Source organism: Phoenix dactylifera, unplaced genomic scaffold (genome assembly GCF_009389715.1).
Source record: "Phoenix dactylifera cultivar Barhee BC4 unplaced genomic scaffold, palm_55x_up_171113_PBpolish2nd_filt_p 000884F, whole genome shotgun sequence".
NCBI classification, from domain to species: Eukaryota; Viridiplantae; Streptophyta; class Magnoliopsida; order Arecales; family Arecaceae; genus Phoenix; species Phoenix dactylifera.
Window position 1 is genome coordinate 1 of NW_024068247.1, and position 53,316 is coordinate 53,316.

The 53,316-nt window shown below is 36.8% G+C and overlaps 3 protein-coding genes across 3 annotated transcripts; all 3 read right to left on the reverse strand.

Moving 5' to 3' along the window:
* Positions 1 to 3,772: 3,772 nt before the first annotated feature.
* Positions 3,773 to 6,616, reverse strand: LOC103704371 (ethylene-responsive transcription factor ERF110-like). The gene is made up of 2 exons (XM_008787627.4): positions 6,110 to 6,616; positions 3,773 to 4,757 (listed from the first exon to the last, which is right to left on the reverse strand). The coding sequence occupies exons 1-2, from the start codon at positions 6,474 to 6,476 to the stop codon at positions 4,042 to 4,044; spliced, it is 1,083 nt and encodes a 360-aa protein (XP_008785849.1). The 5' UTR covers positions 6,477 to 6,616; the 3' UTR covers positions 3,773 to 4,041.
* A 17,886-nt stretch (positions 6,617 to 24,502) lies between these two features.
* LOC120107510 (ribonucleoside-diphosphate reductase large subunit-like) lies at positions 24,503 to 31,777 on the reverse strand. The gene is made up of 17 exons (XM_039120802.1): positions 31,241 to 31,777; positions 31,075 to 31,136; positions 30,889 to 30,976; positions 29,768 to 30,031; positions 29,445 to 29,685; positions 29,281 to 29,357; positions 27,404 to 27,574; positions 27,228 to 27,320; positions 26,995 to 27,144; positions 26,805 to 26,891; positions 26,545 to 26,709; positions 26,337 to 26,456; positions 25,773 to 25,975; positions 25,533 to 25,682; positions 25,305 to 25,452; positions 25,081 to 25,164; positions 24,503 to 24,972 (listed from the first exon to the last, which is right to left on the reverse strand). Exons 1-17 carry the CDS (start codon positions 31,466 to 31,468, stop codon positions 24,877 to 24,879), a joined length of 2,427 nt encoding a protein of 808 aa, XP_038976730.1. The 5' UTR covers positions 31,469 to 31,777; the 3' UTR covers positions 24,503 to 24,876.
* Positions 31,778 to 33,397: 1,620 nt separating this feature from the next.
* Positions 33,398 to 50,093, reverse strand: LOC120107513 (protein S-acyltransferase 8-like). The gene is made up of 5 exons (XM_039120806.1): positions 49,686 to 50,093; positions 39,442 to 39,627; positions 37,725 to 38,021; positions 34,785 to 35,018; positions 33,398 to 34,293 (listed from the first exon to the last, which is right to left on the reverse strand). The coding sequence occupies exons 1-5, from the start codon at positions 49,722 to 49,724 to the stop codon at positions 33,790 to 33,792; spliced, it is 1,260 nt and encodes a 419-aa protein (XP_038976734.1). The 5' UTR covers positions 49,725 to 50,093; the 3' UTR covers positions 33,398 to 33,789.
* Positions 50,094 to 53,316: the final 3,223 nt, after the last annotated feature.

Here is a 53,316-nt window from a genome sequence, read left to right on the forward strand (position 1 = left end):
TTAATTTGTTCCGGTATCAAAATCTTTATCGATACAACAAAATAACATTTGATAATTTCAAGTTATTGATTTTTTTCATTTTACTTTTAAAACTTATTTAAAGTAGTCAGCTAAAGATTAAAAAAAAATCCTAATCGTGATATTGTATTGGTATATTTTGGAACGTGCTAGTTTATATAAACTAAGGTAATATGGAAAATATATTACATTAGTAGGTGCAAGATATTGATATAATTTGATATTTTGATCAAGATGGAAGCCTTGTCTGGTATTAACTTAACATACCGCTGCATAATGTAACCTTAGACACTTTGTTAGTTGATTAGTGGGGGAGTAAGTAGTGTAAATATTATTACTGTTTATAAAAACATACTAATCTTCCAAACATTCATCTTGTAGGTAAATGGGTATAGATAACACATGTAAGCATTAAAAGCTAATAATAATAAAATATTTTTCAAAGTTTTGATTAACTATTTTTACTACGATATATGTAATACAACTTTCATTTAATTAACCACTTGCTAGGAAATTGAAGAGCATCTTCCAAATGTCAATTTTATTGTATAATTGGATTGTTGGAGCAGCTTCCTCAATCCATGGCCATTTAACATATACATATATGCACACAAAATAGGTGGATATGGCTAAAATACACAATGGGTGTAAACGAAAAACTTTACACCCATCATCAAATTCAGTTTAGTGATATAAAAATGGAATAGAATCTAGGGTCTTAGAAGACCTAAATATTATATACAATATATATATATATAATATATATTATTGAAGATTTCTAGCTTATGCACCGAATTTTTTAAAATACATGGTTATATGGGATGATACAGTGTTTTGATTAGGGGTGACTTGATGCAAAGCTTTGATTTTGAACAATACTTCCTGTCAAACCTTAATTTTCAAATGGGAGACTAAAATGGATAATGAGGATGCCAGGGGTTTGTTGTAAGCAAATCAAATCCTTGTCTTATTTCTTTCTTTCATTATTAATTCCTTATCTTATTTCTTCCTTCTTCCTTCTTCCTTCTTCCTTCATTATTTATTCCTTGCCTTATTTCTTCGTTCTTCTTCCTTTTTATTTAATTTTCTATCCAAGTCTTACGGTCATTGCTTCCCATGCTGCGTCGGGCCCACTTCAGGAACAATGCGTCGTGGCGAGGCGGGCAAAGGGCTTTGAGAAGACCCCCATAGTCCTCCCTATTTTCTATTGATATGAGTGAGATAACAAGCGTGCGGCTGATTTGGATAATTGCACAAGCATCGACAGGTGTCAAAGATAAGGGCAAGAACTATTAATGTAGGCACTGGTGCAGGACTTTCGCTACTATAATACTATTTATCTGGAAAAGAAGAAGATAGAGTATAGCTAGAGCTACGAGTCTATACTACTGCTAAGGATAATCTAGAGCTACACTAGGTAACTAAGAGCAAAAAATTTAAAGGGATAAAAGGAATGATAAATTAAGGATAGAGATAAAGATAACAATCTGGTTGTTCGATTAGCAGAAGTATCCTTTTTCGGTATTGCAATTTGATATTTATAAGTAGATCACTACCTAACTTTTGATACTTATCTTTATTGGTTCGTGCCCACATGGTCCACTATTATCATACATGGTTGGATTCTTCTCTCTGCTACCGTTATATTCTGAGTATGATTTTCTTGATCTAAATCGAGCAGGAGGATGGATAAGGGGAGAAGATGGATAGGTCTTCCATCCATCCTCTTATTTGTTTTGGTTGAAACATGGAGGGATGGATTGGAATAATTTTCCTCTTATGTTTGATATAGGAGAAATGAAAGAGAGGATAGATAATATTTGTATGATATCTTTACTAAACTATCCTTTTCATAAAAAAAGAGTCCAGAAGTATTTGGATTTTATCAAAAAAATTAATAAAATAATTTTATCAATGTAGAAACTCACCCATCACATTAGGGTTAAAATCAGATCGGATACGGATCAGATACTAGTATATTCTAATCTATAATTATTTTGTTTGACAATTACAGATAAAGATAGGGATGACGCAAAAATTTATATTTATATTTATTTTAAATGGATACGAATACAAATTGGATGCTAAAGTGGTGAATATAAATACAAATAAAAATTGCATAATTAAACTTTATGACCATAGAATCAAAGATATTCCTAAGTGGATGATAAATCAAATTAATAGCATCTCAATATAGTCATTTATTTTTCTTAAAAGTTCATAAGTGATATATAAAATTAAATAAAGTTATAAATGGAATCAGATATTCAGATACAGATTGGATAATTGTCTATCCATATCCATATCTATTTTTTTTTACGGATATGCATACAAATACAAACTATTGGTCGGATGTTCAAAATTTCATCCATATCTGGATAGATTCAGATACAAAAACAAATCCAGACGGACACTTTCACCCCTACCTTCACATGCCTCCATCCATCCATCCTTGCATATTCTTAATTTGGAAAGACACAAATTGGGTAGGCTAGTGGATGGACAATTTTTCATTTTCATCTATCCTGTTATAAATCTTTTTGAACCAAATGGTGGATAGCGGCCATCCATCCTTCCAACCCTATCCATCCTCCCTCTCATGACCCCAACCAAACACAAGGTCTCTATTTTGAATGGTTGTAAGATAGGTATGGACCACTTATGCATGGCAATTATCTCCTTCGACTACCTTCACATTCTAGATAGCACTACCACTTATGCATGTACTGAGTAGTGATAATTGCTGGTTAACTGCTTCTTAGCTTTTTGCTCTATCAAAAGATTTGTCCTAGATCGATGACTCTCATCTTTTTCGGTTTACATCACAATCACTTAGCTTATATCTTTGTTGCATCGGTTTGCACCTTTGTATACCGACGTTTGAATTACTGTCGTCGGTTAGATGTTGCGTAAACACCTACCCTTCTTGTCACTGACGAAGACAAGGTCTAGGCTAACCATGATGTGATGCAGCTCCATGGCCCATCCTTTTCACGAGGGGCTGCATGTGGGCGGTGAGAACATTAAAGATCGCCCCTTTGCCATGATAGCAGTGTCGAAAGAGACTTCACCTCCTTGCGCAAAGAGAGTGAGATCTTTGGGGAGAAGGGTGCCGCTGCCTGCTTGTTTCTTGCCACCACCTTCTAGAGCTCCTTAAATCAACACCCATGATCAATACCAACTTTGATTCGGGGAATCACATAACAACCTGCATGGGTCTTCAACAACGAACGAGGTCGTAAAAGAGAAAAAAATTAAAAAAAGACTGCAATAGAAGATGAACAGTGCTACTGATTAGATTGCCTTCTATACTGCACACTATTTAGAAGAATTCTTCTAGAAGAGTGTCAAGTCCGTTCTTTCTCTTCTCTGTCAACTTCTTCTGATCTTTCTGGATGCACTTGTGCATGTTTGGTATGAGTCGCTGTTGTATTAAAAAAAAAAATTGCAACCAGTTACCTATTAAATTCCTAAAATTGCTACTACCAAGCTCCGATCTAAATTTATTCTCTCATCTCCTAAAATATTAATATATATGCACCGGAGGAGAAAGATTGTAATGAGAATATAGAGTTTTGGTGAACAAGCATTTCAGATATATTTGGTAGCATGTCGTGGGGCATTGTAAAGTAATATCATGTTTGGCTAATCTACTTATTATAACTTGCTAAGTAAGATTGGATATTAAAGCATCTATGTATCATTTACTATTTTAATTTTAATTCATAGAGTAACAAAAAATGACAAAATGCAATAAAACAAACAATGCTTTCTCCAAAAGCGATCTCTAATAGAATTATTCTCATAGGAGCCATCATACAAGCTATAGAACAGAGGATCCTGGTTCCCTAAATTTTGTCCTTTGCTGAAAAGAATATAACTTGAAAGCGGAAACACAACTTTTTTTTTTAAAAAAAAAGGAAAAGAAAAGGAAAGAAAGAAAAGGTACAACAGGGAGCCCCTTCAGCCTGTGAGATAGAACAGAGTGAACAGAGGAAGAGGATAAATGCCCCAGTTTCAACTCTACCCAGAAGAAGGTGGCGGAAACTGGTTGGAATCAGTCCAATACGGCCTCTGAAACACTGACCCATCTTCCCTAACCCAAGTCTCTGATGCTGTCTCCTCCAAAGGATAGGACAGAGGATAAGAAGGAGAAGAAATAGAAGAGGAAGAAGAAGAAGAAGCAAAAACAGAGGAAGAAGAAGCAGAGGAGGTTGGAAAGGAATGAGTAGCTAAAGAACCATCAGCCAGCGTCGAATCCATTGCCGAAGAATAATTGGAGTACATAAACTGATCCAAAAGGCTCGTCGGTGGAAGCCTTTGGTAGTCTCCAACCCCCTGTAACAGCCTTGAGTACTCTAAGTAGTCCCTGGATGCATCAGAGCTTAGAGTTGCTGGAGAATTCGAGATTGGTAGAGGAGCAGGGGGAGGTGTCGAGTAGAGGCGGACATCCTCAGGGAAGTTGAGCTTGGCTCGGCTGCCCCGGAAGCGGAGGGCGGCCTCGTCGTAGGCCCGGGCAGCGGCCTCGGCTGTGTCGAAGGTGCCGAGCCACACACGAGCTGCCTTGTGGGGGTCGCGGATCTCCGCAGCCCACTTGCCCCATGGGCGCTGCCGGACTCCCCTGTATCGCCTCCTCGGTGCAGCTTCCCTCTCTGCTTCTCGGTAGCCGGAAGGGGAGGACTCTTCCATGGCTGGGGCTTGGATAGTGGTTAGGAGGCTCTGTGGGCTATGTTCTGTGGCTGTAGAGTTGCAAACGATAGAAAAGAACAGAAGTCAGAATTATCTGGTTGATGAGAGAGAGAGAGAGAGAGAGAATACTAGAAGGTGGTGGATACATGCAAGTGGTGAGTTCAGGTAAAATTATAAATAACACTTTGCTGGCTCAGAAGATAAGGATGTTGCGAGAGAGAGAGAGAGAGATATGAGATTGGTTGGCGCAGGGGATGGTGTTGTATAGGATGGAGGTCAGATATAGGGGTTTCCAAGTTGCATAAAATGAAAACAGTGGAGCAAAACATGGGGACCAAATGTTTCAAGATATGTATGACTTCAGTTTTATACCCGTGTGAAGACAAAGTTATAGAAGATAGCTCCTACGAAAAGCAAATAGGGATAAGTGGGTGGAGTTTGATCCTATCCTATCATCTCTTTGGTTTTGTTGGGAGGGGAAGCAGTTTTATCTCCTGCCATCACCATGCAATAGTAACAATGTTGCCATGAAACTTGATGAAACATAAAGAAACAGAAGAAAATCTGGGAACTAACTTGTTGCTGTATGTTAATGATGCACAGAAAGACAGAAAAAGGGAGACCATCCCATGATTATTTATATGGCACCTTGTTAGACATGCAATGGATAATGACAGTAGGCTCATGCAAGACAGAAGAGCTGAAAAAGAAAATGTTAGGAGGTTATGTTTTGTTAAATCCGGGAGACATAAAGAAGAGGGACAGTGAGTATGTGTATTTCTTAGCTGTTTGTCATCTTGTTAACATGCAATGAACTAATAATGCATGGATCAAACTCAAGCAAGACAGAGGGTGGAGAAAAGAGCATTATATCCACTCTCTCTCTCTCTTTTCTATGCTAAGTTTGTTTTCCTTGTCACACTGAAGGCATGCAATAAATAAATTTGGCATGACACTCCATACAAGATAGAAGAGACTGAAAAAGAAAATCTGATATAGAAGTTGCCAGTATAAGATCAGTTATTAACAGGCCGAATGCTTTTGATTCACATGAAAGAATACGAAAAAGATGACAATTTGATACTTCTTGCATGATCTTTATGCTATAATATCATTTCTACTTCATACTCAGAAACTCCAAACATGTAAATCTTCCATCCAAAGGGAAAAAATAATCAATATTTTCCTGTGTTCATTCAAAAAAATAAAAGAAGAACACCAGCACAAGATGTTGATTATTTTTGTTAATAATCCCTTCAGTTCAGAATTGTAACTCTGCAGTCATTTCATCTATAAAATCTATCTATATTTTTTGTTGATGAATAAGAAAATATGGAACACATAAAATATAGAAAAATCTAAAGAGCAATCAAAACTACAAGGAAACATATATACAGCACACCTGCAACATTTGGTAATGCCTCCCCATCGTAGCTGCCAAACTGATCATAACCATGGTAATACCTCATCAACAACTCGGGTGGTAGCTCCCGATCTCTCTGACCACCCCAAGATTGCGAAGACAGAGAAGAAGAAGGCGGCGAACTAACGGAGCCGCCCATATGACCTGCCGGCACCACCTCCGGGGAGATGACATGGCTCAAGGCCGAGACCATGGTCGACATCTCCCGAGACCGGTGGTCGCTCGAAAGCGTCACATCCTGTGCCATTGCTGATGACATCATGGCCGCCGCGCCTTCGTCTTCGACTTCATCGGTCTTTGCCGGGGCGAAGCTACCGTCCGATGCGTTTGCCAGTTTGAAGCACATAAAGGCCTTGGACCTGCTGCTTAAAGAAACCGCTGTTCAACCCCCTCGAATATTTGGAAGGGAAAGGAATGTTTATAGAGAAAGAAAGGCATTTGCTTTAAGGCAATTCAAACGTGCAGAGCCGCCATCCATGACAGCGTCTCCATTAAGAGTGCATGGCTTTCTCATTCTCTTTCAAGATCTCATGGATATTTTTTTTTTTATTTAACTCTATCCACTGTTTGAGACACCTAAATGTAATTATCGAGAGAGAGAGAGAGAGAGAGAAATATGCCGTTCACATAGATTTGACCGCGCGAGGACTCGGACAAAAGATGAAACAGAGGAGGAAGTCGGCAATCGAGTTGGAGAAAGAGAGAGAGAGAGAGTTGTATGAGGTCGGCATTGGACAACGAGAGGAGAATTTCGATCTGGATTGAGTTCCTTTGTCTAGGTGCCGACAAGGGGAACGGCCCATTGGGCTTTTCTTGTTGGAGAAAAGGACAGGCCCCTCCTTGGAGGGAAGACCGCAGCTTCCGAGATCCCAAGTGGGGAATCCAAGTTGGGAATCCAACTGTCAAAGTGACCAATTCATTATTGTCATCATCTCTTGACCAAAATACATATAAACAAGTTATTCTAAAATTTAATGTGAAATATATCATCAAATTAAAATATATATTTTTTTTCTTTTTACTCTTTTTTTTTGGACAATACAATTATAATATATCACCAGTAAAGTATAAACCCTGAACCTAAAAAAATATCAAGAGGTGCTAACCAGCTAAGCTAATAACTACTTGTAAGTAATATTGTTAATCGGAATGTTATAAAAGCTAAGACTTCAAATTAATAGATATTTCTTCTAAAAAATAATGCAAAAAAAATAAAATATTTATGATATCTAAGCTAACATATGGGTTCAAACGATAAGATATCCATGCAACTTGCAATATGCTTCTTGTTATCTATATTACAATTGACGAACACTTGCCTACTTGATGATCATATGCAATTTGAGAAAATTAATTACCATTCTTCATATCTTTGTATTTAAAAAAAATTGTCAGCATCACTAATAAAATCGAACAACATTTTTTAATTTCCAACCTGTTGAATTTCTCTAATTCTTTAGCAGCAAAAATAGCCAAATTCCTGTTAATTTAGTGGTAGTGGAAGTCCTACTCAATTAATTATCACTGTTACACCTGTTGCATCCTTAATTTAGCCATCAGGAAAAGCAAAAATATCTTTTCACATTGTTTCTAGAAACTTTTGCCAACTTTACACGCATTAAACATTTCCATTAGCCTCTTTTTTTTTTCTTTAATGTGAAATCATTTTCCCTTATGTGTGAATAGCTCGGTCTACATCATCATAAGAATAAAAATAACTGCATGAATGACATATTTATTCTTTGTTGCACAGGTCCCACCTAACATACTATTTTCCACCGTAGAAAGTTCCCATTTCTTGGATTATTTCGCAGATCCAATGAAATTCTTGCATATAAAGACTGTGGATTTGAATTCAGCTACTCATCATAGAAAAAAAGAAGCTGTTCACTCTGTTAAGATAGAGAAGATTGTCACTGCTCAACGTTTACGCCATCTTGAATTTTTTGGGAAAAATCCTCATAAGAAGCCTAATTATTCTATGTTTACTCATTGGTTCTTCGGTGGCGGCTTGCTTTTAACCCGTGCGGTTGAATCTCGGTCATCAGACCAAATGCTCTCTCTCTCTCTCTCCCACCCACACACACACACACACACACGCAAGAGCGTACGCGCGCATTGATATGATATAATAGAATAATACCGTTGTACCAGTTGTTATTGAAATTAATAAAAAATAAACAAATAACAGTATTGCTTGCATCATCATATTTTTCAGATTATGTCACAATTCAAGATCTCATCCAAAATGGCCAGCCGAAAGATATTATTTGGATTTCTTGATCCTGTATAAGTACCCAAGATCTACTCAGCGAATAATCGAAATGGAACTAAACACACGTCCGTACGGATTCTCACAGATTATCTACAGATTAATTAAAACTTAAAATATAAAGCTTCAAAAATAAATAAAAAAAGCCAATCCTTTAATTTCTAATGGCTGTTTTAAAATTAAGGTGGATTCCAAAAGGATGCAAATGGCACTGCTATGGTGGCATGAATCACATGGTTAGGGTAGTTGAATAAAGCTAGAGAATGGAGAGCTCTTTCGTATCTAATATGATAAAGAGATTAACCAAACAAGATGACATGCAAGTCACATCCCTTTTGGTTGGTATGCTATTTTACATGAAGATTTCCATACAAAACCTCGGTTCGAGATGTGGGGAAAGGGGAAAGGAAATGAAATTAGTCTTTGTTTAGTATCTTAGAACAATCCTATTTGCGAAAGTCATAAACTAACTTCACTCATGCTTACCCCCACAAGCCAGTTTAGCATAGATGTCTGCTAGCTTTTGAAGTTTTGAGAGTGGTGTAGATGGTAGTTTAAATATCACTAGACGAAGGACAATGAATCATGATATTCTCTTAGTATTTTCTCCTAGTTAAGTGCAATGATCTCTTATTTTGTCTGACTTCCATTATATTTTCAAATTTTAATCATGGAAGGACATGCGTTGCACGTTTGTTCCATTTCCAAATAGGGTACAATTTAGTCTACTAGATGCAATAAAAATATTTTATTTTCATTAAGCGCATAATGCAATACATGTTCTACACTAAAATTCATGCTTAGTAGATGGGCTACGACTTTGCAGAGACCTGTATTTTTTATAATATTACTGGAGATCCGGCGAGCATGAATCACAAAATTCATCGAGCATTCCAGCCTGCTCCTATAAAAGCCAAGATTTCCCCTGCATATCAAGCCTAAATCACACCATTGAAATTAGCTAATCATTTTACAATGTGTGTGTGTGTGTGTGTGTGTGTGTGTGTGTGAGAGAGAGAGAGAGAGAGAGAGAGAGAGTAGTTGAGCAAATAAACAAACTTACTGTGGGGTAAAAGAGGTAGGAAAGTGAGGAAGGCCAAGTGGAGTCTGGTGCAGTATTGAGTAGCCTTTTGAATGGACTGAGTCTCTATTCCGTGTTACTTCCACTATAAGTATTCATCGTAGACCAAGTTGGCAAGTTGGCATTGGAACCCATTAGATATTTGTACTCCCTACGTTTTCATTTTTTTGGCTTTACCCGTCGACTTCTTATCAACCGCCCATCTCCCTTTTGTCGACTTCCGGATGACGCGTTCCCTGGTCCACCGTCGAAATCGATGTTTAGATTAAATCGCTCTGACCTTGGTCAATCGATCCATTTTTTTTTTCCCACCGAAAAAAAGAAAGAGAAAACGCCAAGGTTTGACACCTAATTAGCTGGTTTTGCTCGTATGCCCCAGTATTTGCAGCGTGGCAGCGGTATCATCAAGACCGTTAGGAGGATATCAAGTGGAGGAAAACACCTTGGGGTCCACCGTATGGAGAGTTCAAAAAGGTGACGATGACCCATGGATGAGAGGCACGCACGCCTTTGGAACGCGGTAGGTGGTTTTGTGGGTAGCTAGCTTAAAAGTTGGGCCCAGTCGGTCACAATACAATACAGGATCTCATCTAAAAAGACTAGCCAGATAGTTCAAAACGGCCGCGAATTAAGTAGCCTTCTTCGTGGCAGACTACTCAGAGAAAGCTATGTAGATTAGAAAAAGGAAGCTGCCCAGAGCTCTCCGTAATGTGTTGTCTTTTGATTTTTTTGGATGTATTCGTACTAAATCTGTATGAATTGTCCGCATCAGCAAAAAATAAAATACTTTAGGTTTTCTTTGCCATCCATTGTGGTCCACTCAACTGGAGGGCGGAGGTAGCTCAATAGAAGTGGAATGGGTCTTACCATGACCAACCCACCATTGATTAACATAATTTGGGACCACCATGAATGGTGCGTGATGTACATGGATAAAGTTAGTCCAACCAAGTTTTGAGCGCTACTATAGCTAGGTGCCAAAGAAGGGGATCCATTCAGAGTCTTGGAAGACAAAAATCGCATGAATCTTGGTCAGCCATCTACCAATTTACTGCTGAATTGAGAGTTACATGTGCAATATTCTTTAGAAAATGCTTTACGACACCGACTAAGTGTTGATTCGGTAAACTTAGTATTTGCCGGTCTATCGTGTACGGTACCAATTCCAACAAAATCATGCGTGTCAGCAAATCTATCGATCGGCAAGCGTAAAATTTCGACACGCAACTTTGCGTGCCAAATTTCTTTGATGCAAGAGCCGTACCATCATGTTAGTGTGGTTTGGTATGATCGTGTGAATCTCATCCAAAACAAATTAATCGAAAAGTATTATTTAAATTTCTTGATTCTATACAAATATTCAAGATCTATCTAGTACATAGATGATGGGAGAATCCTCACATACTCATTTGTTTAAGCTTTGACGTTCTTACGAGGCTAAATATCTAATTCTATTCAAATATAATTACAAGCACCATGATGGGCCCGTAGTCAACTTCTATAAACTTGTGCTGCAACGTCTCCTAGTCCACTTAGGTTATAAGCCGATCAAAACTCAGGACTCTATCCAAAATGACTAGCCGAAAAGAGTTATTTAAATTTTTTAATCTTGTATGAATATCCAAGATTTATCCGGTATATAGCCGATATGGGACTAAACAGACGTCCTCATAGCTTTAATTGGTTGCAAGTAGATGAATCACACACATGAAAGTAGTTTTTCTAGCGTTCATTTAGTCAACTACAATTCCATATATAGTTGTCACCTAGTAACTGTCATATGTAAATATGATCCACCTGCAAAGCAAGCAAAGGTCTGTCTTCGTTGATCTCTTTCTTCCTCCACCTATCTACTTCTATCAATGTGAGAGGTATCACATGATGAGTAGGTGGTGGGACACATTAATAGACTTTAATTTTGTTAGCAATATAAGATTTTTAATTTTCTTTACAAACACATGTCATAGAATGCTTCAAACTTTCCTTCTAAAATGATATACCGAGATGGGTGCAATAATTTGATGCGTTACAACGCACCCAATAACATTATTTGATCAGAACAGCTTGTTTGGAATTGGCCATCTGTTTCTCAGCTGACGACTTTGATTCCTTGCATGCTCTACTTTGTTAATGATATGTAATCCATGATTGATATGGCATATAATCAATCCACCTATCATAGATTAACATATGGCAGGCAGATTCTAACAACATGAATTCTGAATGATTATAACTTCAATTAAGAAGATCCAAAAGCGGAAGGATGGTTAGGGCTCATAAGGAGGAAGGTTATAGCTTACAAGGAAGGACGATTATGGCTTATAATATAGCTTATTCCGTGTTTCCGCCTCTAATTGTAACAGATTCTTACTTCCATGCGTATACAAATAGGGCCAAGGGATCCCAAAGGGAGAGGCACTCGTAGCTTAAAGCTCTTATGGTGACAGGTTCTCGAGCCCTCATCCATCATTTTGCTCTATTTTTTTGGTAGGTCAACAGATCTATGAGCCGCCACAGTTAATATGAAGGCTGAGGCCTAATTCGATATAAAGGTTTGAGGCCTAGGTGAGAAGGATGTGGCTGAGGTGAAGACCGAGCTCCTAAAGCCTATCTGAGAACGCCGAGGTGAGGAGCCTAAGACCGAACTCCTCAAGCCAACCTGAGAAGGCCGAGGTGAAACGGTTGAGATAAAAAGGCCGAGATGAAAAGATTGATCTAAAAAGGTCAAAATTTTACACTAATCTTTTCTCTCATATATTTTACTTTTCTACCATTATCTCAAAATTCTTTCTAACTTAGGCATCGGAGAGTCTGGCTAGAGTCAAACCGACGAGTTTTATTTTTATGTGCAGATCATTATCATTCCGTGGATTGACCGCCCTCATATCTTCATAGTCGGCCAGATTTTGTCATCAAAAGATTAAAAAAAAAAGAGCATCAAAGCTTGTTCCACGGATTACGGTAAAGATGGAATGGTCTGCAGGCATCGGTTCTTTCTTTAGTTGGGTGCACAAGTGCACGGTCCATGCACGTTGCTCTCGTGTTGAAGGAGCTTTCCTTGTCCACCTCATACCACATTTTCAAAGGAACACTCCACGTCATACTTTTATACCATCCTCTCTCTCTCTCTCTCTCTCTCTCTCTCTCTCTCTCTCTCTCTAAATTCCTTCTCTTGTGATTTTTTGCCCAACTAGCAAGGTTTAATTATTGGATGAATGCGAGTGGGTGTACCTACCCAAGATACCCCCTTGGGGAAGGCTTCCACCCAGGGAAATGCTTAGTGGGCCTACTTATGGGATAAGATTTCACCTGATCAATATTAAAATCATATCTTCTTACTCCTCATTGAATTTAAAATATTAACTTTGATAGATTGTCTAATATCATGTTGACAAAGAGAAGGTGATGCAACACGTATCAAGCCAAGGTGGTTTTTCAAAGAAAAAATAAAATAAAAGAGGATTGACAAGTGCATGCATTTAAATATTAATCTACAAAGATGCATGATCTTAGATACTAAAAAATAATATGGTTTAGAAATTTCTAGCATGTACATGAAGTGACCAACAATTGAACAGCTTAAATAGTACCAGAAAATTGACCACTTATTGTATAGACTAGAGATCTCGAAATTATATAATTTTTGGTACTGCTATTTTTTTAGGTACTACTAAGTAGTATAGAGATAGTAGATTATATCCAACGATTCGGATTATTAATGTAAGACTTTTATTGTCCAATTCAGAAAAACATGCAACTCTATAAGAGTTACACTTCATTCCGATCCATATACATATACATATATGTACATATGTACACATATACAAACATTATACATACATAGATACATACATATACATATAATATGAGCTGGATCTAAGCCGATGGACGTGATTTAGTACCTCTAAGTTACTTACGACATACCAAAAATCATATGATTTAGAGACTACTAGCCTAAATGGTCAAAAAAATCGGATTGTCTAAACAACATTAAGTTATATATGTTTTTTTGATGACTTGATGAATAGGTTAGAGGTCTCCAAATCATATTATTTTTGATGTGTGAGCAATTTAGAGATAATAAATCACATTCAATGACTCGAATTATTAATGTAACACCACATAGTCCAATCTAGACTTGACCAGATCAGAGTGGAGATCCATTTAAGTGGAGCCAAGTTCACCCCTCTCTCTATATATGTATGTACATACGTACGTATGTATGAAGGCTTGTTATAACTCAAATAGTAGTCATTATTTGCATTAACTATTTCTTTTTTCCCAAATTCAAAATTTTATTCCAATTTTTGGACTAAAAGAATTGCACCACCTTAATTATATAGCTTATTAGGTGAAAAGTGATCAGAAAATAATATTATTTTGCTTTCACTATTATAGTGTTAAGTATGGCATTCAACATTGCAATACTATTTACATATACATACATATATATTTGCATACACATCTTTTTACATATATTATTGCATCTTATTTTTGTATCGATTCCACTCCATTAGTTTTTTTGTTAATGGTGTTAATGAATAGTCATTTAAAGTGTAGAATGACTCTATTATTCTTTAGCATTAACACTTCAAATCAATGATACATTCATTTTACACTTATAATAGTTATTTATTGATGCTGTCAGTTAAGAGGAAGGGTAGTGTTGTGGAAACAAGATAAAACAAAAGGTACATACGCATGAGGGGCCATGGAGTTACTTGAGCATACCTATTATCGGAAGAAGACCAAACGACGGAGTACCTAGGCGTGGTGCAGTGCATTCAGGAGTAGCTAGAGGGTTGAAGAGCAGCTTCGCTATCTATAATAGGCAGGCTAACCTTTGTGAGATCGGTCCTTAGCTCTATGTCGATCTACCTCATTCCAACACTATTATTTTGAAGTCGGTGCTGCTGAGGATCGAGCAGATGCTTCGGAGTTTTTTGTGAGGCTCTTATGGCATTCGACACGAGGTGCATGTGCTTGTTTAGAGTGTCGTTTGCCATCCAACTCAGAAGGAGGGGCTGGGTATTCAATCTCTGCTCATGAGAAGAAAAGCACTGGTCGCGAGACATGCCGAAAGGCTGTTCCTTGAGCCACGGAGCCTATAGAGTAGGTGATGACAGCCTGGTATGGCTCGGAGGCCGCTGATGGGGTATTTCAGAAGAGTCGTAGGTGCTCCTTCATTTGGAGAGAGATTAGCAGGCATGTTCCTACTATCTTGGCCAACATCGAGTGGCTGATCGGTGATGGGTGTAATGTGGATCTTGTAGAGGACCCCTAGATGGACACCCTCCCGGTGAGACTATAGTCGACCACGATCAACATTGAGGCTGTAAGTGGTTTGCGGATTTGCGATCTCCTCTGCCTGGATGGGACTGGGTGGGACTCTAGCCCGACTGGTCATCTATTTGGAGAGCACCTTGCAGAGAGACTGCATTCTCTAGTAGTTCCTAGATGCGATGTCCCGGATGTGAGGGTCTGGAGTACTTCTTGCAGTCTGAGGGTTGGTGTTAAGGATATCTGTGACCTATTCCAAAGTGAGCAAAGTCAGAGGCTAGATTGTGCATGGATCTAGAGGTTTGGTCTTCATCCGAGGATTGCATTATTTTTGTGGAAGGTGACTTGGGGACGCCCACCGACAAAGGCCGTCCTGAGCAGACGAGACTGAGTATTCCGTTGATCTGCCCTGGGTATGAGGTGGAGGAGTCTGCAGAACACATGTTATTCCAGTGTGATCGAGCTGTGAGGGTGTGGAGGCCATCTAACATCTCGCCTGAAGCACTTCACTAGTCCAATTCCTTTACCCAGGCTCTCAGGAGGTGGGCTAGTACGTCTCAGACTAGGTATTTGGCCACTAGAGCAACTTATGTTGCTTACCACATTTGGCTTGCTCAGAATACTTGGTTGTTTGGGGAGAGTAGTTCGACACCTAGGCTCGTCATGGAGAGGATCCGAGTGTAGGCTGCGGAGATTACCCATGCTGGTCTATCGGACAGGCCTTTGATAGCTCGGGGCGCTTGGAACTCTTTTTTTGCTCATGTAGTGTCTCAAACAGTGTACTTTATCTCGGAGCCCCTACCCCCGAATTTTCTCAAAATCAACTTTGATGGATGTGTTTTGGACGATAGTAGAAGGGGTGGTGTGGGCTTCGTGATCAGAAGCCTGGACTCTAGAGTAGTGGCGGCTAGAAGGAGCCAAATCTTTGATATCTCTGTCTCTAGGACGAGCTGAGAGCTACTTGGGATGGAAGGTGACTCGGCCACAGTGATCGGTTGGATCCGGAAGTATCCTGGTATTGCCGAGGGTCACCACCCTCTGCTTCGAGATATCTGGGGCATAGCTAATAGTGACACTGTCTTCATGGTGAAGTATGCCTTTAGCGAGGCCAACTAAGTTGCGGACTAAGTGGTCTTTTACGTTGCAAATCACTCTGGAGGAGTTCTTTAGACAAACGAAGAGTAAGTGCCTCAGGTGCTTTGTGACTTATCCCATTTTGATCTTTTTAGATGTATCCATATCAGACCGGTGCAAGTCATCTAGCGTAGCCAAAAAAAATGAAAAGGTACATACAAATAGTCATTTTTGAAAGACAAAGATGTAACAAGTCACACTTAGAGGAGAAAATACGAGGTACTGTAACTGTTATAATGGTCAATAACGATATCGATGGAGGCTTGTTATAATAAAATGATGTCGTTATTCTTACCTTGCCATACATATGAGACAATACCAGCTGCAATTTTGTGGTCCCTTTTAGTACGTACACGCATGAGTGTACTAAAAATCTCGATTTTTTTAATCAAAAATGAGAAAAACACCACGCGCTATGATTTTGGTCCCTTACTTTCATCATCAAATCATAATGGACCACCATAACTTAATTAAAATAATATGGGCAGTACCTTGTCATGCAAAAGACCTTGGTCTATGATATCAACATCTGCATGACATCACTGCTTACAGATTATTATCTAGGGCAGGCATTGTGTGAATTGCCCTTCTGACAGGACTCAAGAGCATGCTTGATAAAGTAAGGGAGTGATGTTGTGATTGGGATCAGATAGTGGATAAGATCATTTGGATAGGACTCAACCTTGCTCTCTTTCCATCATCACCATATGGTCAATTAATTAATGTCTTGTGTGGTGTGGTATTTGTCAATATGCTTACAGGGAAAGTGCTCAAAGTGTGGAATATCTAATGATTGATTAGGGGATTAATAAGAAAATGAAACTGCAAGTAAGTCTTCTAAAAGAAGGGGAAAGAGGAGTCAAATTTGAGTTTAGCTGGAGAAAAAGCAAGCTATGTAGTCATGTTGGTAGGACTCATGGCTATATGAATTGAAAATTGTTGCTCTTATTTGATAGTAATTGAATATATTAGGATCTGATATACATTGACCCCTTCCCTTAGTGTTTAACTCTTAAGAGTCTAGTGGTCAGTTGATAGAAAAATAAAAGAGAAAAGAAAAGAAGCAAAAGAAAATAGAAAAAACAAAAAAAAAAAAATTAGAATTTCATTCCATTCATCTTGAATTGGGCTATGTGCCAGTATATAGAGTGAAAAAGATAAAGATTATTGATGATAAGAATATAAAACAAACTAATCTTAATTATACCATTACCAGAGCTAGTAATTCTATCTTAATCATAGCTATATTGCCATCATTAACTAGATAAAATCAAGATAAAACTATGATGACCCTTATTAGATGCATAAAAGGAGATAGCCTGTCTATAGATAAATAAATAAAGATAAATGGAAAAATCCATATAAGCTTTGTCTAAAACAAGTTGAATAATACTTCCATCTATGCAATTCAAATGCGTAATCAATTGAACTTGACTTCAGTCCAATTGCTTTCTACTACATAAGAGGGCCACTGTTGACATTGCTGAGCTTCTTATACTATACATATGGTGCTTGCTTAAAGGCCAAATAGAGCATTCGGCATTCCTAGGCTTGCGTACATAGCTTAGATTTTCTGAAATTCAAATTTGAAAAGTTGGACCATATTAAGCACTTTACCAAGCTCCCCTTAAAAGAATGCTTCACATACATTTGACATGAGTAACACCCCTAAAGTTCCAAGATCGAACGAACTTCGGTCACACTTGGGTGAGATAACTTTACTCCTAGCTTTTCTTGTCATAGAGAAACTGAAAATCTATATTTGTAGCTAGCTTGCTTTCAACAGTAGCATCATTACGATTGGTAGAAATAAAGAAAAACCAAAACAGAAATTAGAATGGAATGGAAATGAGAATATCTTGAAGCTGATGGAACTAATGTGGAATAAGGGCTTCCATAGCCACTTTGAAGTAAGCTTGAGTTTCATTCGCTTTGAAATTCTTGAATTAAGCTCAATTAAAAAAAACTGAATCAAGCTTAATTTCAATTTTCAAGCATGAAACTAATTTCAAACCTAGCTTGAGTAGATTGACAATCTAGCTTTGAACTTGGAAGTCGCAAGCACAATTTTATATAAAACCTCTAATAGATACAGTTGATGTGTTATCAAGCTTTTCAATCCCTGTGAATAAACCAATATTTTCTCTGTTCATCTCCTCAATAAATATTATCAAGCTGCTTGAAATAAGCTCAAGTTCGACTCTCTTTGCAATTTGGCTACCATTAGTCTCAACTAAACAATAAATAAATCAAGCTTGATCTCAACTTTCAAGCTAGAAATGATTTCAAACCAAGCTTGATTAGATGCCTGCCCAATTAAACTTGGCTCATTTACACCCCTAGCTTTGACATCACCATCATTTACCGTCTTTCGCTGATCTTAACCTTAACTTTCCAGAAAAAACTATATCTAAAACTTTAATAGATGTTGATGTTGTTAAGCCTTTCATTCCGCAAGAACCAACAAATGTTTTCTCCATCCATCTCATCTCTTTTGATATCATTCAAGAAACAAAAGGAATAGCAATAATACCGGTTGTTAACCTTTTTTTGGTTGCAACTGGAGACAAAAAGAGAGATACATAGGAGATAAAATAGAAAATGATCAAAGAACTTGGCTTTCATTCCTTTTGTTCATAATTGAGATACATGCCTTTATATAGTGTAAAAGGATAGGGCAAGAATATAACATGTCATCAACTAGTCTAACATTTCTATCTGCATCTTAAAATTGTTGTATCATTATTTTTATTTAGATAAATTATAGTTTCACGTCTTCAAGTTTAGGCAAATTCTAGCATACGCCCTTATATTTAAAAGTTTTCAAAGTGACCTTTTAAGTTTCTAAAAGGACCCAAATTGGTCCTTTGGCTCGTCAACTAGCCAACATCATTTGCCCTCAATTTCAAATGACCAAAATGCCCTCACTCTCTTTAGATATCTTCTAGGGCTCGTTTGGTTCACGGAAAATATTTTTCCTCTTAGGAATATGATTCCTAAAAAGTAGATTCCTAGGAAGAAGATGCCTGCAAAAGTACTTTTGACATGTTTGGTTGACAATGGAAAAGTGACAAATTTTTAGAGTGCTTATGTTTGGTTAACCATCTATTTTCCTGAAAAACTTATGTATAATTCCTATTATACCCTTAATAAAAATTAGATTTTTAATGCCTCTTTAATGCTGAAAGGCTTTTTAGGAAGAAATAAAAATGGAGTGATTTCCGGCTCACGGAAAAGTAACTTTCCCATATTTCTCATGGGAAAGTAACTTTTCCATATTTCTCGTGGAAAAGGTTTTTCCATGAAACGTGAGAATCATATTTCTCGTGGAAATGTCTCTTCTTTGAAAACTCCAATCAAACAAGAGGCATCTCATTACTTTTTCGTTGACCATACTTTTTTCCTTCTTTTCCCGCAAACCAAACGAGCCCTTAATATCTTTTCCACTGTCCCAATTTGGGACGTTCCGACCACATCCTCCCTTTTTGGCAATTATTTTCAACCCACCGGCAGCTCGCCTCCTCGCTCGAAGTGAGAGAAAGAGAGGAGAAGAAAAGAAGAATAACAGAAAAGAGGAAGAGGAAGAAGAAAGAGAAGGGAAGGAGAAAAGGAAGAGAAGGGTGTCGATTGGTGGTGGTGGTGGTGGCGGCGGCGGCTCGGCCATGGGCGGCCATGAGGGTTATGATAGAGCAGCTGAGAAAGAGAGAGGATGAGGAAGCGAGGGGAAGGGAAGGTGGCTTCCTAGGGCCAAGACTCCAATCCGACATCCATGGACTTCCAATAGCAGCTCGACATAATCCTAACTAGATAACAACTAGACAAAGATAAAATGAAAACTCTAACATGTTGATCAACAAGTTCATACAATGATGATTCTTGACAAAAATATGGTTTTGGTCTTCACCATTTATCTTGGCAAATATAAACCATTTATCCTATGATGTCAACATATTTGGAGTCTTCCTGCCTGTCTAAAAATGAGTCCTCTATTTGCTGCATACTAAAATGGACTTCAAAGCTAGTTAATTTCATTTTGATTTATATCAGTTGATACTTTGATATATATCATGATCATTACAATATGTGAGTGCATCTCAATTTAAATCACTCACCAAAATAGCTAAAACATCAGAAATCCTTTGCAGGAAACTAGTGCAAGTATCGATATAAATCAAAAATACAAGATAATTCCACAATCAAAAATTATAGATTGGTCAGGAACATATGAGAACACATTTTTATATATGTACAAGAAATCAAAGTTAGCAACAACTTTTCTATTTATTTACTTCAATTTTTTTTTTTCTTTTCCCAATTTTGATGAGAATTTCATTTACATGCATGAGAAGCCTTAAATTTGCTGAAAAATATTTTCTTGCCCGCTTCCAAAAGAAAATAAAATATGTCTCGATTTCCAAGCAAGTTTTCTATTGGTGATGATGATTAGACTGGGAATCAAGTTTCCCTACAATGATAATTAGAGGAGCTCACATCATCAAAACACTTTCACGTGCAATCATAGACTAAAATATTCTACGAAAAAGCAAAGCCAAGACTGAATACTACTACGCACCAACTAAATCAATATGTAAGCTTTAAAGAAAGGAGGTTCTTTGGAACTGTGCATCACACTAAAACAATGTCAGAGTCAAAGTTCATGGCCGAAGGAGGATTTGATGTCAGCTTGAAGAAGAGTTTGGGTGGAAAAAGAGGAATGGGATAATGGAGGATCAAGGGAATTTTAGTTCTAAAAATATTTAAAGGTCAACAACAAAGTTCAATGTTCTCTCGTGGAATTTGGACTTCCAAACAAAAAAGATCAAATTCAAAGCCAACATGCTGCATCTCTTTTTTGACATTTTCTAGCTTTGGTCTAGTTTTAAGCAAGCATTGCCCCTTGATCTCAGGGCACTACTATTATATTCAAAGATGAAAATAATAATAATAAAAAAGAGTAGTTCATGAAAGTCCATGTCAAAAGGCTGCTGCCACCTTAGCGCAAAAAAAAAAAAAGGTTGCTGCCTGAAATGTCCTATTTGCGATTTAAAACAAGAATAGAAGCTCTTGATCTTAAAAGACTGATTCAGCTTGAAGAAGAGTTTGAGCGGAAAAAGAGGAATGGGATGATGGAGGATCAAGGGAATTTTAGTTCTAAAAATATTTAAAGGCCAACAACAAAGTTCAATGTTCTCTAGTGGAATTTGGACCACCAAGCAAAAAGCTCATATTCAAAGCCAACATGCTGCATCTCTTTTTGACATTTTCTAGCTTTGGTCTAGTTTTAAGTAAGCATTGCCCCTTGATCTCAGGGTACTACTATTATATTCAAAGATGAAAAGAAAGAAGAGAGCAGTTCAAGAAAGTCCATTTCAAAAGGCGGCGGCCTGAAATGTCCTATTTGCATTTGAAAACCAGAATAGAAGCTCTTGCAATATCTAAAAAGACTGATTCTAAAACGAAACTCTAAAGGATAAACGGATGGGTTCGATGTATACAACGAATTTGAAGGTTGAACATTGCAGTTTTCCTCAGAAAAGGTTCAGAGAATGTAGACATTCGCCTTAACTAATAAAAAAATGTGGAGAATGATTCTTATGAATGACGGTAAACTATGTTACATAATTCTTGTTACCTTAAGAAAAGCCAAATTGAAGAGCATACATAAATGAAGCAGTGCTGATGCTCGATATAGTGTATATCTTATTAGAGTTTCCTCCTTGCTATTGTGAGAAGTCCTCTGTTGTTGTTTGAGAAGCAAATTATATTTAATCTTTTTAATTCCAGGAGTATATTGAAGGTTTGACCTGATATTATACAAGAGAACTACTAGTTTGTATAGGAGATGGTTGGGTTCATTTCTTTTATTGATACTCTTAAAAGTTTGTAAGTTGTGAAAACCCTTTTGATCAATCAATAAAGAGATTTTTTGATTCCCAAGGACATTATACATCCTCAAAGTAGTGTCCAGGTGGTTCTAATCTCAAGTTTTCCACAGACAGCTGATCTCCTCTTTTTCCTTATTTTCATTTTTTTATTACTGAAACCATTTCCATTTTAATAATCTCACCCAATTCTTTTCCTCGAAAAAACAAACAAACATGGTTGCAAAATTCTCTGTTTACAAAGTCCAGGTACATTTTTCTTTTCATAAAGGTCCTTTTTTGGAGAAAAAAAAAAAGTATGGCTGATATCTCCCTTCCAAGCCAGTTTATGAGTGAACATACCTCTCTAGAGACGCCTCTCCTTAAGCTCGTGTTCCTCATCTATGCTGTTCAGGTTTTCATGGAATAGTATAATATGGTTTAGTCAAACTTCTTACAATAGATCCTAGCACTTTTGCAAGATTATTTAAAACCTTTTAGAATACTTAAATGAATCATTTAAAACATTTTTGCAGTACCGAAAATGATTATTCTTTAAAATTTTCACTTCCCCTTCATCTCTACTTCTAATTTTACTAAAACTATATTCTATAAATTCCATCTCGGTCCTACTTAACCTAAAACACTTGGATTTTAATGCACTCTTTAAAAATTCTAACTTATGATTAATTTGAATTTTAATTTCATCTACCAAAACTATATCATCCGCTAGTGGAATGCACCAAAGAATACAGTCCAGAATATATTTAGTAAGCTCAACCATAACTAGTACAAGATGATAAGGACTTAAATCAAATCTTTGGTGTAAACTTACTGGGACCGAAAATTCACTCATATAACCACCGATAGTTCTCATACTAGTATCCTTAATCTCATTAATAACTAACAGAAATTTCTTACTTTCTTAAAACACACACGATACGGCTTATCTAGAAACTCTATCATATGCTTTCTACATCCGATCTTTTCTTTTCTAACATAGCCCTAATAGTTTAATAGTATACCGTCCATCTATGTTTTGTGAATAGCCAGTCCCAAGCCCGGAGTCCATATAAGAAAATCTTGTGTAGTCCAACTCAATTATTTCCTAAATGCTCCAGTTCAAACTCGAGCTTGCTATCACAGGGTCTGTATTTGCCAGGGAAACAAGACATGAAAGATCTTTTGCTCATGCCGTGTTTGGCAACAAATAAGGTCCACTCTGACTTGCAGGATTTGATCCAGAGTCCAAGAAGCTGTTTTATTTGAAAAAGTGTGATATATGACCTTGGCATTTGGCAGCAAGATAGCGAGTGTTGCTTTTACATCGCATTAAAATGGCTATTCCAACACTGTGTACAGTTAGCATTCCTCTGGAGTGAATCTAGATGCCACAGAGCTGTTCATTTTTTTGTTTGCAATGCTAGATTGTTGAATGAACAACAAATTGCTATCTACTATAATTGATTAGTTGGCGTTATATGGTCATTAATTCTGGGTCAACCCAGACTAACAAATCAGCCAAATAGACCACTGGCATAAAACAAGTTTTGTTATGATTAGTTTATACAAATGAAAGATATCAAAAATGGAGGCTGCGAAAAAGAAGTCCATTGATCCAATGGTCAATGACTGATCAGTAAGAGAGAAAGGAGGGTTATCCCCTTTATCTTTTAGGTTGCCTATAGCTATCATTGTTGACAATTTAGCTGACACTGATCAAAGTACAAAGAATCATTACTTGTGCTAAAATTTCTGGCCTGCGGTGGGTGAAGTGTAAACACAACCTCAGGCATTGCTTTTTACAATAGCAGAGATGTCAGTCATAAATTCTTCAGCAAGACCAGTATTAAGGTTTTATAAGCTTCATAAGCTGGTTGGCTTGATATGTCTATCTTGTGATCCTATTTGATTTCAAACCATGTTGGTATGATGTTTACGACATGTCTGATTTGAAATGATAAGCATATAAGCTTGAGTATCTCATAGAGAGTATTCGAACTGCTATTCTGTGTAGACTTTATAGTTTGTTACTCTCCAATTTCATTTAGCTAACTCAATTAGTCAGCAGCAAGTCAAATAACTAAATAATTAGAATAACAAATTAAGTAATTACTATAAGCTGTATAAAAGGGTGGGGGTGGTGGAGTAAAAACTATTTTGAGTTCTTTAAATTTTGAAGTCTGAATAGCCGAAGCATTACTGGGTAAGAGATGGGAAACAGCAGCAGTTTTGAAGCATGTTTATCTTTTACTAATTTTTTGGAATCTTTTCAAAGAATAAACTTTCAACCATCATCTCAGCAACTCCAATTGACTGTATCACAATTCACAAAGTTGATGGCAAGTTATCCTTTTACTAAGGACAGCATCAGAACAATCCAAGAGATCACAAGAGAATGTCCAACAAATAGGTTAGACAAACCAAAACCAGAAGACTGACGTAAGAACCAAAGAATGTCCCAGTATTGCAACTGTACTTGATGTGCAGATAGACAATAAGCCCAAATGTAGGCTTCAGATTTCAAAAGTTAAAGTGAACTCTATAGCGAAAGTCAGCTAAATCATCCAAACTATATACAACCTCATCCAGTAGTAACATCACACATGGACAGGAGGCACTCTTAGTCATACAATAATATCAAAAACTATTCTTTCAGTGAAAACAAGGACACTTTGTGGGTCAGATTGCAGTTGGTTTTGCATAATGGCATAACGAAGTCAGCATAATCTGGAGTTCATTGAGAATTTTTAACATATATATTGCATTTGAATTGTCTGATCCAAATATGCAAGATAGTCAATGATAAAATGACAAAAAAAAAAAGAAGAGATTTCTATGTAAATCCTCACCATATTTATACAGAGCTAGAAATACAATTATGATACCATATGCAAGTAGATTTGGCATCACGGCACCACATAAGCTGAGGCAGCAGTGCAGGGGATATGCTACACCATCTCTTAAACATTTCATGGTTCTTCATTAAAGAAAAGGCAGGAAGACACCACAAGAGGCCAATGATAAACAATGGACACCATAACTTTTTACAAGGGAGCATGCAGCGGATGCAATCACACTGAAAGAAAATTATCTTAGTACTTGAACAACAAGAGTTTCAACTTCCACATGCCATGCACTCTTCTCTATTATCCAAGGAGCAAACAACCTGTGCCATTTTGTCTTCTAGATCATCATCCACTGGCTTGGGTTTCTGAATCATACAGCAATACAAACAATGAAATTATCACCCAGAAGAAAAGAGTGACCGTGGTAAAAAGGAACAATTTGAAACTTGAACATGAAAAGCCCAGAACTTTACCTTGAGCATGGAGGTATCCACAGTGAACTTGATCGCATCAGCAGCAGCCCGTGTACGCAAATAATACATCCCAGTTTTTAGACCCTTCCATCAAAAAGTTCAAAAAGTTCAAAAAGTTACAACTGAGACTCCATAAAACATTTTCTGATCTAAAAATTAATTATATTCTTCAAATATTAAAGGTGCAAGATAATTAATGAAAAATAGAAAGTTTACACACCTACCTTTGACCAAGCATAGAAATGTAAGGAAGTCAGTTTCCCAAAGTTGGGTTGATCCATGTGGATATTCAGGCTCTGGCTCTGATCAATGTAGCATCCACGATCAAGGGCCATGTCAACTAGTGTTCTTTGCTTGATCTCCCACACAGTTCTAATGTAGCAACATTAACATTAATTAATAGAAAAAATATCTTAGATATTGAGAGAGTTATTTGGTGCAAAGTATATTACTTGTAAATTGCCTTCAGATGATCTGGAATTTCTGGAATCCTGAGGACTGAGCCATCCTCATAAATTATTTTGTTTTTAAGGGCAGGTGACCACAGACCCATTTCAGTCAAGTCATGCAGGAGATGTTTGTTCACTACAACAAATTCTCCACTGAAAAATGAAGTGTTATCATGGCAGGATTTCATATTATCTCAAAATGCCAGCGCTGATCATGAAAATAAAATAAAAAAAAGGGCATACCTTAGAACTCTTCGACTGTAGATGTTGGATGTGTATGGCTCAAAACACTCATTGTTGCCAAGAATTTGGCTAGTTGAAGCAGTGGGCATAGGAGCAACAAGAAGGGAGTTTCTCACTCCATTCTTGGAAATCATGTCTCTTAGCATAGGCCAATCCCATCGGTCAGATGGAGTAACATTCCACATGTCAGGTTGAAGAATTCCCTACACATCAGCATAAACAGCAAGCTTATGAATATAGTATGGGGTTTGTATTTAGAAATGTCCTTAACTAACATTTGTATAACATCAGTAGGTATATAGAATGATTTCAGTTTAAAAATTACTTAACATACTGAGATTCTTTTTTAGATTCTTAACCAAAAGACTATATCGACATGCACTTTATCTACTCAACAACTGATGAAAGCAAACATAAATGCATGCATGTGCAGACATGATAAACATATGAAAATGCAAAGATATGCATGTGCCCATGTCACCGTGTCTTGCACAAGCTTAACTGGAAATCAGTGGCTGAAAGCAAATGTACAACATATAAATAAATATGTGATTGAACAAAAACCTTGTTCATTGGACTTCCTTGATAAGTTTCGTAAGGGCCTTCTTTTGCAGCAAGCTCTGAAGAAGCTTTCAAAGCATGGTAATATATTGTCTCAAATATGTCCTTGTTCAGCTGCTGAGCCTGTAGTAACAATTAATTTAGTCACAAAATAAGGTCACCATTTAAAAAACAAAAAAAAATAGGGAAGCGCTTAAATCTCCACAATCACCTCAGGTGAATCAAAAGGCATTCCAAGTAAGATGAACGTATCTGCCAAACCCTGAACCCCTATGCCTATTGGCCTATGTCGTAGATTTGATATCCGTGCAGATTCAACTGGGTAATAGTTAATATCAATTATTTTGTCCAGATTGGCTGTAACTATTGCAGTAACCTGTGATGACAAGCACATTAAATCATTCAAGCATAGTCATGGATAAACCATTGTCTCAAGCATGCCTTTCATGGACGCAAGCAATCAAAACTCACCTCAGTAAGCTTGTCAAAGTCAAAATATCTATTCCTTGATCCACTGCTGCCAACAAGTTTTGATGGATGCGACTCTATAGAAACCCCCTACAAAGGTATTATTAAATTTTTTTTTTAGAATGCAGTATGATCGTGAAAATCAATGCTACTTTTTTCACTGAAACCATGAGGAAAGATCCAGAGAACAAACCTTCTCCCTAACAAAACGAGGTAGAGCAATGGATGCCAGATTGCACACTGCAGTTTCAGTAGGACTTGTGAACTCAATAATCTCGGTGCATAAGTTTGAAGACTTGATGGTACCCAAATTTTGTTGATTACTTTTTCTATTACATGTGTCCTACAGAATAACACCAAGGTCAAATGCACTACCCAGGAAACAAATTGTTGTTATAGAGTATCAGACTTATTTTCATTGAATACCTTGAAAAGCATGTATGGTGTCCCAGTTTCTATCTGGGACTTCAGGACTTCAAACCAGAGGTTCTGTGCTGCAACAACCTTCTTGGCCTTGCCCTGGAGCTCATAAAGCAGGAAGAAGTGATTAGTGATTTTAATCTAACTTTATATTTAAATCTAAGATTTGGAAGACCAAGTACCTCACTCTCGTACTTTGCGTACAGCTTTTCAAATTCATCACCCCAACAATCAGCCAATCCTGGAGCTTCATTAGGGCAAAATAAGGACCATTGTCCATTACTTTGGACCCTTTTCATGAACAAATCAGGAATCCAGAGGGCATAAAACAGATCTCGAGCTCTGTGCTCTTCCTACAAGAAATAATAGAAATTAAGTCACAGTTCACAGGTGGAAATTCCAGGTTATCCTTTATGGAGCCACATCACACATGCATGATAAGAGCTGGTTTACTGCATCGTGTAACTCTAAGCGGCAATAGTATATTTTTGCGAGAGATGTCATTCATTTAATAAGATATCAAACTTGAATAGTTTATGACAAGCATCGAAGTTTTCAAATAAGTTGATGTCTGGAGAGTATGTCAATGAGGTACTAAACTCTGAACAAGTTTAATCATATGGATGTAATAAAATTTTTGGTTCATGGAATGAATTACAACATGTGTATTGGAACACAGTTATCTTCACCGTGACTTCTCAAGATGCATTTATGTTACAGAAGATTCAATTAGAAGAATGTAATATTACCAAATCAATAACCTTTCTGACAAATATAACAAGGGAAGAAATAAAGAACATTAAAAAGCAAAAATATCTTAAAAGAATATCAATATTTTTATTGTCTAATACAGTTCAAGCAAAGACATCATGCATCACTATGTAGTTATTCATCATATTATGGGGATCTTCGTATTCTTTGCAAAATGAGATTTAACAAATAAGTTTGATGCATTCAAACTTGACTATGAAGATGGAGACAAATATGAGATAGGGATACAACATGTATAAGACAAATCTTGAAGCACAGAGAGAGAGAGAGGATGATACAGCAAGGATACAACAGTACATCATTATATTCTTTTGAGAAGAACATATGTGGACATATGTAAGACACATCCATAAAGCATATGAACATAATCTATTCTTCATAGGATAACATCAATATCATCCATATCCATCGATAACATGAAAACTCATATTCTAAAATTAGCTATACATCTCATTCATCTTTAAAAGGCTAACACTCATCAGGAAACAAGAACAAAGAATGAAAAGAAAAGAAAAGAAACCTGCCCTCTCATACCTGTACATATCAAGTAGTATCTTGGATCTACCCAGAAAATATGCAAATCCTTTTTGTATTTGTTTTAGTATCAGGATTCTTATATATTTGACACATATCCTAGTAGTATCTAACAAGCATCCTTATCCAAAGCGTACTAGATACATCAAGGGCGTGCATCTTGAACTATTCATGTACCCAAGCTCATGAAAAATTATGTTTGGGTGTGCTGAACAAGAAACAAGAGGAAAAATCCAAGTTAACTTGCTAGTTAGCTAACTGGTTAGGTGAAGCATTTGGATTTGATTCGGACTAAACTAACAACCCAAATACAATGGAAAAATACTATTCAAATCCCTCCAATGACACTGAGTTATTTTCTACCCAGAAAAACCCTGATTTCATCAATAGTGTTAATATTTTGAAACAGAACACGAGAATTGAAGCACAGTACTATTTTTTCAGAAAGATGAAAATTCTCAATTACTACCATCCACTAATTTAGAACAGATCTAAAGGGAAAAGAGGAACCTATGCAAGTTTTCATGTGTAGGAAACACATAAAATTCCTTCATGAATAAAGATACTACATAAAGCCATGAGTTAAAGAGTATCAGCCACATTTCATCTTCCATCCACGATCTCATGTAATGAATAAGTATCAAAATAATGTTAAAATAGAAGGAAGAAAGATTAACTGAATTCCAAAAAAAAAAAAAATACAGTAAAAAGTTGTGTGAACAAACAGTGGTACTTGAGAAGTTATGAACAATACCTTTCCATGATTCTTTCTAAGATCAAGGAATTCAAAAATATCAGCATGCCAAGGCTCCAAATACACCGCAAATGCACCTAGGCGTGAAATGAAGTTCAGCAATCTAAAATCATACCAAACTACGAGCTAAGTGAAAGTCATTTACTGACTAGTAACCAAATTACCTTTTCTCTTGCCACCCCCTTGATCAACATAACGAGCAGTATCATTAAAAACCCTCAACATTGGAACAATGCCATTAGATGTCCCATTTGTCCCACGGATATAACTACCAGTTGCACGAATATTGTGAGCAGATATGCCAATTCCTCCAGCAGATTTGCTTATAACAGCACATTCCTTTAAAGTATCATATATTCCCTCAATGCTATCATCTTTCATGCAAACCAAGAAGCAGCTGCTTAACTGAAAATTTTCATCAAGATATATAAATAAACAGATTACAGCAAGCTTTAATTTGTGAAAATATGAGTTTAGCTTATAATACTTGAGGCCTAGGAGTCCCTGAATTAAACAAGGTAGGTGATGCATGAGTGAACCACCGCTGAGACATCAAATGATATGTTCTGATTGCAGAGTCAATATCATCCTTGTGGATTCCAACAGCAACTCTCATCAGCATGTGCTGCGGCCTTTCTACTACTTTTCCAGAAACTTTTAAGAGATAGGACCTCTCGAGAGTTTTAAATCCAAAGTAGTCATAATCGAAATCTCGGTCATAAATTATCTCACTGTCCAAACGAGCAGCATTCTGAAATTGATACAATTACAAGAAATTACTCCAACTTATATCATAGATTTTTACAATAGCTAATAGAAATGTAACTGGCAAGCATTTGGATGATTAATAATCACATGTAACATTTTGCAGTAGAGTACATTTTGATCATACTGTAGGTCAAGTTCATGCTTTTGCCATTATTCCATGCTTTGAAATCCGTACTCTTAGATGGTAGTGTAGCTATGGCCGCTCTTATTCCCACGGCAAGACCTTTACCACTGCAGGGTCATCTTCCAGTTACTATTACCCACTGGCGGGGGTCGTAAAGCCAAGTTACTTTTACCCACTGGCGAGGGTCATATGCCTAGTTACTGTTACCCATTGGCGGGGGTCATACATAGCAATCTGAGAGTTCTTAAAACTTATTGCTCAGACACACAGAGATAGAGAGAGAGAGAGAAAGTGGAAAACTCTCTGTTTGAATAACTTGATAACTGCTGGAATCATCAAAAACTCTAGGCACTCAACCATATGTAATCAAATATAATACGAGAAATGTCTAAAATCTAATTCATACAAAATCATCAATTAATTAAAGAAACCAAGACATGCTAAGCCAGAATCATGAATGACAATTATGCCATCACACAGGATTATTACAACTGAATATTAGAGCATAGACAGTGCAGCTATAAAGGTGGCACATCTTAATTGCAACATAACGATAACTGTTCCAACCACCAACAAGCTTTAAACCTTTGGCTTTAAGAATGTAGCTTAATAAAACAAAATAATGGCACTGGGTAAAGACTATCAGTTGGATTATTACAGGATACGAAAATCAATAAAAAAAATGATAAATTTCATTGAGGTCAAAGCTAGATCACCTTCATGATGATCTCATAAACATCATCAGCAATCAAAGAGGCCTCCTGCCCAGATCTCTCATTGATGTGATTGTACATCATCTTGACCCTGAAACCACATTTATCATCAACAAAACCCCAAATCCAAGAAATTTTGGAAACAAAACAAACCAAAATTAAACAGCCAAAAAAGGGATAGACCATTACGTCTCTGAGAACGACTTCTTCGTGTTCTTGTGAAGATTCGAGACTGCAATCCTAGCGGCAAGCTGGAAGAAAGGGGAAAAAAAAGAAGCAACCTTGGCAATCGGAACAAAGAGATAAAACAGTAATACATCCCACATCATTGGATAGATGGGAGAAAAAGGAATACCGAGGCGTAGTCGGGGTGGCTAGCAGTCATGGCGGCAGCGGTCTCGGCGGCGAGCTCGTCAAGTTGGCTGGTGGTGACGCCCTTGTAGACCCCGGCGCATACCTTCTGGGCCACAAGCACGGGATCGCAGTGCTCCGGGCTCAGGCCGTAGCTCAGCTTCTTAAGCCTCGCTGTGATCTTGTCGAAGTGGACGGCCTCCCGCCGCCCGTCCCTCTTCACCACATACATCTCGAATCCTCCGGCGATAGAAGACTTGGAGGGGTTTTGGATTAGGCTTTCTCCTCGGTGGGGAATTCCGTCGAACAGATAGACGATAAGGAAATAGGGGAGAGCAAGCGATGGTATCGGGAGGGGAGAGCGTAGAATAGAAGGGGGGTTTAAATGGAGTTGACGGGAAGATTTAAAATTAGGGTCTGGTTTGGCGGACCGCGGGCTTCTTCTGGGAGAAGCTTCTGAAATTTTGGCGCCCAGGCGCGTTTGAGAATCCTCCCTCCATTTGTAAGTAACGTGCGCTCGACGGAGGAGAAAAATATTAAATAAAAAATTACGTATACGCTCCTGTATAGATCCTAAATAATTGTTGAGTCCATTATATACCAGTTTCATATAGATGTGGCAAATGATTTGCAGTCTTTAATGCACTACTGTGTCTGAGAAACATTATTTACAGATCCCTGGTTAGGTCAAGATTATTTTTAGGTTTACCGCCGGGTGTTGCACATAGATACGGCATTTGATTGTCCTTACATGCAAATATGTTAAAAAGAAACTTAACGTTAGGTCCTTGTGTAATTAGTGGATTAGTTGAGTTCCACTATTTACTAGTATGCTGCCATGTGTGCATGATATTTGCTGAAGTAAACTGGCCTATATGTTCTTGGGTAAATTTTAAAGTATTCCCTTGAAAAATAATTACTTTTGTTATGTTAAATATACTATTTTAAGTAAACTATATTTTGAGGGTATACAAAAGAATATCCTTGTCTTCTTAGAGTGATGACCATCTCTTGATTCCTAGGGCACCATCACATTTGCCTAACAACAATGAGGTTGGATCCTCTTTGGTTCATATGTTAATGCTGGTTTTCCAATCATGGCTATTCATAATTAGAACAATAGACATGATTATGTTTGTAGGGCTCATCCGATCGCAGCTGTTATCATCATGGGTGGTTATAATTGGAAAACCGATCCTTCCAATTCATGCATGAATAGGTGAGAATTTTGACTGTACTGTAATCTATTCGACCGACATTGCTACAAAAGATGAAAACCTTGGTAATGTCATCTTCACATTCTTGCCATCTTCAAATGGTGACATAATAACAAAGAAATGAACTTTGGGGGTGGTGCGATTGATTAGGGCTTTTTTTTAAAACTGAAACTGCAAACTGAAAACTTTCCAGATCTAGTTAATGTGATTCATTAAACACAGTTGCAACAATGAAAGATTTGAAAGAGGTGATTATGAGAAATTACTTCTATTGCTACCGCCCATCTCTCTCTCTCTTTAGCAGAATACTGATACTGCTGCTATCACCATGGTTGCTCTGAGTATCATCTATCACCATTCACTGCTGCTCTAAACATCAAGGTATTCTTCCAATATAGCATGCATAGTTATTCTTGCAGTCCTTTTTTTTTGGACTTTCACTGAGAACTAGATGGAGGAAAGCGTCTTCACAAACAGCACCAGATAGCCAATGGGGGGACTCCTGGATTCATTGTTTCCTCAAAATTTTGAGTAAATTGTTTTGCTTAACGTCCTAAGCTCAAATCATTTTGTTAAAATTCAGAATCATTAGTATAAACTTTGGGAATATAAAATTGTTATCCGCCGATCAGTACACACAGGAATAAAGCATCAGATGTCATTCGGCATATGAGAACTGAAATTCAGAGAACTGTTCTTCAATACTTTGGCTATACGATGAAAAAATTTCAAATCCCCCCCCGATGCAAAAGCAAAATAATAGCGTATAATGTCATGGGTGCAACACGAACAGCCACTCATCTCAGACAAAGACCAGCAAGTCAGCAACTTGCAAATTTGAGATATCCCGCATCCTTGAGGCAAAGGATATCATCAAAGGACAAGAAGAGACCAACAAATGGAATTCCTTAGCATCCACAGACAACCTATTTCATGTACTTTAATTTTGGATAAAAGAGGAGGTAAAAAATATGGATAACATCGGACATCCTACTACAACAGTGCTTTACAGAAAGAATATGCCACAATTCAGAGAATCCACAGATCAAAGTATAACATAAACAGCAAAATAGAAAAAGAAAACGAAAAAAAAGAAGCAGCCAGCTAGGGCTTTCAAATTCCTTCACTTCTTCAACTGAACTAAACATCAACACATACATGCCCTACTGCAAGAACAAATGAAGCTTGTTACACCTAAAAGACCAGTTCAAGTGCAGAAGCCCTCCTGCCTTTTCTTTCTTTCCCTTCATTTTTTTTTCCCCTTTTCTTCCTTTTAAAGGATCCGAGCATCTGATAGTATCCCAGCTTTTCACAGTATAAATAGGTGTATGACTGACTAACGTGCATCCTTTTGTAATGGCACTCCACCTTCAGTGGCGGAAGAACTGGTTGCCATAACGTCCGGTAAGATATCCCAGTTCCTGCTTGTCCTACCCAAGCTCGAATCCCTCACCTCGCTTCTACTAACCGGAGCTTGTGTGTCTGGATCTATCACAAGTTCGGACTCTGAGAGAACACTGTGGATCCCATTGCTGTTTCTGCCACCCATCTCCTCATCTACCTCTTCATAATTACGACGCTGGGAGATCTTCAATAGATCCCCACCTAACTCAAGATCATCTTCGACTTTTGCACGCGGGCCACCAGCTGGTTCATCTTCTACCTCCCTAGCACGGCTGATTGTGGGAGGTCTTGCAACTTCCTCCTGTACATAGGCTCGAAAGTTGTTTCTAGATGGTTTGATCTTTGTGCAGAAAACTTCTAAGAAGTTATTCAGACAACCCAGGTTATAGACATTGGACCTGTTGTCTGCTCTGTATCGGAAATTCTCATAGGTTGTCTGCAGAACAGAAAACTGGTTAATGTACATTTTAAGCTGAGAAAAAGCACAATGCAATGCAGATGGAAAAGGCAAAATGCATCCGCTGTACAAGAGCATGATTGTTTACAATGCAAAAATTATGTGAAGTCGTCCAAGATGCAATATGAAAAACGTGTATTGTTAAAACCAACATTACAAATTTTTGCGATTCTTGCGTCAATTGATCTGTTTTCCTTTCTTAAAATAATTTCAATAAAAGAAACTCTAAGTTAACAGAGATATACCTCAACATATTTTATGGTCCTAATGGTTTTATGTGCCACCTTATCATAATTCTACTTAAACTTTCTACCAATGCTAATATTTTAATGGTGCATCATATTGTCTGCATATCATAATCAAAACTCAAGTATCTATACTTATCAAACAAACTGCAGAGATACTAGAAAACTAATAAATAAATAAATAACATGCAATGAACCCAAGCAAGCAGGAAGAAAGGGATTCACCTGGTTAGTACCAATAAGGTATAAATGAAATCCAGTGAGACCACCAACAAACCACAGGGAAATGAAGCAATAGATCATCAGTATCAGGGACGCAGGAGACTTTTTGATTGCCTTCCATACTGTAGGATAATCGTTATCCATAAGAAACTTGATGTACAGTGCAGACATTGCAAACACATAGATGCAGAGAAGAGTTGAGGAAGAAACGAAAAAGAAAAAGTATCGATAATTGCGCTGCACAAAGATAACCCACAAGATTAGCAGACTTATAAATAAGAACTTGATAGATTTGATTATATGTAAAGTTATACACCACTACAAAGCATGAGAAGAAAATAAGACAAAATAAGGACAGAAAAGTTGCTTAAGTGCAAGAATCATGAAGGAGATAAATACAATTATACACGAGCAAATTAGAAATCAAAAGATAATAATGGAAGAAATATATTACGAAACCCTAGAATCAAGATTCCAACCGATACTAGGACCGTGCAGGGGGCAACTAGGCCTCTTTATTTTTTTCAGATTTTGAACTGAAGTTGGCAAAGGATGTGTGCCGACTTCAATTCAAAATCCAAAAATTGGAAAAAAAAAAAAAAACCCACTCTCCCCTATTCCAACATGAAGAGCAGGATAAGGAGGGGGACGGTAGCACTAAAAAGAGAGTTTTTTTTTTTTTTTTTTTTTTTTTGTGGGTGTGGGGAGTATAGGAAGGGAGGGAGAGAAAAGGAAAGGGAGGGAGAGAAAGAGGAAGAAGGAGAAAAAGAGGGCTCAAAAGCCCTCATCTTCAGAGGTGGGGGGCTCAAAACCCTAACCCTAACCCTGTGTGTCAAGGAGAGAGGGAGAGGGGGGGTGGGGGTGAGGACCCATACCTTTGACGCCTCTCACCATCAAGGTCCAAGCACAGGGGGAGGCAAAGTTCTCGAGCTCGAGGGAGAAATGATAATGCGAAAAGCTAGGTGGAGGCTAGGAACAATCGAAACATAGAAGGATTATATCGAACTGAATTAATTGTTTGAATCATGCCGACAGCCGACTGGTCCAGTTTAGTATGCCCCAAACCGGCCGGTTTGACATAGTTTTGCATTCCTTGCCCAAAATGGTCATGTACATAATAAATCAGGTCATATAATTCTCAAGAGGTACAAAATTAGGTGATAATTTCCATAAGACATCAGACATAGCACCATATCAATATCAATTATGGACGCTATGCATAAAGCACATAGGGAAATGTCAAAATTGCAGCACTAGCACATCTCAAAAACAAAGGACCAAGTTGATAAGAGGCAGGGTAAAGCTGACTAAAGCTGACAACAGGCTTTAAAAGGTAAAGCAGGATAAGATTGAACAAAAGGAACTGAAAGGCCTCAATGGATCATATAAAACCATATAACCCAAGTGGAGGGCTTGGAAGCTCAATGGAGATGCACAATAGTGCAGTCTGCAGAAGAAGATAACATTCCTCAGATAACGAAGATGGCACCTAATCACTTCTTTATCTAAAACAAAAATTATACCTTCTACTTTTATGAAGTCAACAACTGCAATTTTCTGTTTCCTGGCATGTTTCCATAGGTCCACTGAATTCACAAAAATATAAACTGTAGATTGACCAACATCTCAGGGACCATAGAGTTCAAGGAGAGTAGCGACAAAGGATGCTGGATGGCGATCAAACACATGAATGGACACAGCTTTTACATACATGTCTATGTCCATGGCATGAACACAAAACTCGTGTAGTTAATGTCCGATATGCCTCATTTGGTAAGAACAATGTTTTACAAATCAAAAACAACTTATGCCGCTCAAGTTCAATGGAGTTTGGTATCATGCATATTACAATTGTGTTAAGAAATCAGAAGAAAAATTCATCAAGATTTATAAATTCAAAATCAGAAGAACACAAAGATACAGGGGAAAGATCTTTTGTATATCATGAGAAGGAACCAACATTTTTAGCTTAGCAGGACTAAAATAAACATTCTTAGAAATCATCTATGTTTATCTTTATATTTATTCAATTTAGGATTTTGTTTCGAATATGCGGAATCATTTTCTTTGAATTGACTTTCTAGTACATAACTACCATGAAAGTAAATAAATACTGGGGCTCAATGAATTGCATATGTGCTCTAGGACTCAATTTGGGAGATCTTCTAGAAAAATTAGGAAATATCAGCAAAATAATATAATTGATTTTAAGCCCATAAATAAATGAAAAAAATATTTGGATAATTAACTAATATGATGGATAGAACCATAATTCTTCAAACAAATTACCGGTAACATATTTAATATAGCCTCGCATACTTTTTTATATATTTGAGCATAAGCTTAAAATGGGATCAAGAAAGTGCTTGAGTGTAAGCTGACATGAATAAAAGTTTTATGAGAATATATGAAAATGCTGCTAGTAACACTGAGGGAAGCAACTATGTACCCAAAAGCTGACAAATTGTTGACCCCGGGCCTGATGGTTGTGGTTACGATTATCATTTTGTGTTTTTATTACAGTAATCATACATATTGCAATATTAAAACAGCATTAATGCATATATCAAAACCCAGCATAATGCAATAATTTCTAGGATATGCTTTGAGAAAAACACCCTTAAAAGTTAAATAACTGTTGAAGTGGAATCTTATAATCTACAAAGTGTGTAACTACAACACGTATCATGCATTTTTGGTAATAATACTAATTGTCCATCTAACTAACTAAACAAAATACAAGTTCAAAACAACTGCAAACATATTTTGTAAAAGAAAAATGTTCCATTAGGTGTTAAAGGTAAGCAATCAACTTGATCAATATGATGGACTTGTACCACATGCTTACCATATTTTTGCTTGTTTCAATGGCCAAAGAAGTAAAGCAAGTGTTTTGTACATTTTCATGATAAAAAGGTGAATACATCAAGTCATGCAACGTACCTGTCCAATGCATTGTCCCACCCAGGGGCAGTGATGATCAAAGCGTTCCACACAATTATTGCATATGGAGCAGTGAGAACAACGTGGAGGGCGATAAACCATACAGGTATCGCAATATTTTACTTTCACAGCCTTTCCATGAACCATTACTTCTTTAATGCGGGGAAATTGTAGACTGGGTGTATGCCTCCCACCAACCTCAGAAGTATCATAAGAGAATTCCTCTTCTGGAGGGTGTGAAGCACGTGGTACAATACCGGGATCTCGAGCTGAAGTCACCAGCAGCAGTAACAAAATCTAGACGAGAATTTGGCAAAATTTCACAATATGATTTTGTGTATGTGTGGGTTTTACCACAAAAGTTCAAGATTAATATTACGTGTGCAATAATATGGAGGAATGTTCCCATTATCAATGTTTGAGTTTGAAAAAGACACAATGCTAGTTCTAGTAAAAGGCATACTATTTCTGATACTCTATCTAAAAAAATATATTTTATGATGGAAATTGTTGCTAAAATTCTTAAAAAGCTCCAGTAAGGCATGCATATATGTGTCAAAAGATGAAAAGCTATTAAAAAAGAAAAATCTATAAAGATTTAATGAAATTGTCTCATGATCAAGAAGATTCACCAATCAAACGTAATGCATACAAGAACTAGCTGAGGATCAAATGATACCGACCATAAAATAAATTTTCAAACTCAGAATAACTATTGAGTATGCAAATGAGACAATAAATGAAGGCCACAAGCTATTATTGATAGTGAAATGAAGGAATTTTGATAATAAACCATACAAAGAGAAATCTTTTTGTGTTACTCGAGAAATGAATTGTTGAGGTTACAGGACTGCAAAATGCACTTCAACAATTCAAATGCTTCACAGACAAAAAAAAAATAGATTCACAATTGGGGATTTTGCATTAAAAAACCACTTAATCATTGATTTTGCAAGAAAAGATTGATTATCTTTCTTTGCAAAATGATAAATATTTAGGCATCCCCAGACTATTTTGTCCATGGTTCTAAGTAGGTGCAAGACAGTAGTCAAAATAAATGTGCATCAGATACTTAAAATACATGTATCAGGTGTTTAGTAATTGGGTTTCAGAAACTCAGTCGATTCGTATAAAAGTGTATTGCTCTGCAAAAAATATTAATCCAACCTTTTATTGCAACTGAATAATAAGTGGATTTTTTATGCCAAATTCACTTCATAATTAGATTTAACTACGTGATTCTCTTACTTTTCGATTAGTGTTAAAAAAGAAGATAAGGGAGACAATGCTGTTAACCTGAAATTTAAAGATGCTGCTCATATTTCATGTTTAGCTGCAATGCAAGAACACCTTGGCCTAGGCAGAAGCTGCATATTTTATGAGTGTACATGTACTCAGGTAAGAGTTTTATTGATCTCTCAACAAGAAAGAATTACGAACCATAACCAAAACCAATATACAACAAGGGGCATCCCATCAGTTTGGTAAATTAGTACAATCTAACTCATTAAATGGAAAAGAAAAAGAAAAACTAATGGTCTGCTCACTTTGTAATGAGAAAAACACAAACATCATGTTCAACAAAGATAAGACGATTATTTGTTTATTTTATTAATACTGGTTAGCATTCAGGCATTATAAGGCAACTGGCTATGAAGCTTCGCATGAAAAGCAATGCCTTAAAGTTCTGGGTTTCAAATGGGCAAAGAGTACTAACGTGGATTGTAAAGGCTATTGCAACCACCAAGACCGCATATCCTGCATTATAGGGATGAAACTTGTGGAGAAGATGTCTCCCAACAAAGACACAGAAGATAACAACGGGAACAACGATGAGCGAAATAGTGATAAACAGAGACCTAGCATCAGGACCAAATATCAGCCTTCCCCTGAAGATGAATACCTGCAGAAGAAAAACATACAAGTTAAACATCTGTTAATTAAGGATGAAAAGGTCACCATAACTCTTTCCACGGGTCATAAGCTGCTATTAAATCTTTTACATCATTAGCTACTCTATAATATACTAATGTGTTTCAAATATCATTTCCAAACGAATGCATGACATTTTGAAATCATAATATGAGGGGAACAAGTGATATATCAAGTGGTGACTTCAAAATAGCAACCAATCATATTTCATGCTCAACCCTCTGGCATGCTAAAATCATGACAACCACCAAAGAACAGCATTGCACCAAAAGTTCAAGACATGATAGAAAAGCAATTAGGCAGACATTGCTAGATGTTATAGTGTTACATGTGGCAGAGCATGAAAGGCCAAGATAATCACAATAACATGTCAGGTAGAAAAATGACAAAAGATAGAAAGCAGTTTTAAGGTTAAAGCTCTTCCATATAACAAGCACCACTTAGATGAAACAGCTTTACTGAATAAAAGGATTAAAAGTCACAGATATGACCCATGACCAACTTTCAGAAAAAAAGGAGCCAGTTAAGTGTGTCATATGTTAGATCTTCAAAGGAAAAAATACACAGAAATTCGTCCATTTGTGGTTCCAATATAAAAGTAAACATTTATAAGATAAATGAAGCAATTTGAAACACATCGACAAGATAATTTTTCAGAGCTCAACTCATAATTGTGACCACAGATGCAATAAAAATTATAAGAAAGTAATGCACTTCAAGATAATTCAAAAGCTAAGTATATACAAATACAAAGGACTCACATCCTGCAGACTGAGAAACCATGCTAAAGCAGATGCGATACCATGTCCCCATGTGAAGAAGGGGGAGGGGTGAAAAATTGTTAGTAATATGAGGTTCATAACATGAACAGTAGAGGTGGTTGGACAGATGGAACTGGATCAGATTACAGATCACAAGTTCTTTCTTTTTCAATATCTTTTTCTAACAAAACAGGGAAAAAGCTATAAGAAGAATTAAATTGCAAATGATCAATGAGTAAGAAACCATTGGACACAATAAGTTCTCTAGAGACCATTTTTTAATTAATTATTCAATATAGTTTATTCCTAAAAAATCATTCAATATAGTTATATGGCATTATTTAAGTTTATAAGGTAAATGTTAATCAATGTCTTCTCAATTATTGAATTTTTTTCAATTATTCCCAATATTGAATGGTTCTTTAAATTATTCTTGATAACCAAACTAATTGGTAACTATTTAATTATTCACAATTTATTCATGGATTTTATCATTTATTCATTAATGTTGGTGCCCCCTTATAAATGAATAAATAAATAAATAAAATCATCTCCATGCTGTATTAAGGAACTCAAGCATAGAGCCCATGGCATGTACTTGCAATTTATGCTCAACCTTATATAAACAATGAGACAGTATGCAAGTGGCAAGCTCTTGAATCATATATGGCATGTCTAAAATGTAATATATACACAGCAGACAATTATTTACAAAAAAGGAAGACCTCAAGTTAATGTGAGTCATACATTTACCACAAGAAAGATGGATTGATCCCAAGGAACATCATAGATCCCTTGTAGAAAAGGGAAAGCAAACAAATGTACTAACATGCAGGGGTGGAACTAGGATTCAATTTTAGAGGGGGCCAAGTTTTTGTGGAAAAAAATGTCATTATTGATACAATTGACTAAAAGGATTGAGTCTTTTGTATTTGATTTCCCTATACAATGCTACTAGCATTTTAATAATTTCAGCAATATCATATGTTAAAAGAAAAATACCATTCTTGTGCAAATAACATCAACAACCCACATAATATTTTCTTATTAAAGTATTCCATAAATCAGAATATCCAAATAAGGACTAAAATGCACGTACCATCTATTACAAAATAAAAACTTTATAGGCTGATTGAGAACTATAAAAATGAAAAAAATGGTCTCATATTCTTATGATATCAAACAAGACGGGTTTCTTCTCTACATAGGAGGGGAGACTAGCCTGGCAATAAGGGCAACAAGGAAAATGGAAAAAGAGGTGCAAATTTGGGAGAAAAAATTGCTACCAAGGTAAACTATGAAAGCCACTTCATATTTAAATTTCTTTCAAGCAGATTTTTATGGAAAACAATGTCCAAGTGATATTGGAACTCACTATGGGAAATTATTTTCTTTTTCAAAGCAAATCTTTTGAAATTTTAGGGTGTTTCAAGAGAGCATGGTCAGTCTTGTGCAGGTTGAGAAGCACATGGGGGGCCAATGGATATCTTTTGAAATTTTAGGGGGGCACGTGTTAAAGAATGGAGGGGCCAAGCAATACGATAAGAAAAATTTACAAGAAATTTCTGGAGGCCACGTGTTATAGAATGGAGAGGCCAAGCAATACGATGAGAAAAAAATACTAGAAATTTCTGCCCTTGCCGCCCCCCCCCCCCCCCCCCCCCCTCCTCCCTCCCTTCCTTCAAAAAAAAAAAAAGGCACCAAGCTGCCAACATGGCTCTGCCCCTGCTAACATGGCACAACTATGACAAATGCCTAGATGAGAGATAACCAAGACCTTGATTTAAAAGATGAGTTAAGATAATGCTTGCAGGCAAGATCATAAGAGTTTCCCAAATAACAAAAAGCACCAAAAATGACAGATACATATAAATTGCGAACAAGACTACTGACAGAATTCGGAAGCAAGTGAGATAGAATGATATGTAGAAAAACATCATGGAGCATAATCAGCATCTATACATGTGGCATGGTGACCCACTGGGAGTTGAAGGCACAGTCCAACCTAAGAAGAAAGCTTTCAGACAACAGTATGATATGATAACGACAAATGTCATGACTATAAATGGTTTACACTGAATGGCATTGGAAGCAATACAGATCATAGACTCAAATAAACCAATCGGAAAGATCATGATATATACATTTTCATCTAGTCTTAGATTGATTAATATCTGAAAGATATTGCGAAATGAACTCTTTCAGTAAGCTGAACTACAAATCAATTTGAGCCACCTAAAAAGTTACTATTAAGAGGAACTCTCATAACTCAAGTAAAAGCCTACAGTCTGGGATGTAATTCAGACTAAATTGTAACTTCTAGCCCAAGAACAAAAACAAATTATAAACCCACAAAAAATTTAGAGGTTAAAAGAAAAAACTACAACAATTACAGCCTCCGAATACAATTTTAGCTCTATGATGGATCCTGATGAAGCTACAAATCTACTTCAATATCTCAAGAACTCCTAATCCTATCTCTTTGGGTGTCTGATAGAGAACTAGAGAGAAAAAAATCTCTCTAATTATTGAATTAAACAAGTACCATCTTTGGCTCTAGTTTAGATTGAAATGCAGAAGATGATATCTACAAACCAAAAGATACCATCTCTCTGTTAATTTGAAGTAGAATTTGGTGTAGGCATCTTGTCTTCATCATCACTCTAGAACATGCAGTATGGCAGCACCATAATGTTGCTGTTCCTATGCCCTTTTAAGACAACTAGCAATATGGGCACATGCATTGCATGTGTAAAAGGAACTAATAAAAATGAAAATACAGTTATAAGTTATTGAATTATATTTAAAATATAAACATATATAAAATAAAAATAAATCCAAAAGACAAAGTTAATAAACAAAAAAACTAAGGCACACACAATGCATGTCTCGAGAAACTACTGAAGAAAGGACACATTTTACTCCCTTGAATTATTGAAAAAATAGAAAAATTGAATGCACAAAAAATATAAAAATAAAAAAATGGAATAATATTTTGAAAATGGATATTCAATTTCATAGTACTTACAAAACTTTTGCACGTGAAGGGTGGACGTGAAAGAAGGGGAGAGAGAGCGAAAGAGGGGGACAGGTTGGGGAAGGAGGAAGAGAGAGAAAAGAGAAGCAGGTTGGGAGAATTTTTTTCTACAGGAATTCAGATGGGAAGTGAGAGAGATAGAGAGAGATAAAGCGCAATGGCTTTTTTGTTTAGGATTCCTACTAATTTGGGTTTCTTGTGTGACAAAAGTTAAGACATTTGGTCGAGTTATTTTTTTAAGACTCCAACTAATGTATGTCCCCAATCTGAAAACAAAACTTGATCATAATAAAGAATTTGAATACAAATTTTGATTTCAAAGTGCGTGTGCATGAAAGAAATATTAATTGAACCTACATCATTTTTTTTTCTCAATAAATACTAAGCATATTTTAGTCACTGAATTTGATAGATGGAATATTATATACAGCATATTCCTCCATCTTATAATATAGTATATAAAAAGCTTTACATAAAAATTTGCTATCCTTTAAATTTTCTTCAATAAAATCATAAGCAGTTGTCTGGACATTGTTGACTATGTCAATAATGAATTCAACATAGGCCTTGGCAAGTATCACTGCAATTTCTAGTTTTCAGTTTTTCAAAACTAAAACAAGAAATCGAGATAAAAAACCTATTTGGTAGAGTAATTTTCTCTTTTTTGTTTTTAGAAAACTCTTGCCTGGTATTTTAAAAAATGTGAAAGCTATTAAAAGTGGCTTCACTTTTTTTTTAAAAAAAGAGAAACATGTTTTGTTTGACCCCAACCACCATCATTACCACCACCTCCATCATAACTGCCCCCATCATTGCCACTGCCACCAAAACTACTGCTTATAGAATTTATGTTTATATTTTTAAAAACAATCATCCATTGCAAACATATTTTATAAATTTAGGAAAAACAAAAGCACCATTTCAGTTTTCAGTTTTAAAAAAGAGAAAACTGGCAGCAATTCCACTGGCAATGAGCCTCTTTCCCCACTTTTTTTTATGTCCAAAAATTGGCACATAGTGGGAAAATTAGGGAAAGTCACCAAACCTTTTACTATTTGGCATGAATTTCGAATATGTTGTAGGGTGGACAACACCCTACAATATAGTTATTTTTTAACATATATTTTTTTATGAATTATTTTTGTTATTTTTGGATTAGATTAATAATAAATAAAATAAACGAAATTTGAGGATGACAAATTGTACCATGTGCATTTACAGTATGCGCATAACCATGGCACTCCAACATCACGTACCACTGAAATAAAACTAAACCACTAAAAATACAAAAAAAAAGAGAGAGAGAAATAGGCTTATCGACAAAGAAACACAAAAAATAGGAAAAAAATAAAAATATAGAAATTCGGACATATGGGAATTCTGATACAGTACCAGGACACAACCTCGTACTAGTGTGCCAGTATGGGATGGACTGATACCGTACCAGTCCGACTGAAAACCAGTCCCACACCAGATACCGGATTTTAAAACCTTGGTATATTGCTTATCCTTTGAATCAATTAAATATTGATTCAAGTTTGCAAATACTTGAAATCAATCTTGAACTAATCTATGATTCAAGCTTGAACTAATCTATGATTCAAGCTAGAATCAATTTGATTTCAGCTCATTTTAGGATTATCTGGTTGGTCAATTAGACTTGTTTTCAGCTCAGTTTGAAATCAATATTGAATTGAGCTTGAAATAATGGTAAACAAATCAAGCACGATCTCAAAATTCCGGATCAAAATTAATTTCAAACCAAGATTGATCAAACCCAAGCTCGATCATGCTTGGCTCTGTTACGCCCCTAATTGGTAACTGAGCAAGGCTAAAAAGGCCTACAATATTTCTCTTTTCATATCTATTAGAATAAGCAAAAACTAAAGGTCTTGTTGCTTTTCTTCTTAAGAAAGCACTTTTAGTATCACATTGTTTGCAGCAGACATTCTGTTTCCTTTTTTTAAGCTCGAAAGGCACAGAAAGGGTTTCTCAAGAACAAGTACATTTGCACTAATCAACCTTTTAGCCATTACTACCTTTACACTGATCAACCTTCTAGCCATTACGTTGCATATAACATCTTACAGCAAAATCAATATGTACCATAGACATAGATAACCAAGATTAGTTATCTAAGACAAAAATAAAAAAAAGGGTTTTTTGCATGGATACCCTTCTAAATATAGGATTTTGCGTGAATACCCTTCCAAAATTGATATTTGCATGCATACCCTCATAAAACTCTGTTATTGTACAAATACCCTTAATATAACGGTTGTTCTAACGGTGTTAAAAAAAATCATATTTATGTTAATTAAAAATAAAGTTAAAATTTGACATCGCGTTATTAGCCTCACCCTTCTCACACCCCCCACCTCCCCCCCCCCCCCCCCCCGGCAGCGCCTAGCTTCCCACCCCCCCCCACGACCCCCCCAACGCCTGGCTTCCCCCCCGCCCCAACCCTGCACCACCGCGGCGCCCGGCTTCCCCCCCCCCCGCCCCCGCCCCCGCCCCCGGCATATCGGGATCGCGATCGCGATCGCGATGGCGAGGGCCATGGGGAGCGAGATCAAGATCCCGCAGGCCATGGGGAGCGAGGTCGGCCCGAGAACGCGATGCAGCTCGCTTGCGATCTCCTTCCTCCCTGTTCTCCTTCCTCATTGGCTGGCATTTCTCATCCCTTTAGAGAATAATAAGGCCATGGGAGCAAGCTAACAAGCTCCTAAGAAACCCATATCTCCTTCCTGTCTGCCTTGAAAACCCACCATAAATTCACTTAAAAACGACCAATAGTACCACCACCCACACACAAAAAAAAGAAGTGACTCTCTTGCTTGTTATCACAAAGCAAACTCATTTCTCTGAGCTTTTGCAGGATTTTAGGTGGCTTTGTGCAGCCTTTATCCTGATTTTGTTTCTCTTTTTCTGTTTCCATTACCACCAACTCGATCCGTGCTGTTAAAGCCACCTACTTAGCATCATTTCTGGTCCTTAGACAAGCCACCTTCTTTCCAACTCAAACCAGCAGTCCTCTCTCTCTCTCCCTCTCTCTCTCTCTCTCTCTCTCTTCTGGGTCCAAGAGATTCTGAAGCAGAGCACAGCTATGTGGAGCTCCTGTCTTCTTCTTCTTCTGGCACAAGAACAGCTGTCTTCTGAAGCCGGGCACCGCGGGGGGGGGGGGGGTGTGGAGGGGGGCGGAGGGAAGAGTAAGGCACTGTTGGGGAAGCCGAAGCAGGGGGGGTTGGAGGTGGGGAGGGAAGAGTAAGGATAATAACGTCATTTTAAATTTGTATTTTATTTTTAATTAATATAAATGTGATTTTTTTTAACATCGTTAGAACAACAATTATATTAGGGATATTTGTACAATAACAGAGTTTTACAAGGGTATACATGCAAATATCAATTTTGAAAGGATATTCATGCAAAATTCGATATTTAGAAGGGTATCCATGCAAAAAACCCTAAAAAAATACTAAATAGAACCTAGCTTAAAGTCAAAAGATCTGTAGCTCAGTAACTCCATCGATATCAGATCTGTTTTTAAACTTAAAAAATCCCAAAAGAGTCATCCCATCAAGAAACTTTGCTAGCATTATAGTAAACATAATAGTCAAGCCATTCTCCAGCTATTTGAGATTGGAAGTAGGAATTTATCTTCATCAACAATTTTAATAATGATCTATGTCCTTTATACTAAAAGCTTCCTGAAATAATCAAAATTCTGAACTAACCTACAAATCTCAAGGTAAACCCTTCTAAAGCCCTAGCTGTTAGAACTCAGAAGATTGGAAAACAAAACTGAAAAATAATTCAATCCTGAATTCCAAAAATGTAAAGAAACTTACGAATAATCGAAAGAAATAGTAATTTTCAATACTAAAAGACTAGTGTAGAGCTCAATTTACTAAAGAAAGGACCAAAGTTAGCAACAAAAATCCATTGTACATCAAAAGAGGCTGAGAACATTCCTTGCTTCAGTGATTAAAAAATTTAAGAAATGAATTAGACAATTAAAATGTTATCTCAACTTGTTAAAAAAATCATATACATCTTAAAAATGATCCCATAGGTGTGAATGAAGGATGATCCTAGACAGTGAAAAGATGTTTCCTGAGTAATGTAACATCTTCACATCCTTTATACAATATGAATAGAAGACCCAAAGGACAGACCCATAATGAATTGAAACAATGATAATGATGGGGGAGATGGGATTTGGGAATATCAAACTGTTATAAAGTACCAAAAAACTTCAAGTTCCCTACAAATTGACCCTCATAAAAGGTCCAGGCCAAGTATTTAGGTGAAAAGGCAGATGCACGAAGCTAAGATTGCAAAACTCATTAAACTTTAATAGATATTGTAGTATACCAATTTACTTTTAAATTCCACAGCAATATCTTCAGAATTTTGAGGAAAGGGAGACTATGTAGGTGCAGAAAAACAGTTAACATTTTCTTTTATGCACTTTCCTTGCATCTCTATCTAAAACATCATATGGAGAAAACCAAGAGGTGGCAAAGGGAAGGTCTCTTTATCATTGTTTGAAAATTGAAAGAACAAATCTTGGTACAGCTGCCTTTAGGTGGTGAGCTATAGACTAAGCAACAACTTGAATACTGCCCGGCCTTTGTGCATGGTGGTCCACTTCGATCCCAATCTAGGAACTTGGGAAGCTGCCCTGCCTAAAATTAATGAAAACAGCATGTACTGATGTTGTTGGGCTGCCAGATCACCTAAAGTGGGACTGTCTAGGAGCCTCGGCAGCTTCCTCAAAGAACAATGCATAAAACCATATGAGAAGATACAAGGGTTATATATCAACAAGACGCCTTAGGACAGTAGGTTTTGACATTTTTAACAATACCATTACTCATTAAGAAAACACATTTATAGGATGGATGTAGCAGATACCAGAAATTAATGACACAAATGCGAGAGTCAGATTCAAACACATGTCCGAGCATCTAAGTCGGCAACCAGAAAAAAGAGATGCTGGGATATTTCAAAAGAAGAAATAATTTCAACCAATTTAATCAAATGTTGCATAAGCATATTAAATTATATTGTTAAAAATATTAAAAGATATTATTTGTTGAGGTCTTTTGGTATCCATGTTTTTGACCAAAGTCCCAAATTAGCTTAACGATTTCAGAAATAATAAGTTTTGTTCTGGAAAAATAACAAAAACTTGCCTTCTCTAACACATATCATAGTGAAGTCAAAGTCATTGTTGGAAGAATCCAACCCCACCAATTCACAAACCGCTGCTAAAGCATTTGATGAGTATCCAAATTCCAAATATCTCACATTTAGCTGATTCTTCAGCTATGTATCCAGCATGGACTATGAGAACCATGCAAGTATCCAGGGAACACAGGATATCCTAGGACTGGATGAGTACACTGTAGGAACTAGGAAGCTTAAGAGAAGCAACTACAAAATGATAAACTAATGGAGAGCCAACGTTGATTAGTAAACAATGTAGAACATAGACTTTAGAAGCCTGATAAGAAGGCTGTTACAGATGCAGGATTGGAAAGGGGGAAAAATGAATGGAAGTAGCATAGGCAGGATTAGGAGCACATTATTCCGAAGAACAAAACTTGTGATAGGAACTTGCGGCACTGTCGGAAACATAAATCCAATGGCAAATAAGTTTGGATAAGATGCCATCTGTAGCTGAATACACATGCTTGACTGACTTCAACAGAAACTCAAACCAGTATAAAGTTACTCCATTTATTACAAGCAAAGCAAGGTCAAATCATTTGTTACACAAGAATCAAATCAAACGGCCAACAACCCCGGATACAACTATTAGTCAAGCTAACACTAAGCATTTAAATTTCACGAACGCTCAAACTAAACAACCATAATATTTTACACATCCTACTCCTATATCATGGCATCGAGCAAATTATATTCTCAGTACCGACAAGAATCGATTTTTCATTGACCCTTTCGAGCAGTGAAATCCACCAAAATCACAAAATCTAGCAAAACCCAATTCAATTACCAATGAAACGACAACAACCCCGACCAAAGTCCAGCATATTCCAGCACAATCCCACCACCCAATACCCAAATCCCCCCAAAACCCCAAATCAACCAGTACTCGCCAAATTAACCAAAACCCCTCTAAATCGACACAAAAACAATCCAAACACTGAATAATACGCCGAAAACAACACGAAAAAGAGGGGGAGAAAGGCCGTATCTTACATTGTTTCCCTTCCAAACTTGATAGACTCGCTTTGCCATGAAGAACCAAACCCGCTGCGACTACGCCGGAAGGGAATCGAAGACATCGAACTCGCTCATCCTCCTCGAGCCCTCAAAATCGACGAGAAAAGCAGCAGGTAAAAAGATTACAGGTTGGATTTTGGAGCGCTTTTCGGTCTTCCCTTCTGAAATAAGCAGAGAAAGAAATGATTTTTCCCCCCTTTTCTTCCCTCCCCCTCCTCTCTTTCTTTATTTTCCGGGCTTCGATTTTCGATCGAAGGCTGTTGAAAGCTGAGGTAGGGTGAGGTGTAAAACAGGGACTTTTCAGAAGAAAAAAGAAGGCAGTATTCTCTCTCTCTCTCTCTGTTTTTATTTCTCTCTCTTGCCCACGTTCAAGGGGAGGCCGGGAGGGGTTTAAGTGGGGCTATGCCTCCCTGTTACGCAAGGGGGGATACAACGAAAAAAGGGAGACTTTTAATGAGGTGGGACCGAGTGACTGTTTTGGCCAGACAGGGGTTGTATAGTTCATACAAAAGAAGGCTTTTTCTTCCTTCGACGAATCCACCGTTGGATCACATAATGGACACTTTGAGATCTGCGACGATGAGTCTATCGGCATGCTTTGAGAGCTGTGCGGGTCTCGATCCAGCGGTCGAAATATCAATATTTCTTTCGCGCGAAGGACACAACCCGAACCCAATGGGCAAAGGTAATAATTTATTGATTTTTTTTTTTCATGAATACCCCCTAAATATTAAATTTTGTGTAAATACTCTCCCCAAATTAATATTTACATATATATTCCATACAACACTTATTTTATTATTCTAATTTTTTAACCATATTTTTTATATGTTCTCATACACGTTAAAAATTAACAATTTTATATTTAAATAACTAAAATACTCTTAATAGATGTTATATAAAAAATATATTTATAAAAAAAGTACGGTGAAAAATAAAAAATAATTTTAATTTTTTATTTTTAATTAAAAAATATAATTTTTATTAATGGTGTTAGCAAAATCGTTATATTAAAAAATATTTGTATATAAATAGTATTTTATGACAATATAAAAATAAATATAAATTTTAATAGAATATTTATATAAAATTAAATTTTTAAAAAGATATTCATGAAAAAAAAAGAACTCCAACTTGCCGGGATAATTTTTTCATTTAAGTAAGGAAGTAATCTATATGGGGATATTTAATTCCTAAATGCACTAGCCTGGCAAGTGGCAGCTAGCTCCCCTCTGTGCTCATCAAAATAAAGTACTGAGTAGACTTAATTAATAAATTAGATTTGCTGAAATTCCATGCCAAAAACAGGATGTTGTGCTAAGTACATTAATCCAGGTAGAGTAGAGGGGCTTGGATGCTGCCAAGTGGTGGGTAAAAGAGAGTTGTTTGTTTAACCAGCCAAAAACTATCCAAAAAGTTGATGAATAATTTTGTTGGGTTGAAATATGAAAACCCTTGATGGGGGCCAAAATAAACCATCCTACTTATAATATAGGACCACTCAATTTCAGCCAAATAGACATCAGCACCGAACATGCAAGATCTTGGTCCCGCCGAGCACCCATCCGACCTCGGACCTTACAAAAGGCCGAACCGATCTCGGACCTTACAAAAGGCCGAGCCTACCTCGGCCAGACCTCTCCGCTCAAAGCGTCCTACAGGATCGACCAAGAGCCGAAGAAACAAATATTTATTATTCGATGCTTGGTTTAATTTGCCACGAAGAAGCGAATATTCTTTGCTGATGCTACCAGTATTTTAATTGGAGAACTTTGAATCCATTTTTTTCTTGAGCATTAAGTATGGAAGCGATGCACCGCTATATCGATTATAAATTAATCATAAAGCCAAGGATCAAATCCAGTGGCTCTAATAGATCATACCCCTGTCTTATGACCTATAATTGCGTGTGAATATAAACAAGCATGAATCATATGAGTACCTGGGTGCCCACTCAAAGTTCATGCAGGTTCCTCTGATTGCAAGGAATTACATTAGGGCTCACAGGCTCACAAATTCAAATAACTAGTGGCTCATGAAACTTCCATTACATCACAAGCTATACAATGTAGGTGGGTGAATCTTGGATGAAAGTGAGATATGGCAAATTAACTAAATATTCTATCATAAAATCGTGAGCTACATTCCATTTCTTTGTCACATAATTTAATGGAAAAGGAGACAAATTAAAGTTCCGACAAAATTTTATAATCTAATCTACTACCACTTCTAAGATAGGTTGCTAACTGACATATCTAAGCTCTTTAATCGTCACATCTCGAGCAAGATTTCTTGGACTTGAAACAATGGATGGTGCAAGTTTGTTTGGTTTTCTTGGATATGCCAAGTGGCACATTGCAGGTATTCTTGTTGGTATTCCTACCACTTGGAAAAATGCTTTAGAAGGACATCCAAGTTTGCACCCTCTCAGGGGCCTGCCATGAAGAGGGTATGAATTATGCCACCAAGATGGTAGCATAGATGGAACAGAGCTTTGTTTCCACCGAGATGGTCCAGATTCGAAACGCGCGGGCATTGATTAAATTTAGGAACCGGATGCCCCATGCCTGGACGCTTTCAGTGGGAGCGCTACTGGTCCATTGGTACCGAGGTGGCGCTAGGGAGACGTACTCACACATGGGTGAGGAACCCAGTGGAGGGAACCCACGGGTCGGAGAGGGTATGCGGAAACTTGCGGTCTGCATTGAACATCTCTGGTGGAAGGAGGGCCCAGTGGGGGCTGCTACGCGGGTGAGGTTTCCTCTCCTCCCGCTCTTATTTTTTACCAAAAAAAAAAGAGGGTATGAATTATTGAGGTATTGCCAAGAGTTGATAGGTGTTTAATTAATCAAAATTAGTTTTATGTATTGTGTATCCATCAAAATTAGTTTTTTGTTCACTTTTTGATACTCTTTATTATATATTTTACACCACTTCCATTACATGCAAGTTATGAGATGCATTAGAACAAAAATATAGTAAATTATATGAGGGTCTAGAAAATACATTGTAGGAAAGATTTTAGAGTATAAGATGACTGATAAAAAATAGCTTGTACTGCAAACTCATGAAGAGCAAGCATTGGTTCATGATATGAAACAAAAAGGAATTGATCTTGTTGAGAAATTTCTAATGGCTGCCATTAATGTTAAATTACCTCCTAAGTGAAAATTTTTATCTTATCATTAAAACATAAAAGAGAACTTCTAACTATGAATGATTTGATAGTTTCACTTAAATAGAAAAGAAATATATAAGAGAAAAAGATAAATTTTCTAACGATTTCAAACATAAGATAAATCTGGTAGAGGGAAAGAAACATGACAAATTCAGGAATCAAAACCAAGAAAAATATAATAAATTTAAGCTGCAATTAGAAGTTAACAAAATAAAATAAAAATAAAAGTTGCTATTATATTTGTGCTAAATCCAAGCACTTCGCAAGAAATTGCTATTATCGAAAGGATAAGGGCCTAAAGAGTTAGAAGAATCAGCACAGTCTTCAAGTAAACATGGTGTCTGTTGAATCTAGTTCATCTGGGATCAATGAAAGTTTGTTTCTATTAACTTTGAGATAAATCTAGCATATCAATCGACTAATTAGTGA

Coding starts and splice junctions, on each gene's coding strand:
- LOC120107510 (XM_039120802.1), bottom strand. CDS start 31,468: ATGTATGTGGTGAAGAGGGACGGGCGGCGGGAGGCCGTCCACTTCGAC. Junction 27,575..29,280: donor TTAGAAAGAATCATGGAAAG/GTATTGTTCATA, acceptor TATTTCTTGTAG/GAAGAGCACAGAGCTCGAGA. Junction 26,457..26,544: donor TGCCTTTTGATTCACCTGAG/GTGATTGTGGAG, acceptor TTGTTACTACAG/GCTCAGCAGCTGAACAAGGA.
- LOC103704371 (XM_008787627.4), bottom strand. CDS start 6,476: ATGTGCTTCAAACTGGCAAACGCATCGGACGGTAGCTTCGCCCCGGCA. Junction 4,758..6,109: donor GGCATTACCAAATGTTGCAG/GTGTGCTGTATA, acceptor GCAACTCTACAG/CCACAGAACATAGCCCACAG.
- LOC120107513 (XM_039120806.1), bottom strand. CDS start 49,724: ATGGCAAAGCGAGTCTATCAAGTTTGGAAGGGAAACAAT. Junction 39,628..49,685: donor AAGTTTGGAAGGGAAACAAT/GTAAGATACGGC, acceptor TTTCTTCTGCAG/GTATTCATCTTCAGGGGAAG. Junction 35,019..37,724: donor TGGGACAATGCATTGGACAG/GTACGTTGCATG, acceptor ATCTTTGTGCAG/CGCAATTATCGATACTTTTT.